A 72089-nucleotide genomic window follows, 5' to 3' on the forward strand; every position below is an offset into this window, starting at 1 on the left:
GGCTGTTGCTCAGCTGAAGCAAAGCATCTTGCTTCAAAGCAACTAGGAAGCAAATGGAGAAAAAGCAAAAGGCCAGAGCAAGGTACACTCTTGAAAACACCCAGTGACCTACTACCTCCTGTTAGGCCACTCCTCCCAACAGCTATGACTTGACCAATTGGCATCAATGTTACCATGATCCAATGGCCTCACAATGTTGTTACCAGCATTGCTTCAGCAACTGATCCATGGCTACATCATGATTCCAGGGAACATCCATGTCCCATTAAATGCCAGCAAGGGCAAAAAGCAAGGGTCAGTGAGTATTAAATGGTCCATCAAGGAGAAAAGAACAGACTGAGCACCCATGATGACAGTATGTGCTTCACTCTGCTAGGAAAAGATGTGTTTTCTACTGAAGTAAGTAGAAATGATGAAACCTTGGCACACCATTCTCTGAGACCTACTTTGGATACCTCACATGTTGGGGTAGCTCACATGTGAGGTGAGGGTCATTCCCTGATGAAGGGCCAGAATTACCCATGATTTTATTTTGTATATTGTGATCCACATTTAGAAAATATTATGGGGCAAAAGTCTGGGATTCAAGCACAAAGCAAATATCTGAGATGACAATTGACCCTCCTGAGATTCCAAAGGTAAGTGTGGGAGTGAAGATGATAGAAGGAATGCTGGTGTGATGGACCTGTAGGTAGTAAGTACAGTGCTGGTCCTTGATGCCTATTATCTCATTTAAATCTAAGACCTGCCTTGAAAACAGGCACTAATTTTCTCCCTCCCATCCTTAGGAGAGCACAGCTCAGAGGACATATGGATTAACTAGAGTCCCATTGCTCATGAGAAACCTCGTATGAGGTAAAACTGAACAGCATCTCCCCAAGCTGGATCTTTTCCACTCCCTAAGCCTCCTTCTACAAATGGATTCACATAAGGATGAGTTAATCAACAAGCATTTTGAAACTTATGAGATGTATGTTGAAAGCTTCTAAATAAAGTGTAACATGATACTAACTGAATATTCTAGAACCTTGAACTCAAGCATCAACCTTCCACCAGCAAGCCCCTGGACAAACACCCTACTCCAACTTAATCCTGCTTTCCTCCTCATCCATCTGTGGTGATAACGGGTTTTCTACAGTCTCATGTGGCTTGAATAAACATAGGATGAAACAACTCCAGGTCATATTTTGTATTTAGTATAGACATTTGAAGAAAGAATTTGTCTCCACAGCATGTCTTAAAGGGGCTTCTGGGGGTAAGAAATGGAATGTGACTCTGGGTTTGGAGAAGCCTGTGTTGTCAAATAGCCCCACCTTTCAGTGAGCCACCAAGGCTTACAGAGGAAACTGAGTCATGGCTGCTCCCCATGACCTCACAGTTCTGAGGCAACCAGCTGAGTCTTCTAAAAGAAATAGCCAAATCCTGTAGCTTTCAAGGCACCTCCTGAGCCCTAACCCTTGTGGTTAGCCAAAGTTTCCCACAAGGTCATGTGGCTCCCTACTAAGGCTTGGTGACAGAAATAGGGTAGTGAACCCTCACCTCAGGCCCAGCACCCATCTCTTAAGAGTCCATAGTAGCTGGAGAAATGCTTGGTGGTTAAGAACACTGACTGTTCTTCCAAAGGACCTGGTTTCAATTCCAGCACCCACATGGTGACTCACAACCATCTATAACTCCAGTCCTAGAGGATCTGACACCCTCCTTTGTGGGTACTATACAAACATGATGCAGCCATACAGGCAAACAAAACATCCATATGCAAATAAATAAATAAATAAATAAATAAATAAATAAATAAATAAATAAATGCCAGAATGGTTGTGGCACACTCATTTAATCCCAGCTCTCAAGAGTCAGAGGTAGATGAATCTCTGAAAGTTTGAGGCAAGTCTGGTCTACAAAGTGAGTTTCAGGACACCATATACTAAAATAAAATGAACTAAAATAAAATAAAAATTCCACAGTAGGAAATCAGAGAGCAAGAGGCCCAAATCCATGAGTCTAGCAGCTGAGTTCTCTCTTCTCCTGGGTCTACTTGCACCTGTTAAAAAATGAGAATGAGACTATCATAGCAGTGGTAGACAGCTGATTCCAGGACATCTGGAAAAGACACCCTGCCAGTCACTGTGAAAAACCCTGAATCTTTGTCAGCTTTAAATACCAGAAGTCTTTTCTTGGTTCTGGCCCAGGGAGCCAGTTGTTCAAACCCTAGAGCCTAGGCATCAAAGAGATGTGTGCTCCTGGACCCACAGCCTCTCATCCACCTGCTTCATCTCCATGAGGAACAGGGAGGCAAGGACCAGGTAAAATGATGGTTTATTTGGATGTCAACAGAAACAGGTATCAAATGCTTCTTGGAGACCTTGCCTTTGTCTAAGTAGGAGCAAGTAGGCAGAAGATACAGCTGTGGACTCAGATACATACATCATGGGCTCTTGTGCATGGCAATTTAGACTCTTGGGGCTTCTGTTCACTCTAATGTTCTAAGAACATGATCTAAATCAAAGCCTCAACATCCACTCACTCTGCCCTTAGTGAATGCCAAACCTTATGCTCCTGCAAATATCCTTCCATGCTCCTGTGAGCAACACTAATGAAACTCAAAGAGAGGCACACACATACACACATGAGAATGCGCATGTGCACACACACACATACACACATACACACACACACACACACACAAAGACATGAAGGTAGAAAGGTATCTAGTAGAAAGCAGTAGTAATAGAAAGGGGGAGTGGGAGGGGACAAAAGAGGGTAGATAATATCAAAATACATTATACACATGTATAAAAACATCATAAATGAAGCTCATTACTATGCATTATTAACATATGCTAATAAAGCATGAAATATAGCAGTCACATTTAGTGATTATGTAGGACTTTAGCATCATCAGAATAAAATTTTTGCTAGATATTGATGTCTTTCCATGAGCTTTGCCTCTAAAAGCAAACATGTCATGTGTGTTTTTACATGGGAAGATATGGAGGAATTAGAAAGCCAAATGGGAAAGTACTAGATGTGATCGTATTTCATTATGTTAATGTGTGAACTTTTCAAGAGTAGTATTTTAAAATTTGATGCAGTTGATAGAAACATATCTATTAAGTTCTCAACCAAGGAGAACCATCCAAACAGAACTCTTGTTGTCAAGCATCCACAGCAGCAGGAGGAGATCAGTCTTGATATGAGCTGACACACAGTACAATACAAGAGGTCAGATGCTGCCAGTGCCAAACCTAGAGAGCATCTGTCTCACCGTATCAGGGCACAGTGGAGTCCTCCAGGCAAGGACAGACTCTAGCCTTTTGGGAGAGTGTTTGAGTCTAGTTTAGCATGATCTCCAGAGCCAATTGAAAAAGCAGTGTTCTAGCATATTAGGGGCATAATTTCTGCAGAAGCCCTTTAAGGGGCACTCATGGCCCATTAGTTAAAGGTTCTCTTCCACTCCTTGCCTCCTGAACTAAGTAAGGACCTCAGAAAACTCCAGCCACCTGTATCCATTGAGCTATCACTGCAATGCCAACTGGCCCAAAAGTCCCATAAACCAGCTACCCGCCACCCTGGTTGACAGGTTGAATCATGTTCCCACAAAGATAAGGTGAAGTCTTAGCACAACCGAATGTGGTTTTGTTTGGAAATAGTGTCTCATCAGATTGACCAAGTTATATGAGATTCTTAATGTGGGCCCTAAGCTGACTTCTTTATATACAGGAAAAGTTTAGACACAGATACAAACAGGCATGAAAGACAAATCAGTGACCTACTAGAAGCTCAAATGAGCACAAAAGGATCTTTCCCAGAATCCTCAGGAAACATGACCTTATCCAAATCAATCTTGCATACACAGACTCAGAGACAGTAGGCTCACTTCATACTTTACTCTGAGCCACCAACTTTGTAGTGCTCTGCAATGGCAGCCCTAGTAAGTGTACACTTGTAACTCTTGTTTATTTCAGTTCATTGAACGCAGTATCATGGGTAGCAAAAGAGACATTAACAGAGTTAGGATAGCATGGTAGCAGGTAAGTGTTCTGAAGAAAACAACCCATTATCAGAGAGAAGGTTCCAGTAACCCATGTTAGAAGGACTGATGGCTAAGCTACAATTTCTTCATAAGGGAAAACTCAGGGAATGGAAGTCTGTGTGGTGTGAGGCTCACAGGAGCACAGACGCAGCTTTGGCTATGAAAGACACAACAGAAATATTTGATTGGCGAGGTAGATGATGATGATGATGATGATGATGATGATGATGATGATGATGATGATGACGACGACGACGACAACGACGACAAAGACGACGATGACGATGATGACTATTTGAAAAACTAAAGTCAGGGCTGAAGTGATGTCTCATCAGTTAAGAGAACTTGCTTGGTTTTTATTGTTGTTGTTATTGTTGTTTTGTTTTGTTTTTTAACAGAGGACAAGAGTTCAACTCCCAGCACCATACCAGGCAGCTCACAATTGCCTGTAACTCAAGCTCCAGGGGACCTAATATTTCTTCTGGTCTCTACATGTCCTGCACAGACACACATAAGTAAAAATAAAGTAATTTTAGAAAATGTGAAAGGCAAGAAAATGTGTTCCAAGCTGAAAGAATGTTAAGTAGCTTGAGAGTTAGAAAACAGGGACCTTATCCAGAAAGCCCACTGTGACACCTCCTCTCTCCTTGTCCCCATAAATCACTTGGTTTCCCAAACTAATGAAATGCAGGAACACCTGCAGGCTGCTCTATCGATTTCTTCACATCAGGGCCAAAGCAGGTTCTGAAAAAGGGTCTGAGTGCCTACAGGATGTCAGAATCAGTTGAGTCCACTGCAGTTTAGCATTTAGTCCTTGGAATACCTCCAACAAGTAGGTGCCTTCCTTATTGTGTAGATCAAAAGAAGCTTGCTCAGAGAGCAGTTGATAAGCCAAGCTTGAACCCCTAAAAGAGCAGAGAAATCTATGTGAATCCAGTACAGTCAGAAGCCCAAGCCAAGACTCCCTGAGACCCCGCACTGACCCATAACTCATATCCGAGTGCCAAGAAGTTTCTGTTCTGCAAATGACTGCGAGATGAGAAAGTCACTTGACATCTGAAGACTCAGCGGGATGAGTCAATCTAAATAAAGTAGAATCATGAAGCTAAATTAGAATGTGTGGCAGCTAACGGGAATTAAGGGGATTTTTATGTAGCCAAACTTAAATTCTTCCTGCAAGACTTTAGCCACTTGGTAGAGATGTTTCCCAGTACCAAGAGAAAGTCTTGCAAGACTCAGAAGGTCTTAAGTCCACATCTACTGTGTCACACAAAGGCAATAATGACGTTCATCCAGAGAGTTTTGAACGGGGATATGAGCATTGTTAAATGTTTACACAAACACATTGATTACCTACATTTGTAAGCCTATAGAAGCATTAGTCTGTTCTGTAACACAATGTTGGGGGAGAAGGATAAGGTTCTTCTCAAGTAGAGTAATCAGTGGTATTCAACACTCATTAGACTGCCGCTCAAATCACTCTTCGGTTTGTTTGCAAAGATGATTCACATCTGTACTGGCACATCTGTGGGTGTGTTCAGAGAGAAGAGTACTTTTGGCTAAAAATCTGGGGTTTGGGGGCTTTCAGCATTTGTGGGTTTGTAAACAAACTCCACAGTTGCAACAATAAAAACAAGGGAGGCAGCAGCCATGAAATGTGTCTACAGATGTGCTCAGCTTCTCTCTGATGTAAGGTTGAGAGTGACGCTCACGTTAAAAGCCTTCGCACGTTATAGAACAGTGAATAGTCACTGTTGCAACTGATATTAAGCAAGACGTGAGTGTCTGTGTGCATGTGTGTACATGTGCATGTGTGTATATGTACATGTGTGAGTTTGTGTGCAGGACTGTGTGTGTGTGTGTGTGTGTGTGTGTGTGTGTGTGTGTGTACACAAAACTGCTAGAAGTCTTTCTCAACTACTTCTTAATCTTTTAAGATGGGGTCTTTAACTAAAGCTAAAGCTTACCAATTCAGCTAGACTGTCTGGCCAGTGCTCCCCAGGGGTCCTTCTATCTCTGCCCTTCCGGTGCGAGAATTACAAGCACCTGACCCTGCATAGGATCATGAGGATCAAATCCCGGGTCCTCTGGCTTATGCAGCAAGCACATTATTGACCGGTCCTTCTTCCCAGCTGTCTTCTCACCTTTTATCCTTACCTTGACTTTGTTTGGATTTCTGATGGCAAAATGTACTGGATGTCATCGGGCTCCCAAATGGTGACCAGTAAGACTGTAGCTAATGGATACACACAAAATTCAGCCTGTATTTGCTGCTTGCTCACTGATGTCAATCTAGAGATGCTACAATTTACAAAGCACCCCTGCCAGTGAGTAGACAGAAAACAAGGGAGAAATGTACGAGTGTGGGTGAGTTTAAATGGTGTGCCGTAGGTGGCGTGAGTCCATCCATGCCTCATTTTGTTGATTTCGAAGCACTGCAAAAAACAACTTGTGGCTTCTTCCTCTCCCATCCTTCTGTAAACATCTTAAAAATGAAAAGCAAAGCCCCCAAATGTTAATAAAAATCCTAATGTCGAATGCTAATATTATCCAGAAACAAATGTGCAGGGCGGCTCATGCTCTGTAGAGGTTGTACAGACATCGCTGAAGGAAAGGTAAGGTTGTGTGTGCATGTGTTTTTCTGTGATTGTGTTTTGTGTGATTGAGTAACCTCACTCAGGATGATATTTTCTAGTTCCATCCATTTGCCTATGAATTTCATGAAGTCATTGTTTATAATAGCTGAGTAGTACTCCATTGTGTAGATGTACCACATTTTCTGCTTCCATTCCTCTGTTGAGGAACATCTGGGTTCTTTCCAGCTTCTGGCTATTATAAATAAGGCTGCTGTGAACATAGTGGAGCATGTGTCCCTGTCATATGTTGCAGGACCTTTTGAGTATATGCCCAGGAGTGGTATAGCTGAGTCATCAGGTAGTGCTATGTCCAGTTTTCTGAGGAACCTCCAGACTGATTTCCAGAGTGGTTGTATCAGCTTGCAATCGCACCAATGATGTAGGAGTGTTCATCTTTCTCCACATCCTCGCCAGCATCTGTTGTTACCTGAATTTTTGAGCTTAGCCATTCTGATTGGTGTGAGGTAGAATCTCAGGGTTGTTTTGATTTACATTTCCCTGGTGACTAAGAATGTTGAACATTTCTTTAGGTGCTTCTTAGTCATTCAATATTCCTCAGTTGATAATTCTTTGTTTAGCCCTGTACCCCATTTTTAATAGGGTTATTTGATTCTGTGGATTTGTGAGATCTTTGTGTATATTAGATATTAACCCTCAATTGGATATAGGATTGATAAAGATCTTTTCCCAATCTATAGGCTGCCATTTTGTCCTAGTGAGAGTGTCCTTTACCTTCCAGAACTTTCCAACTTCATGAAGTTCCATTTGTCAATTCTTGATCCTAGTGCATAAGCATTGCTGTTGTGTTCAGGAAATTTTCCCCAGTGCCCATGTGTTCGAGGCTCTCACCCACTTTTTCTTCTATTAGTTTGAGTGTATCTGGTTTTATGTGGACATCCTTGATTCACTTTGACTTGAGTTTTGAACAGGGTGATAAGAATGGACCGATTTGCATTCTTCAACATGTTGGCCACCAGTTGAACCAACACCATTTGTTGAAAATGCTATCTTTTTTCCACTGGATGGTTTTAGCCCCTTTGTCAAAGATCAAGTGACCATAGTTTGTGTGGGTTCATTTCTGGGTCTTTGATTCTATTCCATGGATCTACCTGCCTGTCTCTGTACCAATATCATACAGTTTTTATCACTATTGCTGTGTAATACAGCTTAAGGTCAGGGATGGTAATTCCCCCAGAAGTTCTTTTATTGTTGAGAATAGTTTTCATGATCCTGGATTTTTTGTTATTCCAAATGAACTTGCAAATTCCTCTTTCTAACTCTATGAAGAATTGAGTTGGAATTTTGATGGGGATTGCATTGAATCCATAGACTTCTTTTGGCAAGATGGCCATTTTTATAATATTAATCCTGCCAATCCATAAGCATGGGAGATCTTTCCATCTTCTGAGATCTTCTTCAATTTCTTTCTTCAGAGACTTGAAGTTCATGTCATACAAATTTTTCTTGATTAGAGTCACACCAAGCTATTTTATATTATTTGTGACTATTGTGAGGGTTGTCATTTCTCTAATTTCTTTCTTAGCCTACTTGTCCTTTGAGTAGAGGAAAGCCACTGATTTGTTTGAGTTAATTTTATACCCAGTCACTTTGCTGAAGTTGTTTATCAGGCTTAGTAGTTCTCTGGTGGAACTTGTGGGGTCACTTAAGTATATTATCATATCATATGCTAATAGTGATATTCTGACTTCTTCCTTTCCAATTTGTATGCCTTTAACCTCCTTTTGTTGTCTGACTGCTCTGGCTAGGAATTCGAGTACTATATTGCATAGGTAAGGAGAAAATGGGCAGCCTGTCTAGTCCTTGACTTTAGTAGGATTGCTTCAAGTGTCTTTCCATTTAGTTTGATGTTGGCTACAGGTTTGCAGTATATTGTTTTTACTACATTTAGGTATGGGCCTTGAATTTCTGATCTTTCCAGGACTTTTAACATGAAGGAGTGTTGAATTTTGTCAAATGCTTTCTCAGCATCTAATGAGATAATCATGTTTCTTTTTCTTTGAGTTTGTTTATATACTAAATTACACTGAGGATTTCCATATACTGAACCATCCCTTCACCCCTGGGATGAAGCCTACTTGATCATAGTGAATGATCATTGTTATGTGTTCTTGAATTCAGTTTGTGAGAATTTTATTGAGTATTTTTGCATCAATATTCATAATGGAAATTGGTCTGAAGTTTTCTTTCTTTGTTGGGTCTTTGCATGGTTTATATATAAGCATAATTGTGACTTCTTAGAAGGAATTGGTTACTGTTCCTTCTGTTTCTATTTTGTGGAATAGTTTGGAGAGTATTGGTATTAGGTCTTTTATGAAGGTCTGATAGAATTCTGCACTAAAGCTGTTTGGTCCTACTTTTTTTTTAAAGACTTTGAATAACTGCTTCTATTTCTTCTTCTATTTCTCTACATGGTTTATTTGTTTTATCTGATTTAACTTTGGTACCTGGTATCTGTCTAGAAAATTATCCATTTCATGTAGATTTTCCAGTTTTGTTAAGTATAGACTTTTGTAGTAGGATTTGATGACATTTTTAATTTCCTCAGTTTCAATTGTTTTATCTCCCTTTTCATTTCTCATTTTGTTAATTTGGATACAGCCTCTGTGCCCTCTGATTAGTCTGGCTAAGGGTTTATTTATATTGTTAATTTTCTCAAAGAACCAGCTCCTGGTTTGTTGATTCTTTGTATAGTTCTTTTTTGTTTCTACTTGGTTGATTTCAACCATGAGTTTGATTATTTCCTTCAGTCTACTCCTCTTGGGTGTATTTGCTTCTTTTGTTCTAGAGCGTTTAGGTGTTCTGTCAAGCTGCTAATGTATACTCTCTCCAGTTTCCTTTTGGAGGCACTCAGAGCTATGAGTTTTCCTCTTAGCACTACTTTCATTGTGTCCCATAAGTTTGGGTATGTTGTGCCTTTATTTTCATTAAATTCTAAGAAGTATTAGTTTCTTTATTTCTTCCTTGACCAGGTTATCATTGAGTAGAGCATTGTTCAACTTCCATGTATATGTGGGCTTTCTGTCATTTTTATTGTTTTTGAAGACTAGCCTCAGTCCATGGTGATCTGATAGGATGCACGGGATTGTTTCAGTCTTCTTATATCTGTTGAGGCCTGTTTTATGGCTGATTATATGATCAACTTTGGAGAAAGTACCATGAGGTGCTGAGAAGAAGGTATATTCTTTTGTTTTGGATGAAATGTTCTATACATATGTGTTAAATCTATTTGGTTCATAACTTCTCTTGGTTTCTCTATGTCTCTGTTTAGTTTCTCTTCCTATGATCTGTCCATTGCTGAGAGTGGGGTGTTGAAGTCTCCCACTATTATTGTGTGAGGTTCAATGCGTACTTTGAACTTTAATAATGTTTCTTTTATGAATGTAGGTGCCCTTGCATTTGGAACATAGATATTCAGGATAGAGAATTCATCTTGGTGGATTTTTCCTTTGATGAATATGAAGTGTTCTTTCTTATCTTTTTTGATAACTTTTGGTTGAAAGTCAATTTTATTTGATATTACAATGGCTACTCCAGCTTGCTTCTTGGGACCATTTGCTAGGAAATTGTTTTCCAGCCTTTTACTCTGAGGTAGTGTCTGTCTTTGTCACTGAGGTATGTTTCCTGTATGCAGCAAAATGATGGTCCTCTTTACATGTCCAGTCTGTTAGTCTATGTCTTTTTATTGGTGAAATGAGTCCATTGATGTTAAGAGATATTAAGGAATAGTGGTTGTTGTTTCCTGTTACTTTTGTTGTTAGAGGTGTAATACGTTTGTGTGGGTCTCTTCTTTAATGTTTGTTGCAAGAAAAATGTTTTCTTGCTTTTTCTAGGGTGTAGTTTCCCTCCTTGTATTGGAGTTTTCCATCTATTATCCTTTGTAGGACTAGATTTGTGGAAAGATATTGTGTAAATTTGACTTTGTCATATCTTAGTTTCTCCATCTATGTTAATTGAGAACTATGCTGGATATAGTAGCCTGGGCTGGCATTTGTGTTCTCTTAGTGTCTATATGATATCTGCCCAGGATCTTCTGGCTTTCATAGTCTCTGATGAGAAGTCTGGTATACTCCTGATAAGTCGGCCTTTATATGTTACTTAATGTTTTTATCTTACTGCTTTTAATATTCTTTCTTTGTTTTGTGTATTTGATGTTTTGACTATTAAGTAACAGGAGGAATTTCTTTTCTGGTCCAATCTATTTGGAGTTCTGTAGGCTTCTTGTATGTTTATGGGCATCTCTTTCTTTAGGTTAAGACAGTTTTCTTTTATAATTTTGTTGAAGATATTTACTGGTCCTTTACGTCAGGAATCTTTGCTCTCTTCTATACCTATTATTCTTAGGTTTGATCATCTTATTGCTTTCTTTATTTCCTGGATGTTTGGGTTAGAAGCTTTTTGCATTTCACATTTTCTTTGAAGGTTGTATCAATGTTTTCTATGGTATCTTCTGCCCCTGAGATTCTCTCTTCTATCTGTTGTATTCTGTTGGTAATGCTTGTGTCTATGACTCTTGATCTCTTTCCTAGGTTTTCTATTTCCAGAGTTGTCTCCCTTTGTGATTTCTTTATTGTTTCTATTTCCATTTTTAGATCCTGGATGGTTTTGTTCTATTCCTTCACCTGTTTGGTTGATTTTTGTGTTTCCTCTTTAAGGGCTTCTATCTGTTTCCCTGTGTTGTCCTGTATTTCTTTAAGGGAGTTTTTTTATATCCTTCTTAAAGTCCTCTAACATCATCATGAGTTGTGATTTTAAATCAAAATCTTGCTTTTCTGTGTGTTGGGGTATCCAGGGATTACTGTGGTGGGAGAACTGGGTTCTGATGATGCCAAGTGGCCTTGGTTTCTGTTGCTTAGCTTCTTGCCCTTGCCTCTCTTCATCTGCTTATCTCTGGTGTTAGCTGGTCTTGCTGTTCCTGACAGTTCCTTGACCCTCCTGTAAGCCTGTTTGTCAGTACTACTGGGAGACCAGTTCTTTCCCTGTGGTATCTGGGTTCAGAGATCTATAGCACAGAGTCAGCTCAGGACAGCTGATAGAAACTAGAAGAATCCTGTCCCAGAGTGCTCCTCCATTTCTATGTCCTGAGTGCTCTGGGTGGGCCCCTCAGAGCAGAAGTGGTGGTCTTACCTGTCCTCTCAGGCGTGTCAGCACTTCCAGGAGGCCAGCTCTCTCCCAGCAGGATCTGGTACAGAGAGCAGTGGCACAGTGTCAGCTCAAGCAGAAACTGGAAGGATCCTGTCCCAGACTGCTCCTTGGTTCCTGTGTCCTGAGGGATCCAGACAGGTTTATCTTGGGCCAGGAATGTGAGCAGAAATGGTGGTTTTACCTATGCTCTCAGGAGTGTCAGCACTTCTGGAAGACCAACTCTCTCCCAGCTTTCTGGGTACAGAGAGCTGTGACACAGGTTTAGCTCTGGGAGTAGGCAGAAACCAAGGAACTTTTTCTAAGGCCTTCTTTGTGTTCATTGAGAAGAGCACGTGATTTCTATCCCTAAATCTACTTAATCAATATATATCTTTATTGGTTTGCATATGTTGAATCACATCCTACATCCACAAAATAAACATAACTTGTTTATGATATATAATCAGAGAAATTGCACTTGTCTATTTTTCACATTTGAGTGTGTGTGCACATGCTTGCATACTCATACATGCCCCAACATGACTGAATATGTCAAGGGATTTCAGAGGATAACTTACAAGAGTAGCTTTAACCTTTTACCATGTGGGCCTAAATCTTGTGGCCTCAGGGGATCCCCTTTGATGTGTCCCTTATTATATCTAAGACCTTTCACTTAGACTTCTGAGATACTCCACCAGCCTCAAGCTTTCACTGAGTATGTGACTGGAAGAGTGGAGGGAGCAGCAACCCTAGCAATGATTTACAGGGATCAGAGTCTCTACCCATGTCTGTGTGAAAGGCAAAAGTTAAAAGGGCCTAGGAAAGAGTGAGTAATCACCATCCTGGGTGTCAGGCAACACACCATTCACAAACGGTGAAACAGATGAGTGGCAGGCAAAGCACCATTCACCAACAGTGAACCAAAGTCTGAATGGCTCATACTTTTCCTCCAGACCTCCATATTAAAATTTGATTGTCACCGATAGTTTCAGGAAATGGAAGCTTTAAAAGGTGTTTGGGCCATGAGGTTTCCCCTCATAAATATATTAACATTGTGACCACAGGAATGAATTCACTCCTCTCGTGCTAATTTGTTTGCTTTCTCCCTTTTCCCTCTCCCTCTCCTCTCCCTTTCCTCTATCTCCTTTTTTCTCTGCTCTCCCCATCTATCTCCTGCTCTACCTTTCTCCCTATTCCTATCTCTCTCCCTCACCATATGACACCTTGTACTATATCATGAGAAAGAACATAGATCCTAACAAAGATGCCAACATTTGATGTTGGTGTTCCCAGCCTCCACAGCTATGAACCAATAAATTCCTGTCCTGGGTCCTTCTAAGACAAAGACTATGAATGCAGCTTGAGCTAGGCAGAAGTGTAAAGGAATGGGTGGTACATAGAAGGTGCTCAGGGCTCTGTGACTGACAGCCTATATGACTTCGCCTCTACAGGCAAAGCTCATCAATGACCTGCCTTGTTTCCAGATTTCTGTGACTTATCAGTAGTGACCCTATCTACCCACAGTCACCCATGCACCAGTCTTAGAAGTCAGTTTGGACTCTCTTTCCTGTCAGCCTTCTCGTGCAAGTAAGTACCAAGCCCTTCCAGATCATTCTTGGCCTCCCTTCTGCCTATCACTACCATGACTAGGTATCACCAGAACCACAGGGAAGAAAGCAGGAAGGTCAATTTGATGATAGGAAAAATGGGAAAAATTTTGTTGGAAGCCAAAACCAACAGATGCCCGTAGCACTAATAATAGTCAAGGTACCAAACTTGTAAATGTTACTTTTCTCATAAATTATAGAACATTAAAGCTTATCCCTAACATAATGTCACCCGCATACTAATACATGACACAAAGTTGGAGAAGTAAGAGGGAATAAGAGTAAGTAGCTAGAAATGGCATCTGGGCATGGTACTGAGCTAGTACTCACCCAGCCCAGATCTTTTACCTTTGGGTACTGGGGATGAAAAGAGCCTGACTCCTGCACATCAACTGCTCTGTGTCACTTCAAAGCAAGAAAAAAATCCCCAAAGCAGGTCAAGCTCTGTAGCCACCAAGACCTTAAATAGTCTAGAAGATCTTTAGACATAAAATCTCATTCCATTCACTCACATGTGTGCACACACCCATGTTTGCATGCACATAATGGCGTGTGTGTGTGTGTGTGTGTGTGTGTGTGTGTGTGTGTGTGTGTGTGTGTGTTTGTAGGATACTGTATTAAAAGTATGCCTGTAAAGGTCAAGAGACAACCCCAGATACCATTCCCTGGGCACCTTCTACTTTTTGTTTTGAGACAGATCCTCTTCTCAGTCTGAACTGTAACTACCAGGTAGGCTATCCAAGCCAGCCAGTGAGTTCTAGACATCTGTCTGCCTCCTAACTCTTCAATGACGAGACACAAGTGCTGGCCACCATGTCTCACTTTTTTACGTGGATCCGGGAACTGAACTCAGGTCCTCATCATCATGAGGCAAATGCTTTACCGAATGAAGCATTCCTCCAGTCTTGCCACTCCATCTTGAGAGGCTGCCCATTGACTTCACTCTCTTCTTTGTTGACATCCAAACCTGCAAAAGACCTTTCATTCCACATTGTGACTATCCAAGTGTGTAACTCCACTCCATACTCTCCCTACCCAGAATAAAGACCCATTTCAAACCCTCACCATGGCCTTGGTGTCATTTTTACATTTCTATCCTGGAGCATGTGTGGCATTCAACATACACAGCTTCTGTGTGAGATGAGATACACACTTGTGGAGATGGGACTGTCTGCCAGATTGTGTGGAGAAAAAACTAAATTGAATTCTACCTGACCAGAAATCCATCCGCCTTGGTCACATGGACACAAGGTCAGTTCCAGGATTGACCCTGGAAACCATTGATCAAGAGTCTCTCTGCCAGAAGATATCCCACACAAGAAATGGTAAGTATAAAAATGGAGAAATTTATATCATTTGAAATAAATATTGATTTTAAATATTTTTTTCTTTCTAGAACAGTGACAATGCAAAGTTTGGGTAAATGGCAAGTGATATTCAGTTTCTCATTGGGAGTCATCTAAATCTGGAGTAAATACAGACACAAAAATATGTTTGTGTTATCTAAAATAGAACTTAAAATGGTGAGATACATTACCACTGTCCTGTCCCCTACTTTATATTCAGACTGACAATACAAAGCCTAAAAGATGCTATTTATCTGTTGGTGGCAACAGTACCATGACCTTAATATGCATTGGAAACAGTATATGGCTCAGGACCTGTGACATAATAAAAACTGATGAATGTTTTCTATTTAGGGGCAGTCTGTCAGATTCCATTGGTCAGGGTTCTCCAGAGGGACAGAACCAACAAAGTGAACATATATCATGAAAAGGGATTTAGGGATTTGCTATGTTGACTTGCACAGTAGGGGCTGAATAGTTGCTGCCTGCACACTGCAGAGGATGAGAACCCATTTGCTATTCAGTCTACAAAGCTAGGTGCCTCCACATCGAAATCCAGTACAGACACTCTGGAAGATTCCAGAAGAGCTGCCGGTCTAGAGTGCATATCAGAAGGCACATCAGAGTCTGTGTTGTGATGTAAATGAAGGGTGGCCATACAACAAGACAGATACAATCACCCTACCACCAGCAAGAAATGAAGACAGATAGGATAGGCAAACAGTACTGCTCTTCTGGTGGATCGCTTCGACTCTGGGCTGCTACTAGAAGATGCCACCCACTCTGAAGAGGGTTGTCTCCCTCAGCTACCTAGAAATGCCCTCACAGACCTGTGTCTCCTGGTTGATTTTGGGTCCAATAAAGTTGAAAGCCAACATCACCCATCACACAAACAGAACAGAAACTGAGTCCCAGCTCCTCACCAACAGGAATGCATGGTCACCTCAAGTGACAACTTAGCATGTTCTAACATCACCTATTCAGCCAAGGCAGAACTTCGTTACCAAAAAAGTGGGTGTAGAGGGTGTCTTTTTCATGGTTCAATATCTTGTGTATTTAGCCATGGATCCATTATTCTGTCTTCTGTTATGGATGTTGGGACACAAAGACCTATCTGAAAAGATCTTGTCTCCAAGAAATCTTCCAACTTCACTCAGAGCTCACATTAAATAGTTTGCTGTGCCACAAACACAGTGAGGAGTCCCTCAAACCTGACTCACAGGCTGCGAGTGTGTCTACACTATGATTCCTTGTTGTTCCGTCTGTAAAATCTTGTGACAAGCCATAAGCCCTTAAGATTACCCTTTCTTGTCACACTGAAATTACTGGTCAGAGTAAACATTACAACATATTGTTAACATGAGCCAAGCTAGTATGAGTAAATCAGACCCTAGCCCCATTCTTTTTGCTGGATTCTGTGGGATTCTCTCATTTTGTTCTACAGTCAAGGTCCACCCAACTCGCTAAAGCATTTGAATTATCTGACTAGGTCATACTCTCCCATCCACCTCGGCACTTGGCAGGTTAAATGTTAATAAGGAAATGTGTCTATAGATTCATATCTGGCCAGTCAGATCTCATCCTTTCTAACTGCCCTGCAGCCAGAGCTCTGCTTGCTCTTCTCTTCTCCTCTGGCTTAATTTGATGGCCTGCATCCAGACCCAAAGGCTTGTGTGTAGGTTGCCTTGTCATGATAGTTCCATTAGCACAAAGATTTATTCGTGAAGACATTGCTCCTGGCTCACAGAGCGAAATTGCTCTGGAGCAATAAAAAGATGTTAGCCCATAAGACCTGTGTTCAGTACATGGCTCTGTGGTTCTCAGTGGCTGTGGAGTGTGAAAGAGTCCCTTGAGCCTACTGACTGGGCTCAGGCCTCCCCTCCGGTACAAATGCATGTCAGTGTCTGTCTCAAAAGATGATTGGGATATGTACATGTGAATGTGGTTTGTAAAATGTTAGCATTTTTCAGTTAAATCTATCAGGTGTGAGGCCAGGGTGTGGAGATGGCTCAGTGCAATCACAAGGACCTGATTTTGGTCCCCAGAACCCATTCAAAAGACCACCAGGCACAGCGGCACATGGTTTTAATCCCAGTACTGGTGAGGCATAAACAGAATGTCTGAGGCTTGCTGGCTAGGCAACTTAGACAAATCATGGAGTTGTAAGCCAGTGAGAAACTCTGTCTCCAAAATCAAAGATAGGCAGTGCATGTAAGGAATGACATGAAATTTTTGACCTCCACACGCATGTGCATACACATCTCGTGCATTTATACACACATGAACACACACACACACACACACACACACACAATTGTTTTTTTTCCTGTAAAGCCCTGGCCACATCCCAAATAGGGTAAGAAGAAGCAGAGACTCTAATGAAGTAAATACTCTGATTGCAGGGTCGGTGCTGGCAATGGTGGTATTTGGTTGTGATGGGTTTATCCTCATAGGAAGTCTGTCTGCTCACTCGTCTTCTACCCAGCTTCTCAACAGTTCTACGCAGAGCCAGCTGGCTTCCACTCAGACCTCCAACTGGTCTACCCAGAGCCAGCTGGCAGCTTCTCCTTTCCTATCCCTTAGATATGACCCTCACTACCTCTATGTAGGCCACTATAGACCACTGTTTTTGCCACTCTGGGGATCCCTGGAGGGACATCTACTGCCTCCTATCACCCCTGTCAGCACAGCAACAGTCACAGCTCCAAGTGGCAGCCACCAACCTATGTACAAATCTACCAAAAGGCTCAAAAGTTTAATCTCCTCATGCATGCCATTCTTCTGAAATACTGGACCTGATTTTGCATTTATAATTTGACATTATTTTATGAGGTAATCCATGCCCCCTCCCCTGAAAATAGCCCTCAGCATCTCAGAATGTGACTGCATTTGGATGCAGGGTCATTAAAGAGGTCTAAGTAGAAATGAGGTCACTGGGATAGGTCCTGATCCAATCTGGCTGGTATCCTTAGAGATATCGATAAGACAGATTAATACCAAGAGACACAAACAGAAGATTCCTAGTTTCAAGCCTGGGAGAAAGTTCCCAAAAGAACCCAGCTATGCTAACATCTGGGTCTTGGACTTCCAGCCTGAAGGACTATTATTTAAGCCCTCAGCTTATTGTAGACCCCTCAATTTGTGTGTGTGTGTGTGTGTGTGTGCATATGTGTGTGTGTGTGTGTGTGTGTGTGTGTATAGGTAGGTAGATAGGTAGGTTGTGTACAAATACTGTGTCACATTATCTAAGGTACATGAGCATCTTAAGGTTTTGGTGTTATAGTAATCTTTGAACCCCATCTGTTGCTTCCCTATTCAAGAGGAACCTAGAAATCTTACTGACAAGGTCTCAAGGGAAGGAATGCTAGTTCCTCCCCAACTCTTCTGTGGAAGCCTGGCCTGGGCTCACAAACCCAGACAAACCAAGAATGAATCATACCTTGCCTTCCAAGTGTGGACCCTGAAGCTCAGCCAATGTCTGTTTTGAGTTTTGACTGATGGAGTTGCAGGGCCACACCCCAGGAGCTTGGCTCACTCATTCACCGAGCCAGGTCTTGGAAACCATTCCTGTTTGTGAATCTTCCCACTTGATGAGCTGTGACAGTGTTTGCCTGCACAGTCCCTCTTGTGCTCCAGGAGGGGCACTGCTCACACACCAGTGGTACAGACTCAGCGTAAACAGAGAAACCATCTGCCCTGAGGGTCTGAGACCTTTATTATCATAATGTGCTTTGTCTTTCTTTTTTTAAAAATAAAACCCACAAAATTATCCTTACCCCTTTCTAACAATAATACAGCACTGTTATGAATCTCTGAGCCAGGATTCAGAAATGAGTTCATGTCCCACTTCTAGGTTTAAAGGCTTTGCAGCTAAAAAGAAACCAACAGCACTGAGTCCCAGTTTTCTCACCTGTGCCATGGGGCTGGAGGTGCTCATGTCATGGACTGTCACCTGCCCTTTCTGCTTCCCAAGGAAGATTTAAGAGTATCAACCAAAAGACCCAGGAAATCAAGATGTGAATTCTAAAGTATTACATAAAGGCAACATGTATTGTTTATCTCAAAGCTGATTCCAGTGAGATCTATCTGCAAAAGTCACAAGCCCTTTAGGCACCTCTGCAATACCACAGTCTGAAAAGGCTCTGGTGACTCAAGTAAAACACAGTCTCTGTATACAACCTACTCAGCTCCCCACCTCCTTCAACCTAGAACCAATGCTAATGACGTCAGACAAAAGTTGAGTGAGTCCTTGTTACATTATTTTGCTTAGGGAAGAATCGTAGGATTACAGTCTACAGGCTGGAGGCATGGCTTAAGCATCTGGGAGCACTTGTTGCTCTTGCAGAGAGCCTGCATGTGACCTACATAGGAGCTTACAGTCATCCAAAACTATACTTCCAAGGTGTCTAACACCCTTTTCTGACAGATATATGGAATATATACACATGTGAGACACTCATGAATAGAAAATATAGCAAGTGCCACAAAAGAACACAGCCCCATAAATGGTCTAGACATTAAAAAATAATTACTGTTATTTTTTTTTTTGGTTCTTTTTTTCGGAGCTGGGGACCGAACCCAGGGCCTTGCGCTTCCTAGGTAAGCGCTCTACCACTGAGCTAAATCCCCAGCCCCAATTACTGTTATTTTTAACTCTGGGGGTTGGGAGTGGGTGTGTGCATAGAAGTGCAGATGCCTGTGGAGGCCAAAGGCACCCAGTTCTCTGGAATTGCAATTACAAGTGGACGGGGGAAGCTCAGCACTGGCGCTGGGAACCAGGCTGGAGTCCTCGAAAACAGAGGTGGGCACTCTCAACCACTGAGCCATTTCTCCAGCCCCAATTATGAATCATAATATAAATATCTATGTTTTCCAACAGTCTTAGGCAACCCCTGTGAAAGGATCATTCAACACTCCCAAAGGGGTCGAAACCCACAGGTTGAGAACCACTGTTCTAGAAACTTTAAGAGTTGTGGCTTAGCTGGAGAAAGTAGGACACTAGAGGCAGACCTCTCAGTAGTTCTACTTCCTGTGTGCCAGGAAGTGACGTAGCCGATACCTCACGCTTCCAGCATCGTGATGCTCTCTGTCACCACAGGTCTAAAAGCAACATAACCAAGGATTGAAGTCTGAAGCCTCAGAGGCCGTGAGCCAACATGAATCCATCTTCCTTTAGGTTATTGATAGCAGCTGTTTTATCGAAGCAAATAAAAGTGTAACATTCCGATTCCCCTGACAACCTTAAATTGCTCTGACCAGATGAGAGCCTTAGTTTACTTCAGCGCATAGTTCAGTGCAGCCAGGATCATGGCAGAGATGTACAAGCAACAGGAGCTTGAAGCAGCTGGTCACTGCATCCACTAGCAAGAAGCTTCTGCTTCCTCATATGTTTCTGCTCAGCTAGCTTTCTCTTTTTCATTCATTCTAAGACGATGTCGCCAACTTCTGACCTATGTCTCTCCCCATCTCAATTAATTTAACCCTCACAGGCATGCCCAGAGGCTAATTAATCCATCTCATAGGTGTGCCTGGAACAGTGGTTCCCTAGGGGTCAAACAACCTTTTTCACAAGAGTCACATTACCAGATATCCTGCATGTCAGATATTTACATTATGATTCACAACATAATGTTATGGTTGGGGGTCAGCACAACATAAGGAACTATATTAAAGGATCGAAGCACAAGGAAGGTTGAGAACCCTTGGCCTGGAGGGTCAGTCTCCTAGAAGATTCCAGATTCTATTAAATTATTAACAGTAACCATTACAATATGGAAGAGAGTAGGCAGAAAAGAAAGTTACAAAAGAGGAAGTCAGGGGTAAAAGGTCAACTATGAAAAGTGGGAAGAAAAAGAGAGAGATGGCTGAGGTTTCCCCCATTTAGGAATAGAAAGGTTGATGCAAACGCCCACTAGGGAATCCCTCTGTGTCCCAGACTCTTGATTAATGGCAAGTCACTCTGCTTTTCAGGGTCTTTGTCTTTTCAAATGACATAGACCTGCACAAACCTTTCAGTATCATACAACTGTAACTGGTCGGGCAGTGGAGAGTCCCCATCAGTGTCCCCCAGGTGACATAATCCAAAGGAAAATGTGGATTTCGGCATCGCACAGTCACTGAACCATTCAGCTCCTGCACCCTAACGGGTGGCTTTCTCTCATTTTCTCCCAGCAGTAGAGTATACTTTGGCATGAGAATGGGAGACTTGGGGCGTTTGCTGGGCTTCTTTCCCTCCAATGGATGGGGCATCATGGCCCTAAACCAGAACCATCTGTGCAAAATGACTGGGAGGCAGAGAAAGTGCCGGAACCACAAAATTCCAGCTTTGCTTTTTTGGCTTTCTGGCAAGAGGAGACTAAAAAGTCAGCTCTCATTTCTCCAGATATTTCCCGCCGCCGCATGGTCTGCTCAGTCTGCCTCCAGCTCTATCAATAAACCTGGGCGGTTATTCATTCATTTGTTTGTTTGTTTGTTTGTTTTGTGGCCCGCTCTCAAATGGTTTCGGGGCCTGGGCAGAATGCACATTAAGGCCATGGTATTGGCTGGGAGTCAAATGATTTCTTTTTCAAAAATAACAAACTTCATAAATCCTACCTTGTGTGCACACAGGTGTATAAAAAAAAAAATGTGGTTTTTCTTCTTGCATTCAGGACTTGCTTGAGTAGGTCCAAATTTGAAAAACAAGTTGGGTTTTAGGGGTGTTGCTTTTTTAATGTTGTTTTTGGTTGTTTGGTTTGGTTAGGTTTGGTTTGGTTTGACACACACACACACACACACACACACACACACACACACACACTAAAGTTGTCTGTTAAACAATTGAGGTAAAACCCAGAGACCTGAAGTCTCTCGCCCACTGTCTGTACTATCTGTGCACATGCATGGTGACACTCAAGAGATCATGTGTGACAACTAATGGGGACCACAGTTAGGTTGGCTCACTGGAGCGGTACCGAGAGAGTTACAAAACTGAAGACTGTTGGAGCCTTCACTCTCCCCTACACCGCAGCAAGGCTTAGAGATCCAAAGCAAACCGGAGCTTGCTCAAATTTCGGAGATGTCAAGTCATGTGGTCTGAGAAGCACAAATGTTTCTGGCTATAAATACTCAACTGAGTGTTCCAGCTCACTCAGCCAAAACCTAAATGCTGTGAGGTTTCACCCAAATGAATGGTTCCTTAAATAAACACCATGTCAGGGCAAAAGTGAACAGCACGGACTTGAAATCAAGGACTGACACAAGAGGCACAGTCCCTGGATGTCTAGTAAGAAAAGTCAACTGAGGGCCCTTAGCGGGCCAGGCACTGGTCAAGCCAGCCCAAATCCCTCAGAGTGTTAAATCCTCCTTCAGGTCCGCCAGGATAAGGACATTACCATCCTACACTATTGATGTGGGGAAACTAACTCTAGACAGATGAGGAAACCTAATGCAACTTGGAAGTCAAGGGTGTCTGGTACCAAAGCCACCAGCCCTCTGTGCCAGGACCCAGTGTACCCAGCAAGGTCAAGAGGGCTGGTCTTACTCATTCCGGATTCTGCAGCACATCTTGGGAGCCATTTCTTGAGTTTTCTAGGACTGCAGAGACAAAATGTCACACACCAAGTAATTTAACACAAAAGACACATTCTCTCACCATATCAAGAGCTACATAAAATACACACACTCACATACACACACACCCCATACACATGCACACCACACACACATACATGCACATCCCACACACAACTCTACACACACCACACACTCTCTACTAACATGCATTACACATATATACCACATACTCACATGTGCACACACACACACACACACACACACACACACCCCACACCAACACTCACAAGGATTTTTAAAATTTATAACCGACAAATAAAACTCAAAGCAAGGAAGCTGTAAAAAGTACATAGGAAAAGAGAAGCTCGTTTGGGCAAGAGGTATTTGCATATTCTGTTAAATATGCTTCCTGCCAGGTGTGCATAACACATGGCCAATTGCAAATTTGAGTGGAAAAGATAAGATAACCTTTTTTGGTATAGGCACCACTTCCTCTGATTATTGGGGGAATGTTGTGAAGAGTTAATTGCCTACTGAACCCCCAGGACTCTTTTCCCCTGCCTTCCACTGCTCCCTGATGCAATTTCACATGGCAGCATTTTAGCCTCCGTTTTCTGTCATTTTCCTGGAAATGCATGGTTCATCTAAGCCTGGGGTGTGTGGGATATGCCCCAAAGCACCCAGGATGGGAACACCAAGCCCTAAGAAGGCCTTAACGCCCTCAGCTTGCAAGAAGAATACTAAACTAAGTAGGATTGCTCTGCGTGTGTGTGTGTGTGTGTGTGTGTGTGTGTGTGTGTGTGTGTGTGTGTGTGTGTGTGATGGTCAATCTTGATTAACATACACAGTACTAGCTTCCATTATGACATTTTCAAGCAAAATTTGTTTTTGTTGATTTTACTTCTCCCCCTTAGACACACACACACACACACACACACACACACCTACTTATATACATACGTGAGTGTGCATGTCCATATATGTGTGGACCCACATACATAGAGAAATGTGATCTTTGTGTTTTTGAGTTAATGAAATATATATTAATATATTTAATATAATAATTTCAGGGATCACCCATTTTCCTGAAAATGTCTTAACTTTATTTTTCTGAGTAAAACTGCATTGTATGTGTATAGCACATTTTCATTACCCTAATTAGGGATTCCACAACATCACACTGTAGTCTACAAAGCTCCTCCTATCCAGAACTTCCAATTGGTATTAGGAAGTAGCAGAGCTGACAGAGTGGACGGTGCATCCCTATCAGTGATCCCCAACTCTGCATTTACCCAGTATGATAGCATTCTGTGTTTTCACTCTACCGTGCCGGTCAGATGGGGAGCAGTGGCACTCAACCTTCCTAATGCTGAGTCCCTTTAATACAGTTCCTCATGTTATGGTGACCCCCCAACCATAAAATTATTTTCCTTGCTACTTCATAACTGTAGTTTTGCAACTGTTATGAATTGTAATGCAGGATATCTGATATGTGACCCCCACCAAAGGTGTTGTGACCCACAGGTTGAGAATCAGGGCTCCAGACACTGATCTGCCTTGGACTTGCCTGTGAATGCAGTAACTGTTTAATATACAAAGGTCAAAACTACAGAGTGGGAAGGAGGGCACCAGGGGTGGAAGAATATAAGGGCTGAATAGAACAGAAAATCAGAGGGGAAACTAAACAACAACGAACTTTGTTTGAAGGTTCCATGCTAAATGCAAAGGCAGATGACTCGATGGGTAAAGTATTCACTCTGCAGATATGAGAATCACGGTTTGAATCCCCAACACCTACATAATGTTGGGTTGACCTTATGGCTTACGTGTAAATTCAGTGCTGGGAGCCAGAGCCCCTGGCTGTAAGCTGGCTGTGGCTAGTTAGACTAGCAATTTAGCACACTCCAGGTCTAGCAAGAGAGTTCTTGCCTCAGTGAAATAAAGCGAGACAAGACTGAGGAAGCATCCAGTGTTAATTTCCAGTGTCCATGCACGTGTGCGCCCCTACCACAATCACCTTAATACTTGCCACATTCATTGAGAAGACTGGTATATAAAATATATCCTTAATTATGTATGAAAGTACATGTGCACACAAACTCTGTAATAAATGTGGAGAAACTGGTAATAAGCAGTACAGTGGTGCCTTAAAAATTAGTCTGGGATGGGGGTTGGAGGGGTTGAAGAGATGGCTCAGTGGTTAAGAGCACTGACTGTTTTTCCAGAGGAGCAAGGTTCTATTCCCACCACCCACATGGCAGCTCACAATTGTCTGTAACTCCAGTTCCAGGGGTTCCAATGCCCTCTTTTGACCTCTGTGGGCACTGCATGCACACGGTGCACAGACATGCAGGTAAAGCACAACTACATTTTAAACATAACACAAATGAGCATATGATGCAGAATGTGCATATGATACGATGTCTTCCCCTGGACATCAGGCCATCCCAAGCAGCAAAAACAGAACAGCTATTCACATTAGCCAGCTTTCCCATGGATGGACAAACAAAATGTGGTCCAGACATACAGTGAGATATTAGTCTTGAAAAGGGAGAAAAATATGATCGCAAGCTAAAACTCAGATGATGCATGAAACATCCTCTGAGAATCAGGGGATCACCAAAGACCAGACGAGCCAGGTTCCCAGACCAAGAAGGAAGGACGCTGGTGGCCAGAGCTGAGAGTATGGATATGGCACTGAGTTCAGAAGACAGAATGGTAATGGCTGCACAAGCGTCCTCAGTGCCACTAAACAACATACACCGACTTGACCTCAGTAGTAAGCCTTTGGTGATATACATGTCACTGAACATAAAGGAAGCCAGCAGGGAGATGCGAGCATGTGGCAGCCTTCTCTGGCAGGCTCTTGGCCCCAGGATCCCAGGACACGATTACCTCCTGGAGCAGAGCGCAGCAACCTGAGAGCACACTCCATGGCTGCACCTGTGGGGTTTTAGGTATGCTTAAAAGGTACACACCTTTTAGGCAAACCGATATTTACAAATCAATGTGCATTTTAGAGACAGATTGGAGGACAGAGGGAGAGAATGGAGAGAATGTATCTTAGTCCATACATGCCTTCTTCACACATGATTTGCAAAGGACCACAGTTTTTAAAATAACAAAATCGGGCAAAACCTCATTCTGTAGTGCCCACTGCCACAAAATGAACCCACTAGCATTCACCCTTCTCAGTCTCTCTTCCCAAATGGCTCACTACCAGCAGTTGCCTAGCATCCCCTTTAAATAACAGCAGGACATACTTAGACCAATATGGTGATGTATTTGTGGGTACCTATATTTTTGATGTTGCGCATAGCATATTTACCTTTACACTTTATTTTACGTGTTTAAATTTTATATTTACAAAGTGTCTGCATCTTGGTGCGTATGCTGGATAATTTTCAGTCTTTGAAACATTCCCTTTAAGACATTCTTGGGCTTTTCTATGTTGGGCTATACAAGCTGTCTGGTGATTGTTGGGTGTTCTGGATTAGACATGTAGGTATTTCCAAGCTTGTTTTCTGGCCTTTGATTTTTTTTCAGGGGGAGGCAGCCAGTCTAGCATGAGTTTGTAGCAATGGAATTGATGGGTCAGAATCTAAGCAGTTTGATTTTTAATGGGTACCAGCAAGTTGCTGCCTGCCATGGTCACCATTATGGCCACAGCAGTTCGCCCCTTTCTGTGTGTAAGCACACCTGCCCTACACCATCACCAGATCTTAGTAGCACTGTCCCAGTACACCCACCTTCACCTTCCTACTTACTTCTCATTTGAATCTTCCTTAAAAGCTGCACCGAAGGATGGGACATGGCTCAGTGGATAAAGCACAGTCTGCACAAGCCTAAAGACCAGAGTTCAGATTCCTAGGACTGGCATAAAAACCAAACACGGCTAACAACCCACCCATAATCCCAGCACACAGGGGGTAAACACAAGGGTTCCTTGGTGCAAACAGGCTAACCACAAGAATTGAATCTACAAGCTCCAGGTTCCGAGAATCCATCTTTAGAGAATAAGGTGAACCATGACCTATGAAGACACATGGCCTCTGACCTCCATGTGCACATGTATGTGAGTACACACAGAGACACACATAGGAGAGAGAGAGAGAGAGAGAGAGAGAGAGAGAGAAAGGAGAGCTATGCAAAAAGCTCTAAACATGTTTCGTGTCCACTCTCCTTTTCCTCCCAAAGACATTTTCAAAATCCCCCAGACGCCTCGGTGACTTTCGGGTGTCATCAGTGATTGTGACTATCAGCTCCCATCTGTCACATGCCCTGAAGACTCTACTCTTTCCCCAGATTTATTTGTTTTGCTTTGCTTAATCTCTTCTCTGCCAAACAGTTCTAAAAAACGTTACAAACTCATATGCTTCCGTCTTTTTCCCTTTACAGATTCTAAATTTTCTCTCATGCTTGGAAAACCCTTTTCTATTCCAAGTTCAAAAATAAACACACGCAATCTTGTAGGCAGGCTATCTCTGCTCTGTTTGAGCAACAGCATGCCCAGTGTGTTACCCATGCTGTTGCCCACAGTGGATATGAAGTGAGATAGCAAATGAGAATGCTATGGCCAGATAGAAACAATCAGCACATCTATCCAGTTTGAACAAGGATGCTGAAATGAGTCACCTGAAGGAAGGGAGGTATGATGTCTTCCGTAAGTAACAAAGAGACAACTGGATACAAAGGTGGTGTTCATTGGCATGTAAAAGCCCTGGGTCCTGCTAAGACTGAACCCCCAGTGAACTAGACTGGTGGGGGGAGGGCGGCAATGGGGGGAGGGCTGGGAGGGGAACACCCATAAGGAAGGGGAGGGGGGAGGGGGATGTTTGCCCGGATACCGGGAAAGGGAATAACACTCGAAATGTATATAAGAAATACTCAAGTTAATAAAAAAAAAAAAAACAGCTTCCATACATTACATATAAAACCTACTCAAAATGTATCAGAGATCGAAAACACAGAAGACTCTAAAGTTCCCTAGAAGAAAGCATAAGAGAAAGTGGACTTTGGGGGTCAAAGGATGTTTTCTGACAGACACCTAGACCGAAGAGAGGACTGCGGTATGCCACCTGGCTAATATGTACAAGACATGGCGATGGGTGGCTAGCATTGAGAGAAAAAGAGGGATGGGGAAAGAGGAGAGGGAGGGGCTAACAAAAGAAAACAAATAGACAACCAAAAGATGCAAACAGCCCAACAAACTCTAAGGATAGATGACTATATGGATAAAATATGCTATATTCATAAATGGAATGCTACTTAGCTACAAGGAATGAAATGCTGGTTAACGCTACAACATGGATGAACTCTGACAACATCATGCACAAAAATATAATAATGAAGGGCCACCAAGTTTCCCATAACTAAATGCTATCAATCAGTAGATGTTTTTCTCCCCTTTTTTGCCACAAATATTAAATGCTCCCTACACGCACGCACACACACACACACACACACACACACACACACACACACACATACACTTCAGTAGGTTATGTTTTCAAGTGTACCAAGTGCTATCAGGCTGATGCTTTGGGCAGTTGGGATTAGTCTGCTGTAGCAATTAGATTGACCTACTACTCCATCACACTGGATGCAGGTGGTGGGGCCAGTGCCCTGATCGTGTATTTAACCCCACAAGCAGGCCTTGGAAGATTGATCATATTCGGCTCTTTTTCCACAATCAGGAGTCTGCAGAAACCAGAGACACTGGGATTTCCCCCAGTCCACCTTTGATGGAGACACGCAGGTCTCCTTCCGGAGTGTGTTCCAAAAGATACACAGTTGATGCCCTGGCAACAGCAAGAATCTTCAGAGATATTAAGAGTGGAGACAATTTAATTGACACCCTAAATGGGAGTGTGTCTGCAAAGGAGAGATGAGAGTGTGCTGATGGGTAAGAGAAGATTGAAGATCTATACCCAATACATTGCCAAACTAAAACTGCATCTGCTATGCTACAAAAGGCTTCAACTAAAGGCTAATGAAATCTTGCTGAGCAGGGGACCTTGAACTATGTAGAAGACAGTCATGGATCTGTAAGTCAGGCATGTTACTTACAGGAGCACAAGAATCTGGCATTCCATGCTTCCCCAGGCAAAGCCACTAGAAGGGCAACCACATGCCATGTGAATATATCTGTTATTTTTGAAAAAGAATATTCTAGTTTGGTGATTTGGTCTCAGTTAACCAGGATGCCATGAGGAAGGCTTTGATCTAGAGAGATAAAGATCTGCACATACAGCCAGATTTTGTTCAAATGTTACTGAGTGGAGTGGGGGTCATAATGAGTTGTTTAGGCAGCATGGGTGTAGGGGAACTTTAAAGGGAGGTATGATGTTTAGAATAAAGTTCAAAGTCAGAAGTATAGAATGAGGAATTGTTTGCGTAGACATGTATGTAGCACAAAGCCCGGAATAAATGGGGTACAGCAGAGAACAAATGGGGTTCTGAGGTACAGCATGATCCTCTAAGCATAACAGCTCTCATCATCCTCAGAGCAGCTGTGGCTACTTGCAAGAGACCCTCAAGATCCAACTTGCTGATGTTTGATACAAGGAGGAAGGAGTGGGAGGTCATTAGACCCTCACCTAAGATTCCAGCTACTCTCTCCTGCACTGTCCAGCCAGTTCTATGTGTTTCTGGCCTACTTGAAAAAGTCTGGAGACATCTCACATAGAAATGGTGAGGGTCTAGCTGGAGGAGAGGGCTTCAACTAGGCAGCTGTCAGAAAGCCATCGTCCACACAGGCTGAGATTTCTGTACGGATATCTGGGCTGTGTGAAGTCACCCATGCACTCTTAGGAAGACTCATGAACTCAATGATTCCCCAAGGTGAGCCTTGGTGGACTCAGACTTTGGTTTGTCGTTGAACGCATCTCCCCAGAAAGGAGCTCTCCCAGTGGGTTTTGAGAGAGGAGAGCTGGAGACGTGGGGAAAGACACTGAAGAGGAAGACAACCTATTCATTGTAGGCAAAGGGGTCAAGTATGGTGGATGTATCTTGTGGCCTTGAGGTCCTAGGCTCTAACTAAGGTACAAAGGACAGGAAGAGATCCCTGGGTTGGGAGACAGCTCATCAGGGAACATGCAGACATGGCGAGGCTGATGACCTGAGTCAGGATTCCCAGAACCCACATCAAAGCAGTAAGGGGGTGGGGGCTGGAGAGGTGGCTCAGTGATTAAGATCTTTGTCTACTCTTCTATAGGACATGGGTTCCATTCCCAGCACCCACATGGCAGCTTACAACCCTTTGTAGCTCAAGGTGTAACGATCTGATGCCCTCTTCTCACTACTATAAGTACCAGATACACAAATGTGCACATACATACAAATAAAGATGAATACATCTTCAAATATGTATGCATACATTTACATATATATATATATATATATATATATATATATATACATTTAGAGAGGGGGGTTAAAAAAATGAAAGCAAGAAGAGGTAACATGGGTCTAATTCCTATACTTATATGAGGAGATACTTGGCAAGAGAATATAGGCAAAGCTAACAGGCTTGTTAGCCTGGAGCATGTGGTGATGAATGACAAGACGGCTTGCATCAAACAAGGTGAAAGGTGAGAACTAACACCTGAGGTTGTCTTCTGGCCTCCACGTGAACACCATGACGCATGTGTGCTCACACACACACACACACACACACACACACACACACACACATCACACATTAATATATACAAATTCACACATTACACACAGAGATACTTATACAATATATATACAGAGAGAGAAAGAGAGAGAGAGAGAGAGAGAGAGAGAGAGAGAGCGCTCATCTGAGCCTCCTATCTCATACATAATAAAGATCTGCTTGGAGATAAGCTCTCTAGGACTCTGTTCTCCACTGGCTGTGCTCCAACTTGAATTTGGCATTTCCCATGGTGTTAACAACCATGTCTGTATTTTGGTTCTGTACTTATTAGGAGTTCTCCAAAAATAGCTTCCAGCAACTTCTGATCTGTAGCGCTGAATGTGGGACTGCAAATGCTTACAGCTGATTCTAATTTTCGACACTTCGGTCCTCCTGAGGAGAAGCAGAGCTGGGATTCACACTGGCTCCCACAAAGCCTATCTCATGGAACTCACACCCCCACTGAGCGACAGGGTCTGAAGGCGATCAGTTCCAATAGAATGCAGTTTCCTGTCTATCCCCATTTGTTCTACTTTGATTTTCAGTAACTTTGATAAGCATAATGACCAAAAGCAACTTGAGGGAAGAAAAGGTTTATTTGACTAACAGGTTATAGTCTCTCTTTGAGGGAAGGCAAGACAGGAACTCAATCCAAGGAAGGAGCTTGAGTCAAAAGCCACTGAAGAATGCTGCTAGCTGCCTTACTTCCTAGCTCACAGGTAGCTAGCTTTCTTACATAGCACAGACCCACCTACCTAAGAATAGTAAGACCCACAGTGGACTAACCTGTTCCTACATCTCTCGAGGCCAGTCTTATGGAGGCAACTTTACAAATACCCTCTGCCAAGATGGGGCAAGTTGACAGCCAAGATTAGCTACCACACCCTTCTTTAGAGAAAATTCAGAAAGATAATCAGGGAAGTGGGCAGAGGAAGAGGGAGACTGATTCTAAATTGTGATAATTAATATTGGTTGTCATCTTGGCAGGATATAGAGTTACCTAAAGCAAAAAACTCTGGGCATACCTGTGGCCTGTTTTTTAGGATAGATTATATGAGATGTGAATATCCACCCTAAATATGAGCACTGGGATCTTGGAGTGGGCAAGAAGAAGGCAGGCTGAGCACCGACACTCATTTTTCTCTGGTTGCTAACTGCACATGTGTGACAAGACACCTTGTGCTCCCTTTCGGCACATCTTCCCCAGTCACAATGGATTGTATCCCTCCCTAAACTGTGCATCAACATAAGCCATGCCTCCCTTGTAGTCACTTCTTGTTGGGTACTGAGTCACAACAGCCAACCTTTCAATGCAAATTCGAGTGAGCTTAAATGTAATGTTGAAAAGAAGATTCATGGAGGACCAAAATTAATGGGGAAAAGTGACACATATAAAAAAAGAAACATCCAAATATATAAGGACTGAGCAAAATGTTGTGACAGGGCACTGCAGTCACTCTTGCTTTGATCAAAGATTTCTGCATGCATCCTAGGCAATTCTGCAGGTGTTTTCTTTTTTCTTTCTTTTTTTAAGACTCATTTATTACAGTCAGGAGCCTAGCATAGCTGTTCTCCAAGAGGCCCAGCATGCATCTGACTGAGACAGATACAGATACTTATACCCAACCAAGGGACTGAAGTCAGGGACCCCTGTGGCTGTATTAGGGAAAGGTTGGAAGAAGCTGAGGAGGAGGGCAACCCCATAGGAAGACCAGCAGTCTCAACTAACCCAAACCTGAGATCTCTCAGATGCTGAACCACCAACCAGACAGCATACACCAGCTGATATGAGCCCCCCGACACACACACACACACACACACACACACACACACACACACACACACACACAGCAGAGGACTGCCAGGTTTGACCTCAGTGAGAGAAGACGCACCTAACCCTTGAGAGACTTAAGGCTCCAAGGAGTGGGGAGGCCTGATGGGGGATGTAGGGCATCCTCTTGGAGACAGTGGGGAGGAGGAATGGGATGAAGAACTGTGGGAGGGTGAACTGGGAGGGGAGGTAAGTAATGGACTGTAAAAAAGAAATAAAAGTATTTTTAAAAAATACTTATTTATTTTATGTATGTGAATACATCGTCACTCTCTTCAGACACTGCAGAAGAGGGCATCAAATTCCATTAGAGATGGTTGTGAGCCACCATGTAGTTGCTGGGATTGAACTCAGGACCTCTGGAAGAGCAGTCAGTGCTCTTAACCACTGAGCCATCTCTCCAGCCCTTGCAGGTGTTTTTATTACATTGGAAGGAACCCTTTGGCACCACTGTGCTGAGGAAGCTGCAGCTCACCGAAAGTAAGCGATCTTATCCAGGTCACATAGCTTATGGTAGGGATTCATGTCAAGTTCTTCCTGCCTCAAGTGTCCAACTTTTCTGGAATCTCCATGGCACTTCCAAAGTGAAAGACTTTGCTCTAGATTCATTCTCAGGGATATTTACCAGGCAAGGCAAATGGATTTAGGAAATCTTGACCAAAGGGGCTTCTTCACCCACTGACAGATGAGATCGATGCTTCCAGGATCATAAAAATCACAATGGAAAAAGTTTGTACAGTTGGTGGGCAATAAGCAAACTCACCTGATTCTATCCTCCCATATACCAGCTCGCTCTACACAAACATATATTGAGTACCCAGAGGGTAGCCAGAACATCCTTACAGCCATAACCACATAGACTACACAGGATTAATACTGCCAACTTCACACGGTTTCTGCGCAAGCTGAACAATGCATCTAAAGTGGTTAACATGGGACCTGGCCCATGATGACATATCTTATATGGATGGCCCCCGCCTGCCCCACATCTCATGTCAGTTAGTACATTTGGCTTCATCACTGGTTCATCATCGATGGTTGATTCTTCCCTCCTTCTACCATGGTTCTTTTGTGAGATCAGCCACCATCTGGTCACACAACAGGGGGAGTTAACTATTCAGTAGAGTTGAAAGCCAGGCAAGCCGTGCTAATGCTACCTAGAGAAATAGAAAGGATGGTAAGTACTCCTGGGCACTGCCACTGTGCCTGAGCAGCTCAACACAGTGTGAGCACCATGAGGATGGTAAACCAGCAGTCCTGTGAGCACATGTGTGGACCAATTATATCCATGTGAAAGAGAACCTGGGCACAGTCTATGATGTAGATCATGCCTGAGTGTGGGGTCATCCCAGTTGAGACGCAGTTAAAGCTACTGCAGGCCAGCGCACAGGGTTTTCCACCCGCCCTGATAAATGACTAGGAAAGTGAATAATATTCTGGCTCACCCACCTCCAAGGCATCTGTTCTCAAGATTAACTGGAAGGCTGGCCTCCCTAAGCCTCCCATATTTCTTTGGTAAGGAAAAAAATCATAAAATCATGTGACCTTCATATTTGGTTCATAGTGGAAACAAATCTTCTCTAGCTGCCATTTCCAGGGGGCCTGTGGGGAAATAAACCAGGAGCCATGTTTACAGGGCAGTAAATTGTGCAATCACAAATGTGGTAGGACAGCCATGGCAGGAAATACTGATGCCAGTATGGGCTTGGTGCCAGAATCCAGCACATGACAGCTCTGATCTCCTGCTCCACTGATCTCCCAGACCATATGGGATGTGGTCTCTCTGTGGCAGTAACCAAGGAGACAAAAACAGAGGGGAAAGGAGCTTCAGAAAATGCCTAAAGAGGAAAAATGTGAGACAAGAGGAGCTACAGAATCCATGCCAATTATCAGAGGCGGGGAAACTGAGGTAACAAGGGAAATGACTTTTCCCACGATCATGTAGTGTTTGAGGGGATGAGCCAATATTTGTGGCTATGTTGATTTGTGACCATCCAGAGTCCCTTACTCCTCCTGTCTTCTGTTTTTCTAAATCTACCTCCCAAACACCAAAAGTGAGCACACACAAGATGAACACATGGCTGGGCTGGAGTGTTAAGTTGTGCTTTGAGAAGTTGGTGGTTTGAATGAGAATGGCCCCTAAAGGCTCATTCATTTGAATACTTGGTTCCCAGTTGGTAGAAGTATTTGGGAAGGATGAGGAGGTGTGGCCTTGTTGGAGGAGCTGTCACTATGGATAGGCTTTGAAGTTTCAAAAGCCTATACCAGGTTCTGTCTCTCTGTCTTGTTGTGTCTCTCTGTGTCTCTGCTTCTCTCTCTCTCTCTCTCTCTCTCTCTCTCTCTCTCTCTCTCTCTCTCAACATGTGTATTTTCTTTGTTTAAAGACATGAAGAAGCCAGGCATGGGGAAGCACACTGCTAACCCTAGCATTTGGAGGCAGAGACAGCAGATTATCTCATTATCTCTGTAACTTGGAGGCCAGCCAAGGCTGCAGAGTGTCACTTTGTCTCAAAAACAAAATATAAGTGCATAAATCATAAAAATATGAAGAAGTCCCTATGTCCTTACTAGCTGAGCCAAGAGCTAGAATGATCTGGCAAACCCATACCCTGTGTCTCTCCCTCCATTTTCATCCCCTAACCCAGGTAAGCAATGTTCTGAACATCACTGTACTGTATTTATATGTGTGACGAATCAGATATCATTCTGTTTTCTTAATCCTTAAAGTCATCATAAGCCATACACAAGACTTGTTTTCCATTCACAATTATGCTAATATCACTCTCCAGATGGTCACTAACATTCATTCACTTGCATTCTCAGCTGTCTGGTACGCTCTGATTTATTAGTCCTCTCTATTCCCATTAGACACGTGGGCTAATTGCCTTTTGTCTTATAAGGAGCACAGCCATGACTATTCTTACACACATCTCCTGCTACTTAAGGAGTAAGCACTGTCACAAACTTACAAAGGAACTGCTGAAAGGTACTGAAGGTGAGCATTTAAAATTTATAGAAGAACCACAAACTCCTTGGAGGGAGTCACAGAAGCTTGCATTTCCACAACCAAGTAGAAGCAGCAGTACTGATCCACATTCTTCTGGAATGCGGAATTATGAAGCATCTTGAATGTTTCCGTGCCAATGGATAGAAAATGAAATCCAGTGCAGTACTGGTTCCCACGTCCATGTTCTTTGCTATCGTGAACTTCATTATCTGGGATGCACCTACTATTTCTCCCTTTGCTCCGAGTATTTTGTATTGGTCTGAGAACTTCCTCCTGGTAGGATGTTCTGAGTCTCAGATACACAATATCCTGCTTCTTCTGTAGCTCGTCTTTCTACTTCCTGTGGGTGTCCTGAGAGGATGACTTCCTAGTTTGAATGAGATGGGATCTATTCCTCTTTACATTTGTGCTACTCCACTTGATTTCCCTTCTCTGAGCACTGCCAGGTCTGAGTCAGAGTTTACCGTTTACATTGCTTGAGTGATTTTGATGGTTTTACCATCATCCTGTATATGTAGGGGAGGGGTATGTATGTGCAGGTGAACCTGTATGTAAACCTGTGAGGAGTTGTATGTGCATATGTGTGTGTTTTTGTGGCGGCCAGTAAATAACTTCTGTTGCCATTCCTTAGATAGCATGCATTTGTTTGTTTGTTTCTTTGTTTGTCTTTGAGGCAGGGTTTATCACTCGCCTGGGGCTTGTTAAGTAGATTAAGCTGGTCAGGGAGCCCCAGAGATCTACATGTCTCCTCCATTCCAGCACTAGAATTTTAAACATACACAAGTGGGTCAGGCTTGGGGGAGGGGCTGTTCTGGGGCTCAAATGTGGCTCTTCATGCTTTCAAGGCAAACATTTCACGGACTACACTATCTTCTATCCACCATGACCCACCCCACCCCCATACTTGATGAGGAAATCAGTTATGGAAAATCGATTCACACATGACCTGCTCATAGCAGTTCTCTGGAACTCAGACCCCAAAACCTTGTCTGTCTGCACTGATCTGGCTTCAGAGACCCTAGCTGCCTCTCTCTACTCTGCAGCAGACACCTCAGGGACTCCACAGCATTATGCCTAGCACTGAGGTCTAGGGACAGAGAGAAGCAAAGCAGTACAAGATCTCTGTCCTTAAAATGTTTGTTTTGCAAGGCCTTACCGTGTCCAGGTAAGGCTTCATAGGAGACACCCGAGCATACATTTTACAGATGTTTTTACAGGGGTGGTGAGACTTAGAAGGGATAATGGCACTAGCATAGGTAGAGAGGCAGAAATAGTGAAGGACATGTACAAGCACACAGGAGGAAGTAGCAGAAAGAGGCCAGAACCATGGACTCAGGCCAGATTGAAAATGACCTTGAGTGTTATGCTGGCTGGCAAAGACAGCCTACAGGCAGTTTGTCTTTGATTTTGAAGCTCTAAAAGCTGGTCTACAAAGCTGCCAATATCCTAACATCCCTCCCAAAGTTTCTCTCTAGGAAGTTTCTCTCCACTAAGAAGGGTATCATTAGACTCCAAGAGCTTCATCTTTAGTGTGGCGTGCTGAGCTTCGCTATTACAGACATGCAGATATGATTTGCTCAGAAATATCTCGAGGGTGCTGTCCTTTCTATCACACTACCAATGCAAACACCATTATCAACTATTAAAGGACTAGTCAGAGTGCTGACCCCAGGTTACACCCTGACCGAGCTGGGGCTACCTATCAAGTTAACAGTGGAGATTAACCATCACACACAGAATTTTCTTTTTTTTAATTTTTTCTTAATCATTCCGCTTGTTTACATCTCAAATGATATCCCACTTCCTGGTTACCCCTCTACCAATCCCCCATCCCGCATCTGCCCTCCTCCTCCCCCTTTGCCTGTGTGAAAATGCTCCCCCACCCACCCACACTCTTCTGCCTGACTGCTTTAGCATCCCCCTATCAAATATTTGTGGATATCAAAACTCTATAGGACCAAAGGCCTTCCTTCCCATTGCTGTCAGATAAGACCATCCTCTGCTACATATGTATCTGGAACCATGGATTCCTCCAGGTACACTCCTTGGTTGGTGGTCTAGACTCTGGGAGAACTGGGTGGTCAGGCCAGCCTATGTTATTCTTCCAATGGGGTGCAATCCCCTTCTGCTCCTCTAGTCCTTCTGTCAGTTCCCCGACTAGGTTCCCTGAGCTCAGTCTGATGGCTGACTCCAAGAATCCACATCTGTATTGGTCAGATGCTGGCTGGACTTCCTCAGGAACTTGCCGTCTGTCAGCAAGTCCCTCTTGACCATGGCAACAGTGTTGGGTTTGGTGTCTGCACACATTGGATCCACAGGTGGGGCAGTCTCTGGTTGCCCCTTCCTTCAGTCTCTTACATTTTTTGTCCCTGTTCTTCCTTTGGACAGGAATGTTTCTGGGTTAAAAACTTTGAGATGGGTGGATGGCCCCTTCCCTCAACCAGGGGCCATGCCTATCTACTAGAGGTGGTCTCAACAGGTTCATCTCCCTCTTCTCTGCACATTTCAGCTAAAACTAGAAAATACCATCCTGAGTGAGGTAATCCAGACACAAAAGAACACACATGGTATGTACTCACTAATAAGTGGACATTAGCCCAAAAGCTCACAATGCCCATAATACACAGACCATATGGAACATAGAAGGAAGAAAACCAGGGTGTGGATGCTTCAGTCCTGCATTGAGGGGGTATCAGGATAATTGTGGGAGGTGGAGGAAAAGGGGGACTGAGGAGGGAGAAAGGAGGGGGGGAAATAAGGGTGGCAGCATCAGGAACTGGAGGAGATGTAAGAGAGGTACAGAGGTGCAGGAAGTCGAACAAAAATATGTAGCGGGGGGATAAGGAACTGGGGATAACCACCAGAGGATCCCAGACAATAGGAAAACATGAGGCTCCCAGGACCCAATGGGAGTGACTTTAACAGAATTCTCTCTCTCTCCCTCTCTCTCTCTCTCTCTCTCTCTCTCTCTCTCTCTCTCTCTCTCTCTCTCTCTCTCTCTGTGTGTGTGTGTTTGTGTGTAGTCTCTGGGAATTAAAGAGGGTCTGGACCAACAGTTATACTGTATAGAATGTTCTATTTCCACCCATATACACTGTCTATCAAAGATGACTTGCTCCACCCCAAACCTCTGGTTGCTCTGCTAATGTCAAATATACCTTGTTTCTCATAACTCTTGTCCCCTATGTAGATCATTAAGAGAGGAGGATGTTACATCCAATCTCCTTTGACCTCTGATGTCAGAAAGTTGCTGTACCAGAAGCAAAGATTGGATATTTTCTCCACCCATACCCCACATCAACCTTGTTGAAAATAAAGAATATGTGGAGAAAGCCCTTTCCAAGAATTTTCTCCTAGGTAGTAATAAAGATTTGTCATACCTACAATCACAAACCTTCATTCATGACCATGAAGTGTGGTCCCCAAGAGAAAACAACCAGCCACCTTTATTCCCATAGCATAATAGTGGCAGTCCTCATAGTGCCCACAGAATTCAATGTGCATTTAACATCTTGTTAGTGTTTGATTCCACTGACTCCAGAGACCCACGCAAGGGAAAACAAACCAAGTGGCTTGTTGAGATCAGGGCAGAGGAAACAGAGAGCTACAAGCGGAGGATTTGGGGCTAGAAGGAGATAGAGTATCACGAAAACCCACATGAGCTGAACACCCAGACTAGTACAGGAACATGGAGGTTTGTGAATAGTTTAGCAGGAAGGATTATTAACCTATCAAATAAAACGTTAATGGGGAGATTTTTATTTTGATTAAAGAATTAGCTCTGTTTGCTTTTAATATATTTGTCATAGCCTACAAATTGACTTACAGACAATATTTTCAGCAGTCCAAATGCTTCAAAACTGACTGCAATGTATGTATGTGTATATATATGTGTGTGTGTGTGTGTTATATATTATGTATGTGTATATGTACATATATACGTATGTACATATATATGTATGTATGTATGTATATGTTTGTATATTGGTAACTCAATGGGTTTAATGGGAAAATTGCTTATAGAAACATGGACAACTTACTAATGGCTACCTGACTAAAGAAGGCCTCTCCGCAATCACTAGATGCACAACTACAAGTGTAAAAGCATTTGTCTGTGACATCATAGTTGGAACAATGACAGTGAAAGTCCCAGTCTTCTCTCCCTGAGGGACAAGTTCTGTCCCAGTGCCAGAGCTCAGTCCAACTCTATAGTTAATCATGGGACATACTTAGAAGATCAGAGGAAGTCAGGTCACTGAAAGGCAGAATAATCATATTTTTGATTTTTGAAATGTGATTTATGGTCAGAGATAAGCAGAAGAGAAAAATAGATATCTGAAAATCATAAATCCCAACGTATCACCTTTGGCACAGGAATTTAAGACCAAGAAGACTTCAGGGTTGTTACAAGGAATACTTAAAACACTGACTGCATGAAACATAGCACATGATTTATGGTTTAGATGGGAGGTTGTATTGGTTTGCTAGGGTTACCATAGCAACAACATACGATAAACAATATCATAGTCCTACAGTGGGCTAAATGCACCACTGCTTTCCTCTGGGCTAAGCTAACACAGATGATGTTACCATATCATGAGATGAACTGTGTCTCCAAGCTTCCAACACTGGAGCAATTCACTACATAGTCTATTTGGGGACAGGTATTTACAGAAGTACTTAGTCCATAGGTGTCCCTTTCAATGCAAAAGATCATAAGATCATAAGAATATCTAGGATATAGGCAGCTTATGGCAGAGCAAAAGCTGGCAGAGAACACTGCCAGAGGGCAGCCATCTTGAAGCCTAGGAGGACCCTCAAGCAAGCCACCCTGCCACACCCTAATCTACATTTCCAGCTTCCAGTGTCAGGGATTTTATACCACTCAATTTATTTTGTTATGATGATGGTCAAGCAGGAAAATACATTTCTTTTTCCTCTAACAAAATTTACTGAAAAAGGAAACCTGAATTTTCACTTATTTGTGAATTTAAAGCAAGTTCTCTAAGATGTATTGACGGATTAAGAAGGAGTAAGTGCTGTGTGTGTGTACCTGTGGGTATATGTGTGTATGTGTGTATGCTTGTATTAGTCTATATGTATATGTATCTATGCGAGTATGTAGGTAAGTCTGTATATACATTTTATGTATGTGTCCATGTATGCATATTTCCCATACAGTCCATCCACTGACAGAAATTCCATATGTACCACCTGGCTGTGTATTTGGCCTCAGAACCCTCCAATACAATGGAGGCTATACTGAGCCATGCCTCATCTTTGCTAGGTTAATTTCTCTTTCCCCTAAGGCAGTGGTTCTCAACTGTTCTAGTGCTGTGACCCTTCAATACAGTTCTTCAGGTGATGGTGATCCCCAAGGTAAAATTATCTCCATTGCTACTTCATAACTTACTTTCTACTACTATAAATTTGCTAATATAAACATCTGCTTTTTTCTAATGATCTTAGGCAACCCCTGTGAAAGGACCACTTGACCGCCAAAGAGTTCATGACCCACAAGTTTGAGAACTGCTGCGCTAAGGGATCCTACAGCCTACCTGCTGCCCAGTTCTAACCTGCTATCGCCCAATCCTGATGGAATGCAGACATGAGGCTTGCACATCTCTGTTTGGGCCTTCCTTTATTTATGTTTATAACATTCTTAGGGACTTGAATCTGGTCCAGGGTTGCTGGGAATCCAGGCTTCCAGTGCATTACTGAGGGTATGTAGCAAATTCACCCTCATGAAAGCTGAGCTCAGCAAATGGCTAAGCCAAAGCCATCTAGCCCCAAGCCTCCGAGTGAATCTCAGCTCATCCCCCTTGGAAGATTGCTGGCAATCAGCAGCCTTTAGATTTATGTAATCCAAGTTAAATTCAGTAAAAACCATGCACTTGTTACATAAAGAGGACTCACGTGTACTGGTTAAACTGGGACAGGTGAACAAGACACAGGAAACTGGAGAAAGAAAGCTTCCAGAAGTGTCATATGTATTTTCCTTAGATTCATAACATGGAGATACTTTTTTTTCTCCTTACCAACAGTAAGAGATATTTATCAAATGTCCACAAAATGTCAAGCTTTCCTGAAGTTGGGCTCCAGTGGAGGAGCAAAGGCTTTGGAGAGGGATATGTGACATTTAGCAGGCTTCTCCCTCCTCTACACACAAAACACTATCCACCATGCCTGCCTTACAGAGTCATGGTGAAAATAAAATGGTATTGCTAAGTAGTTGCTCAACGCAGAGGGCTTCCTAGTCAACTGCCATTAACTGATCTCATTTAAAACACTCAGAGCTAGCTGAGATCGGTCCTGTTTAACTGGTAAGGAGTTGGTCATACGGCCAACATGATGTTGCTCTCACATGGCTAAGGGACTTCCTGCTAACTCGTTAGAGGCGAGCCTCCATTGTGTAATCCACAGGTTATCCGATCTGTGGTTTGCACAGGTCTTTGGACTTCTGTGCTTTTCCTCCTGGCCACCTGCCAGCTGGCTCTTTCCCTCCTAATTAGCACCTCAACCACAGTCCAGCAGGGGAAATCCAAGCCCTAAGACTCAGCTAGCGCTCAACTGTGTGGTTTAAGTGCTTTGAGAGACTTAAAGACATGAGGAATTTGATAAAGAGATATGACATCTAAACAGTCATATAGGTATTTTCAATTATCAGTGGAAGCCACACATTCATATTCTCTCTCTCTCTCTCTCTCTCTCTCTCTCTCTCTCTCTCTCTCTCCCTCTCTCTCTCTATCTCTCTGTCTCTCTCTCTCTCTCCACCCTCTCTCTCTCTCTCTCTCTCTCTCTCTCTCTCTCTCACTGTGTGTGTGTGTGTGTGTGTGTGTGTGTGTGTGTGTGTGTGTCTTACTGGGATTTGAACCTAATATATCTTACATATGAAGCAAGTCATAGCCCAAGCTGACCTTCTTCTACATGCCCATTTTTTTCTTCATGATCTTATATTCTCCTACTAGTCAGTAGTTGAGAATGCTGTGTTACATTTAAGCAATCGTCTGATCTTCAGATTTCAAAGTTCCTCTCTATATCCCGTCTTTAAGTGGAAATGTCTCACAAAATTGTCAAATTTCCTGTGTAACTTAGCTGTCACCACCAACAGCATTGAACAGCTGCCATTGGACAATAGGCACTGGTCTTCCTCAGGGAAGCTTGACTGCAGACGGACAGTGTCAAGAGAGGTAGAGACTGCACATGAAGATCAGGTCAGCCCCTGTGAGTGCAGGGTGTGGTCCTTTCCTCAGTCATGTGCATTTATTATGACACAATGAAGGATGAGCAGTATGAGGGATCACATTTGCAAAGAATGCTTGTAAGAACACAAAATCATTTTTCAAAACCCCATGGGCATCACCTGACTCAGCAGTCTACAATTGCCTCTCGCTTTAGTTAAGCTTTTACACAGCATCTTGAATAATAAAGGCAATTAAACTAACAAAGCACATAAACTCCAGGCCTAGAGGAGTCAGTGCTCGGTCAGGATCCCACTGAAGAAAAGGGTTAAGCAAAATGTCTTTAAACATGCACCACTTTGGTCCATTACAGTCCACTCCCATCAATCAATTTTTCCTTCTTCTTTTTTTTGGTCTGTGCAGTGTATGCATGTGCATGTGCACATATGTGAAGGTCAGAGGTGAATATCTGCTATTGCTCCTGTGGCAGTTTGTATAGGTATAAACCCCATAGAATTATGCGTTTGAATGCTTGACCCAGGGAGTGGCACTATAAGGATGTATGGCCTTGTTGAAGGAAGTGTGTCACTGTGGGGGCCAGCTTTGAGATTTCCTATGTTCAAGCTATGCCCAGTGTGACATATAGCCTCCTGCCACCTGTAGATCAAGATGTAGAGCCCTCGGCTCCTTCTCCAGTCCCATGTCTGCCTGCATGCCACCATGTTTTCTACCATGATGATAATGATCTAAACCTCTGAAACCATAAGCCAGCCCCAGTTAAATGTTCTCCATCATGAGAGTTGCTATGGCCATGGTGTCTCTTCATGGCAGAGACAGCTCCCCATGTTATTTCATGATTCAGAATCTCTCACTGAACTGGGAGCTTTGAATTTCAGCTATTAAGGCTGGCCAGTAAGCCCCTAAAGTCCTCTTGTCTCTGCCTTACACCAAACTCGGGTCCACATGCTTGCCCTGTAAGCATCTTACCTTCACAGTCATCTCCACAGGACCCATCAAACAATTGAAAACCTCAAATTCATTCCTTAGCGTCTCTAAGTAGATAATGGACACAGGAGACATAGTAAATGCCCCACCCATGGGTAGGACTGAATTAATTGATTCGATAAATTGTATCCTACGAACCTGATCTCTTCAAATGCAAATCTCCCTAGTAATAGGACAGAGATGAAGAAGTGAGCACAGCTGTAGTCGATGGATGAGTGACAGGAAGTGTCCTTTTGATTGTTAATGTACTATGATGGCAGATGATTGATGATAGATAGATAGATAGATAGATAGATAGATAGATAGATAGATAGATAGATAGGTAATAGAAATATCCCATCAAAAAATACTACAGATTCATTAAATCCAGGCTTACAAAAACATGAGTGAAAAGGTCTTTGCCACCACAGAACTGTCCTACAAATGTCATGTTATAATGAAAAGTAGCTTGTTTTGTGCATGTTATTAATACTGAACGCTACTTGTATTCTTCAGGCATTTGCATGATACTGCCAAAATCAACAGGTTTATATTCCAATGACCAGCAGCAGCATCCCCATCAATACTGACAGACATCAATGTCCGATTGATGTCCTCAAAGCTCGAGGAAAATCTTCTTAGGAAATAGTTAGGAATTACAGATGTGTTTTTGCCTGACATGTGAAAACAAGAGCACTTCTTTGTTTTTATCAATCACAATCGATAATGTGAAATGAGACAAACATAAAAACTCCATTTTTATTCAAAATTTACATTCTCAAAGTTCCAATCTTTGCCAGAAAGAAAAAGAAAATGTTTTTTTTCCTCTCTTTTTTTTTTTTTTTTTTTTTGGAGCTGGGGACCGAACCCAGGGCCTTGCGCTTGCTAAGCAAGCGCTCTACCACTGAGCTAAATCCCCAACCCCAAGAAAATGTTTTAATAGGAAAGCATTGAGTTTGTAGCACAGACTGATATCCAGACCCTCAAGTCCAAAATAACTTATGATTTCCCAAGTTCTCCAAATAAACCAAACTATCTCATTCTAAACTGTTTCCATTCAAGCCCCTGAATTTTTGAAATAACATATTTTATGTGTTTCTGGATATAGAGAAACTCCAGGGAATGAACCAATCCAAGGAATGAAAGGCTCATTGATGTGGGGAAATAAATAGACCACTCTCCATACCTCCAGAATTCTGCAGGCACCAGTTCAATAACAGCAAAGAACCACCCAAGCAGGCCAATTCGACTATTTCCAGAGCCTGGATCACAAGTATGGGCAAAGGCTTTCATAGATTTGAAGGAAGATATATACTAATAGGTTCTGTGACTCGACTTTTGAGTTGCCTGTCAGTGGTAGTATGTTCTGGATAAAACAACCCTCAGATGTACGTGTCAGAGGGCTGCTGAGGAATGTACCATCTCATGGAGCCATTATATGCTAGCTCTAGAAGGGGCTAAGCCCTCTCTAGTTCACACAGAAAATCAGTCCGGGTAGAAAAGGTTAACCCAGCATCCCCTCTGCACCAAGGCCCTTTCCTACCCTAAACAGCCAGATGCAAACTTTCAAGGGAAAAGGCTTTAAGCATCCCTCCCAATCACTAGTGTCCATAAAGCAGTGTGGTCGCATGAGAAAAGCACAGGCTTCCAGGCCAAACCAATTGAGGTTTAAATCCAATTCTAACTTATACTGCAAACATTTCATAATACAGTTTATTCTTTTTACCATAGGGTGGGGGGGTTATATGCAAGGCATACACAGTCAGTAAAGAACCTGGGATAGTCAAGATTTTTCTTCCTCAACATGATGATTCATATCTTTCTATAATCTAACATGTGTATACACATTTAATTGTTGTAGACCACACAGGATGCTATAATAAAGTAGCACATATGTGATACTTGTAAATCACAGAAATTTGTTTCTCACTTTTATGAAAACTAGAAGACTAAGATCAAGGTAGATTTGATGCCTGGTGTGGCCTAATTCCTGGTTCAGAAGCTACACTTTTACATGGAGGAGGAAGCCAGCTGGATTATGGAGTCAGAGTTATGGAGTCTTCATTACGAGTCACTGATCTGAACTCATGACATCTCAACCCTTAATACTGTCACTTAAGGAGTTAGGATCTCATGAATTTTAACAGGCTACAAACACACATTCAACTCAATATATAACAAATAGACACTATATACATATTCTAGTGCAATATGCACTGTATATAATACATACGTACATATATTGACTTCCCTCAATAATGAATATGACATGGAACTTTAAGCTAATTTAGGATACCGTACACACATACCAACTCCACAGAAAGAATACATCTATCAGAGGCAGGAAAACTATGCCCTCCCCCAGCTACTCTCAGGCTTCCCTAGCTCCTACCAGAGAAGCACCTACAATCTCCTTCTCAATACAAAGAGCATAATTTCCATTTTGGCTCTGAGTTACATTTTTGGTAGAGAAAAAGTAGAGTTGCTGTCCAAAAAATTCCTTCTGTCAAACATAGAAAAATACTTTGGCAGGGAAACAGCAACCCTTTTGGTCTTGGAGATCAAAAAGAATCTCCAGGCATACAGTATATGTGTGTGCATATCTGCATGTGTCTGAGTATGTCCATGTATGTCCACATGTGTCTTCATGTGATGTCACCAAGTGACCCCTGTAACTGTCACCCAGGCAGGACTGCTACTGCCACTGTCAGCCATTCTGTCCTTGGGATGCTCTACTCTAATTATTGGAACTCTTTCTGCTCCAGATGTCACCAGCTCTTACTTTCTGGAGGCACATCAGCCAAGTTTGCTTCCTAGTGTAACCTTTAAATACCAAGCATCACTTCCAGATTCCTCAGTACTTGCACTCTGGTAGATACTCCTAATTCCTTCTACCATTCTTCATAGGAGAGACATCAGCTATTGTGGATGTGCCTTGAGACAGAATCTTAGGCAATATCTGCCTTAGTACCATAGCAAGACGAGATCTTGAAGATAGCAGAAATATAATAAAATGTTCACCAGGCAAGCATATAAATACATGGGGAGAGAGGTACCTTCTTATTAATCCATTCAACAAGCAAGCAAACAGCACTGATGGCTTTCTCGTCTATGTCAAGTTATACAGTACACACTGTGTCTCCAAGAAATCCAGGGTTCACAGAGGTACCATCCTGCCCATGTCTCATTTCTGCTACCATGATAAAATACCCAGAACAAAAGTAACATAGGAAATGAAGAGGTTTGTTTGTTCACTATCCAATGGTCCAATCCATTACTGCAAGACACTCAAAGAGGCAGGAGCTTGAGACAGCCGGTCATATGATATCCATAGCCAAGAACATAGAGAAACAAGTACACTCTTGCTGCCTTCTTGTTCTCATCTGAACTTCCTCACTTCTTTACAGCTTGAACCCAGCACAGGATGTCATGCTATGTGCAGTTGGCTGTGTCTTCTTCCCACATCAATTAACAAACAAGACAGTCCCTAAAGCCATGCCCACAGGCCAAGCTGCTCTAGACAGTTCCTTGACTGAGACTCTGGGTTATGACAAGATACAATTAAAATCCAAACATTATATACATACCTCTAGGTGTGGATGGATGTGCAGCAGGTGCAGAAGCACAGCATATCAGGGGTGGCAATGCCCTTGCAGATCTGGAGAAAATAGCAACAACTGCCCAAGGGTCAGACCTTTCAAAATGGTATGGGCAAAGCCTCAATGGTCAGGGTGAAGAGGACCCATTTCCTTCTAAATTGAAACCAGCACATTAAGCAAAGAACTGTGTTGACAGCCTTGAACATCCCACTCACAAATGGAGTGGCATTTATTTGAAAAATTGTGCTCCCTTTTACAATACAGTTTAATTTTGAATTAACTATTTTTACAGCCATAACTTACAGAAGGTACACTGGGGCATGTATTTAATTACTGCTCTCAGGTAGCCCATCTAAGCAAGCTGACCTGGTACAATGGGTTTTCTCATTGTTCTTAAACACACAAACATATTTACCATCATTCCATCCCTTGCCCTGCTCCAACCTCTGCTCTGCCAGGTCTTTCCTTTGTGAAAAATGCAGGCTACTGGGACTCTACACAGAGAAATCGCAAATCTTATAAAAGGCAAAGAAGAATTTGGATGAGGCTAACATTCCAAAAGTAGTTGGCATTTCTCATCTTTCATGTTACCCTAGAATCACATTTCCATGAACATTAGTCTATTATGGGCAATGAAGTCATCAAGCTGTGACGCCTCTGTGTCCACACTCTTCAAACAACCCCAGCTTCTCCTGTTGTCAGCTTCCTTTTCTGTCCACATCATCCAAATGTCCTAGAAATCAGTCCCTTATTATTAGTATTTGAAACCTTGACACAACCTTTTGCATCTTTTTTTTTTCGGAGCTGGGGACCGAACCCAGGGCCTTGCGCTTCCTAGGTAAGCGCTCTACCACTGAGCTAAATCCCCAGCCCCAACCTTTTGCATCTTAAGTGGAAATAGTATTACCAATTTTCTCTGAAAGGACATTAGTGGTTAGAATGATGTTGTATGAAAAAATAATCCCATAGAGTGCCAGGGAGATAAAGAGCTAGAAGAAACTAGAGATTTTCCAAGTTGTACTCCAGCCACATATATTCCTGAGCAAGGTAAGGTGAGTCAAGTTTGCAGATAGAGTCCCTGCTTTGATGCTATGTGTCTGTCACATCTTATTCTTTTACCACATGAGTAGTATTTTCCTAAAGAGATAATAAAAGAGTTGGGAAATTGGCTTATTGGTAGAATGTGGTATTGCATACACATGAGCATATTTTGAACAAACATATAAGTATCACTGTTTCATTTTTGATGTAGCGGTTTGAATAGGTTTGGCCTCCATAGACTCATGTGTTTGCTTGGCCCACAGGGAGTAACACTATTAGAGGGTGTGGCCTTGTTGGAATAGGTGTGGCCTTGTTGGAGGAAGTGTGTCACTATGGGGGTGGGCTATGAAGTCAGAGGCTCAAGCTCTGCCCTGCGTGAGACACAGAAGTCCCCATCTGCTGCCTCTGGATGAAGACGTAGAACTCTCAACTCCTCTAGCACCATGTCTGCCTGGAAGCTGCTATGCTTCCCACCGTGATGATAATGGATTATACCTCTGAAACTGTAAGTCAGCCCCAATTAAATGTTCTCCTTTCTAAGAGTTGCCTTGTTCATGGTGTCTCTTCACAGCAGTAAAACCCTAAGACACTCAATAAACATTGAGGTGTAGAGACCTTTAGTAATTTCCCCCAAATCAGAGTCCAGACCTGCTGGGATTTTGGTGTCCACAGTCTCTTCATATTCATGAACCTGATAACTATTAAAATCCAGATTTGGAAGAGCTCAGGAGGATACCTTGTTCACAGCACTGATTTCTCAGATGAACAAACTGAGGCCCAGAGAATTAGGAAAGTTAGGCTTCACTTTCAAGCTAAGCAATGGGGAAACCAGGCCTCCTGAATCCAAACCAGGTCCCTTCCTTCAGCACCATGAGCTCATCCTTGGGCAGTAAACCACCCCACAAAGGTACTGTGTAGTGCCTCATCACCAATGGCCAAGGACAGAGGAGTAAAGGTGTGTGCGTGGTGCAGAGTGCAGCATTGGAAGTGATCAGTATGGACACGGATGACAAATGTCTGGATTAAGCTATGCCTAAGACGATAAAGCAGACTGGATGGATTTGGAGGCATTTCCATCGAATTCCTTTCTCTGAATTCCAAGAAATCAGTCACTGAACCAGAAAGCCACTCTGCGGTCACCTGATAAAATGGTGGAATGAACAGTGTGAGGTGAAAAAGCGGGGTCATCTTACAGAACTCCATCCAGCCTGAATTATGAACCGGTGGCAGCGTTCGTCCTGTTATGACTAATCTACCAGCCCCTCACTCGGCAGTTTGCATCATCATCATCTTGACATAAAACCATCTAAGAGAAAATGCACCTATCAGAGGATTATTTTAAAAAAATTCTCTGAGAGACAATGTATAAATGTGAAAGCAACTCCCTTAGAGATGATGAAGAGTTGGATATGGGAAAGTTCCAGTGTGCATTTGCTTCCCTAAGTTGAACACAGTAGGAGGCTCTGCAGGTGATCTCCATCTGAGAGGCAGCTTTTTTAAGTGGACTTTTAAAATGGAGTCTGCTGAGGGAAGTGCCACTCACCATTAATTAGCAAGTAAGAATTTAGCAGGTAAGAACAGACCTTGGAGTCGGTCTATTTTGGCAGAAGGGCATTTGCCTCTAATATGATCTTGGGTATTAAATCAGTGGATTAGTCTTGCTCCAGATGAGCCAAGAGGCTTTTTATAATGCTCTTCTCTCCAAAAGTAAACCACAGTCAAAACTAGGTCACAGATGCAGTTTGAAAATAATGACTAACATCTGCATAGCCCAGTTACGGCTTCAAGACTGTATTCATATCCATTATCTCATTGAATGGACACACACACACGCGCGCACACACACACACACACACACACACACACACATTCGAGGCAGATATTTCTAAATTAGGGCTCAAAGGTTGAATGCCATGGCGAAGGGCATGCAGTGAGTCCAGAAGAAAACTGGAGTCTCTGACATTTGCCTCATCCTTTGCACATCAGCCAAGCCATCGTCCAAAATTGGAGCTGTAAGTTACCTGGAGCCCAAGTAGCCAAGATCTACAAATGGCTACATTTGCTTTGTTGTTTTGTGGGAAGAAGACCAAGAGAATTAACATTCTAGGCAACTTAGAAACAGGTTCCCTTGATATACAGATATTCTGATCTCTAACACTTTTTCTTGTTTCTTAAAGAAACCTAAAGTTCAAGTATTCAGCCATTAAATAAGTGAAAGATAGGTTCTGTCTATCACAGCACCCATTTGGTTGTGATTTTGACAGTCTTCGCTTTTAGAAGAATAAAGTATAAAGCAGTCAAGATTGTTCTTGTTCTCCAGAAGAGCATATTTCTGGGGTTTGCCCATGAACTACTGTAGCACCAATACTCAGTTGATCTGCAAGTTTATGTTGAATGCTGGCAAGATCTTTCTTCACACATTCACTGATATTTCCTTTCTTCAGGATGGTAACTCCAGTTCGGAAATGAGATGTCAACGAGGAATTTTCAGCAATTTTTTTTGTACATATCTGTGCTTAAGTGTTGGAACCCAGACAGAAAATTCAGGATTAGAAAAGAGAGCCTTGCCAGGCTAAATTCTTCAGAATCCTCATGGCGACAGGAGGGGAGGTTAAGAATGATGCTGAAGGGGAGGCTCCTGGGTCCCACAACTCCTCTCAGTGGAAGATGGCCAACTTCAGAATGACTGACTTCAGACAGCCTCTCAAGGCAAACTTTCAGTTAGGGGAGCCTGAAGCCTACATTGGAGCAGAAAGTGTGGGGAGGAACCATTGTTGGATTCTAAAGTCGACTTTCATTTCCACGAATTTCTACAGTTAAGAGCACAGTGTAATTTTTTTTATTATGAGGAGAGGAAGATGTACTTCTTAAACAGAAATACATTTTATATATAATCTTCAGAAGCGAAAACTCCTTGGGCTATCACAGAAGAAAACTTGAGACAGTACAATTTTACATTTTAAAATCTAAGAGGTGGGGACCTGGGAGTATAGCTCGAAGCAAACACTGGTGTGGCACTGAGTTTGTTCGTTAGCAGCAGCAGCTACAATAACAACAACAGAGAGAGAAAGAACAAAAGGTGGGGAGAGTGAAAACATAATTGAAGTTGAGCCTAAAAAATATCAAGTCAATCAAGTATACCATGGGGTATTAACCATGGAGTGACATAGCTAAATTCTCCTCTACATAATTACCATATTGACTGTGGTTTGGCTCACACGCGCACACACACACACACACACACACACACACACACACACACACACACACACACACATGCACAATACGAACATGGTGGCCAAAAACAATACAAACTTTTTTTTATAGTTCTAGAGACAGAAATCCAAGGATAGTGTGTCGGTTGTCAGGTTTCTCCTGGGGTTTTTCCTCTTGCTTTCCAGAATGCATCTCTCCCTGATCCTTCACTGGTCCTTCCATGTTCTATGTGTTCAAGCCATAAGCTCTCTTCATTTATTTTGGCAGTAAAGGGACTTGAACCTAAGGTCTTTCTTATGCTAGGCAAACAGACTACAGCTGAGCTATATTCTTTTCTCCCTTCTTCTTACAAAGTTATAAATGAGAGTCCACTCATGGCTGGATTTTGCAAAATACTTGTATTAAATAAGCACTACCTACAAATATAATCATATCCTGAGGTGTTGTAGTTTAGGAATACAAATTTAGAGAGATATGATTCAACTTGTCATATCCTTCTGGCTCCTCAGAATCAAGCCCTTCGTGAATATACAACACAGTCGCTCATCCCAATATTCCACAAAGTCTTCACTCACTCCATCAACCCAAAAATGCCATCTAGATCAGGCGTGTAAGCAATTCAAGGTATGATTCACCCTGAGGCAGGACTTCTCTCTGTGTGTGAACTTTTCAAACAAGAAGAGTTCTCTGCCTCTGGAACAAAACAGTGAGAAAAGCACTGGTCAGCCATTTCTATTCTAAAAACAGAAAACTCAGAAAGGAAAAAGGGTCAGTGGAACACAACCAAGACTGAAGACTCACTGGCCCTGTCTCATAGATAGATAGATAGATAGATAGATAGATAGATAGATAGATAGATAGATAGATAGATAGATAGATAGATAGATAGAGAGAGAGAGAGAGATAGATAGATAGATAGATAGATAGATAGATAGATAGATAGATAAATAAGTGAATGGATGGATGGATGGATGGATGGATGGATGGATGGATGGATGGAAACAGAGCTAGAAAGTTTGCTCAGAAATTGAGATTTCTACTATCACAGAACCAAGTTCAGTTCCCAGCACCCACAGCGTGAATCTCACAACCACATATACCTCCAGTTCCAGGAAATTCTGTACCTTTTTCTGGCCTCCATAAGTTCTTATACACATGTCCACATGCCCACATGTGCACACAAAATCATGCATATACATAAATTTTAAAAAGAAAGAATACATTTTTAAAATCAGTAAGTTTTATTGGAAACATATATATTCTAAGAAATGAAACTTTTTTAAATATCTTTTTTTAAACATTTATTTATTTATTATATACACTGTAGCTGTATTCAGACACACCAGAAGGGGGCATTGGATCCCATTACAGATGGTTGTGAGCCACCATGTGGTTGCTGGGGTTTGAACTCAGGACCTCTGGAAGAGCAGTCAGTGCTCTTAACCACTGAGCCATCTCTCCAGCCTGAAATGAAACTTTTAAGACAAAATAAAATAAACTATAATGGAGAGCAGTATCCTGATAAAATTTGTGAAATGTAAAACCAATACTAACATGCAATATGTCAACTAACTCACTAGATAAAATATTTAATGCAGGTGTTTGCCTATGAAAAGAGATTTAAAATTATAACTATATTTTAGGGACCATATCTCTGAATGGGTCTGAAAAGCTTGGATGGGTTATAACTCATTGATGGCAATATTAATGATCAGGCCATTATCGACTCTTTCAATGAATAAGTACAAAGTCTAGAATTCACAGAAATGATTTTCTCTTCTGCCTGGTACCAAGATGATCCTGTATGATCTGGATGTCAGCTTTATGTTTACCCCATACTGAAGCTAAACTTTGGCCTTGGACACTGAGGTCCAACAACAGTGGACATGCCTGTGCTAGAAAAGGAAGGGAATGTCGAAGAGACTCTTTGGACCATGACCTTACACCTATTCTCTTAGCAGTGCTATCTGACTCCAGGGGCAGGCAGGTTCTGTGAGACTGATAAAAGTGCTTTCCACTCCCAAGTTCCAAGGCCTTCAAAGCCACCAACATGAAATGGTGCCCATTACTATAAAGACTTATTTTGTTTACCCAAGGAGAAAAACTTTACCCTGACCCACGACTTTGCTTTAATTTTTGTGGAGGGATGGGGAGATGAGAAGACAGTAGTTGAGCAGTTTATTTTTTTTTTCTAAAACCAGAAGGAACTAAGTAGGGTCTTGAAGCACAAGTGATCCTATAACGAACTGCTATCCTTTACTAGGCCCTTCCTGTATGGTCTCTCGTAAAGTCAACCTCCTAGCCCTCCAGCATGGACTTTATCTCTGAATCCCTGAACACAGTCAAAGAAACACAGTCACTTCCCACAACTCAGAAACTAGAGAAATAAGCTGAACAGCAGAGTGCTGGTAATAGCAGGACAGACTTCAGATCTGAAGGCAGTATAGTGATGGGAAATTTACAAAGCAGGGAGCACTGGCACTCCTGGAAACAGAGAAACAGAGAGAGATAAGCAGTGCCCACATCAACAATAAAAGGATGCAAACTGCTCAAGGACAAGGGTTCAACCCACCCTGTCTCCAGGAAAAGTTATCTCTATTATAAGAATGGATGGAAACCTCTGATGGTCCAATGCTAAGGAATCCTTAGATTATACAACTGTCTAATCAAGCTCTTTTTACCCAGGAACTTTCGGATATAATTTACTTTCCTTTGGCATACACCCACAGAAGCAAAGGTGTATCTTGACCAGCTAAAGTGTTTTATCTAGCACAAGAGTGTATCTCCCTCATTTATAATACTGGCAGTGCAGTACACATTGGTCTTCTGAGTGTGGTTCATATGGATCTGTAAGTAGAGGTCAATTAGTGAGTTAATACTGTACCAAGGCTTAAAGGTCATACCTCACGTGGTGGAAAATCCTCTGTACCAACCATGTTGAGAAACATCTCAGTAGACCTCTACCAGTGAATGCTGCTTAGACATATCGTGTATAATCCTATAAGAAAATTTCAAATTTTCACATTTCTTCTAGATACTTCTCACCATATTTCTTAATTTATAAATTTTCACTCAACCACCAAAATTTAATAAAATACTACTATTGCCATCTCCAGAATTGAGCCTTTCTCCTTTGTAATTACATACCCTTATATCATTTCTTAATTCTTTTATGGAGCCACAGTGCCCATACCTATCCCTGAGGTTGCATCAAAAGAAGTGATAAGATCTTGTTTCTAATCTATATGACCTTGACGATAGCATGTATCCAATAAACAAAGGTGAGCAAATGGGATAATGTAAGCCTAGTGGTTTTCTCTAATTCATTGCCATCAATCTTTTAAATCTCTTTAAAGCAACACCAAAAAAATTAATATTTTGTAATAAGCACCAAGACTTTGCCAAAATACATAATGGGTCGAATGGGGAGGAAACAGAACTTTATGATGAGCATAAATTTTGTAATTAGTAAGGCTTGGACCCTCTAGTCTCATATTAGCCTCTGTTAGATTCTCTGAATCTACATTCCTGTCACTATAAAATAAGGAAATAGTTACCATAAATTAAATTAAAAGTGATGCCTATAAAGTAGATAGCAAAGGCCAGGAATACAGGAACCCAACAGCCAGAGCTCAATAATGTCTGTCTTCCTGTCTTCCGTCCTTCCTCTGTGAGTATATTTCTGTGGAAGGTAAAATCAGGGCTTGAAGAATATTTATTATTCAACCAACTTTCTAACTGTAAGAAGCCTAGGAGAAATTGGTAGACAGCTCATCAATAAAAGCCAGATTGTCAACCAAGGTTTGAAAGTCCAAAGATGCCAGAGTCCCAAAACTAAGCAGGCGGTCCCAAAAGTTGAGACAGTGGCATGAATGCCAAGGAAAATGCCTGTAGACTTGCTAGGGTGAACATGAAAGAAGGGGCCATTACTCATTGCAGGTGTGTCATCTGGGGACCGTAGCAATAGTAAACACATATAATTAAAGAATCATTGAACCTTCAGGGCCACAAGGGTGAAGGATGAACAATTATAAAATGGGTTATTGTTGCTCTAGACACATTTGGAAATGAGGAGGAGCATGCGGTAAAAAACAAGGAGAACGTCGAAAGCCATTTCCTCGCATAGTATATTTTGTAACATCTAAGCTAGCCAGGTTGGAAGAACAGCCATCGGTGAAGCATGCTGTCTGGGAGCACCTCTTGAATGAACGGTTCAAGATGTATCTTCATAGCAGCAAATGAAAATGAAGATTAATGTGAAAAGAGAGACACACCCAAATCTCCCCTGACAGAATCATGGCACGGATCATGGGGGCAGACTGGAAGTTGGGTTGGCAAGCAGCTAAGGGGGCTGTCAGAGCATCAATGGAAAACTTTCACCTCCCCTAGGCCAGGACTCTCGGAGAGAGATTCACATTTCCTAGAATAGAGTCAAAGTCTCCCTCAGTCCAAGGCCGTGGACATCTCTGTCCAACTTTGCTTCTGTTCACACACAAGGAAATGAGGGTGCTGAAGCTGTTTGACCAAGGATCAAATGAATGCGGTCCAAGGGAAATTCTGGGCCAAGAAAGTTCTTTTAAAGTCTCACAGCAGAGTTTCAAGTTTCCATGCTGATTCAGTCGATGCTCTCACTGAGGAGAGGCTTGAGGATAGCAGAGCTAGAGAACTGGAGACAGGGGATGCTGAGGGTGACCTAAGAGAACAGTTTGGAGTCACAGGACACTGGATTTACATCCAGTAGCATCAATAATAGTTTTCCCCTTCCTGGGCCCTCATCTCTTATTCTAAAAAAAAAATGAGCCCTGTGTTATATTTCTCACAGATCTGCTGCTGTGAGGTTGAAATGAGATAGTACTCGCAAAGTTGCACAGCCCAGCCTGGGCACGGAGATGCTCCCAGTGCCACTTTCCTTCCTGTTCAGATTACCCTTTTAGAATTTCTGAATGTATTCACGCTGTGAAGTTCTGAGAGGAAGGGCATCCTCAATTAGAGTTTACAGAGAATACGAAACAGATGGGAGGAAGATATTGATCCCGAGCTGCCAGAATTATTTTTATGGAAAGGAAAATTCAGACTCGAGATCCACACTGCGCTCTTTCGCTGCAGGTGTGCCTATGAAGTCCTTGAAGCTATTAAGTCAGTGCAGTCCTTGCCATACAAATAGATCTCAGGAGCGACTTCATCGAGTGGGGGTGGGGTGGGGCTGAGAGTGGCACCCTCCCTGGTGGCATCGCTCCACTGGGGATGTAGCAACACATTTGAAAATGTCAAATGGAGGAGAGGAAGTTTTCACTCTGGGTTTGGAACACCTGGAGTGAGAAAATCTAACAGAAAGGTGACGGCAGAGAAGGAAGAGAATCATTCTCACTCCTTCCGTGTAACATATTCAAGCACTACCGAGCCAAACAATACATCTTCCTGCTAATATATTTGCCTGACGGGTATTATGAAATGGCCCTTCACAGGAATGTAAGGTGCTTTGCATGTGCTGAAGTGGTATAGGAGAAGAACTTTGTATTCCCGTAAAACTGTGCATCTTCATCTGCTTCGAGACGGGTAGGTCAGGGAACATTGAAATCAGGATGTCAGTATCCTGTGGGAGCTAAAGGGTCAGCGGAATGTCAGAGAGGTGACTCGTGTTACCACTAAGTACCCGTTAGAGTGTCTGCTGCATAAAGACTTTAAATCACTTGAACTTCACAACATCTTTGTAGGGTCAGAATGGCCATCTTGTTTTAGAGTTGAAGGAACTGAGATCAGTGAAATAAAGCAACTAGCTTATGATGGGCTGGATCAGAGCATGAATGTGCCTGAAACCTAGCCTGTTCCACTGTGTCAAGGTCTCTGCCCGGGACCTCAGCTAGACTCTCCCTTTATCCCACAATTTAGTCTCCTGCCCAAGAAAACAAGATCTGTTGCTTTAAGTCCAATACTTTTTGACACCCTTGTCTAAGAGCTCTTGTCACTGAGGATACAGAGGGGAATTCTACTGGGGTTTAGCAAAACTGTATTCTACACCACCTTCAGCTCTGAGTGAGAAAGCTGTTCCAGGCAACAGCTCACCAAGGCCAGACTGGGATTGCTGTCTTGATTTGTCTAGAAAGACTTAGGACTCCGTATCTAGGAACTTCAAGAGTCTGTCATGAAAAATAAGATTGGACTTGATTGTCCAGTCTCTGGGTACAAATGGCCCTGAGAACCCATGCATTCCAACACTTCCAACTATAAGAGGTGGGACAGTCTGGCAAAAGGTGTGACCAGTACAAGACAAAGACAAAGCACATGCTCCCAACACGGAGGTGCAACTACTCTGCCTTTGCCTCCAGAGAATGGAGTCAAGAGAATGAAAGTGTGAGTCCTAGAAGGGTCTTTCTTTGCCTTACCTACTCAGTATTTTCTCATACCTGGAACTTGACATAATAAAGTCTCCAAAATAAACATGAATAAATTCTATATGTGACAACATATTACTTTATGTGACAAAAGGTGGATTTAAGTTTAGGATTCCAAAAGGAAGGAGCTAGGTCTTGGTTGTTATGCTGGACACTGAATGTTCAATGCTAAATGTGCATGCTGGTGTAATACATGAGTGTATATTGTGTATAAAAGTCAGAGGTTGCACTCGTGGCTTCCTCCAGTCACTCTCTGGTGATCAAGTAGCTAAGATATAGATATCTTTCTTACTCACTCTCCAACTTATTTCATGAGACCAGGTCTTTCACTGAATCTGAGGCTTACCGATTTGGCAAAAGTGTCTGGTCATCAAGTTCTAAGGATCTTCTCAGTCTTCAGTGCTGGGATTTCAAGAACACACTATACCCACATTTCCAAATGTGGGTTGAGTCAAACTAGCTCGCAAGCTTGCAAAGCAAGCACTTTACCACCCAGTTATCTCCCCAGACCCCAGAAACTGGGAAGGCTTTGAGATATAGAAGCAGGAAACAAAGAAAGTACAGTGGGAGATACTGGAGTCAAGGGGATGCAAGCTAAGGAAGATTTGGAACCACCAGCAGCCAGAAGACAACTGGAATGGACTCTCCCTCAGAGCCCTGGGGGGATAGGAGAATGCAAGCTCCCCATAACTGGACTGTGGATATGGTTGTGGGGTGAAACTAGCCTCAGCCTCTGACCCCCTGAACTGTGAGATGCATGGTCCATTTTTCTAAGCCACCAAGAATAAAATTTATCCCTGCAGACCCATGAAGCTGATAACCCCTGATGCTGATGTCTGGTGCCTTTGTCTCTGTCTCTGTCTCTGTTTCTCTCTCTCTCTCTCTCTCTCTCTCTCTCTCTCTCTCTCTCTCTCTCTCTCTCTCTTCCCCTGGGTAAAGCCCTTTGGTCTACGATTCAGCCTCCTTTACCCCCACTCCTTAACCTCCACCCTCAGCTTTTGCAGCTTCTGCCTTCTCCGTTTCCCTTCCAATTACCCCCTCAGCTTTTCCATTCCCCAAACCCCTTCCCCATAAGCTGTTCCTGAGGGCACCCCTCCCATCCACATGACAGAACAATGGGCTGAGAGCCTCCTCCCACTGGCAGCACCACCAATCTTCATTAGGTCTATAATGATCATTAATGTGCTGGAACCACAATGCACTGGGTGCCAGCCTCATTAGCGGCAGTGTGATGAATGAGGTCCAGCTGTCCTCCCCATCACCATGGCCTCTTGGTGGTTTTTATGAATGAAAGAAAGCATCAAAGACCTGATGTCAGGAGAGCCCCATGCCTGGCTAGAGTCTGCAGCATCTTTATTAAAGCTCTTTAGCAAAGGTCTCTATGTCCAACCAAACCTGGCCAGCGGAACCTAGGCACATGCCAGGTAAAATATAGTGTACAGTCAATGCTGAATTCCAGCAAACAACAAATAAGTATGTTCCTTACAAAATATCCAGTGGATACATGTTCTAAGAATGCACACATTCTTTACCTGAAATTCAAATTTCGGATACATTCGGGCACAACCATTTTTATTTGCTGTGTCTGATAAGCCTTGCTCCCAGTCCTGTCATTGTCCTTTAAACTGCTATACCAAAGCCAACCGTCAAACTGTCCAGGCCACCTGGAGCTGTGCTTGAATAGTACCCAAGAGGCTGCAGTGTTTGAATATTTGTCAGATGGTGGAAATTTCAGCCAGGTGGGCTCATGAGGCAGAACGGAGGAAGAGAGGAAGAACTGAGATGCTGAAGTTGTTGCTGAGAAAACCAGGGCACAGTGGTAGATGGCTAAGAAACACCTCAAGGCCATCTTGTCTCCACCCATTGCTGCCAGTGTGGATCAGAGAATGGAGAAAACAGAGTCTATCCTAAGGGACACTGAGTGCTTTTTGCACTCTACATATTTATTTTATGTGTAAGTGTTTAGTCTTCATACATTTGTGTGCACTGCATATGTGCCTGGTGTCCGTATCAGATCAGATCCCTAGGAATCGGGGTTACAGATGGTTGTTGAGCCACCATGGTGCTGGGAACTGAACCCAGGTCTTCGTCAAGAACCAAAAATACCATTATCCAGTGAACCATCTCTCCAGCCTCTCCCTTCCAAAAGTTTCCACTCTAATAAGATGGACTCCCCCTTGCTCCATAACTCAACTTTCTGTACTTCTTCCTCAGCTGCTATTCCAAGCTCTCCTTTCCTTGTGTTTTCTCCCGTGCCCAGTAGCATTTCTGCAGCTCTCAGTTTCCAACTCTCCCCCCTTGGTCCACACCCTCAACTTAGCCTGCTCTGTTTCTGAGGCTTTGGTGTGGGGCCATTCACAGGAACATAGTCAATTTCCCTGGGTACAAACCACAGAAGAAATCAACTCTCTGCCCGCAACATCCATCAACTGCCAGTAAAACATCAGTTAATGGCAGGGCCTCTTGTGCCATGCCCTTTTCATGCTAGAATATTGACTGGAATGTTGTCTAGGTCTTCTGCAGGCAACCATCTGTTTCTGTGATGTTCCCTGAGTTTTGCAAGGAAAGAGTATGATAGAGTTATCCCATCTATGACCAAGTAGGACATGGTTCTCTCACCTACCATCAACTGTCCCCTTCCCTGCCCCAGGAAAATATTCACTAGCATGGCATTTAGAGACCTTTCAGGTCTGTTTGTCACCCAATCTCCTATCTTCCCACATCAATACTTTGTGCTATACTTCCATGGGTAACACGTTTGGGGGGAAAGTAGCCTTAGTACATTCTGTCTTCTTGATCCTTGGTGGAACCTGTAACCAAAAGTTTTGGCTGAACTTTCACTAACCAAATGAGCTTGGCCTGTTCAAGAGAGGCCTAGAGGACTACGCCAGGTATTTCTCAACACTTAAGTCTTGATGGCTTTGACCTGCCTGGATAAACCCCATGCCAGCTGGGTAGAGCCCTATCTCTGGCTCAGGAAGCCATGTCATCTCTGCCTGGGGACAGTAATTTCATAGCTGGCCAAGATTCAACAGCTAACAACAGACAGATAGGATTGAATTTCAAAGCTGGACAGCCAATACAAAGTGGATACTTTTAGCTGCTGCTAATACAGAGCTCTTGGTGGCCCTGTGTCTGTGCACGAAGGAGGGGAAGGAAGAGGAATCTATATTCTGCTTCTTCTTTCAACTTCCTAAGAAACCACTCCCTTAATGCTGATGTTCTAAAATTTTACAGGTTTCAATTTGCTTCTGTGCTCCTACCCCCAACACTTTGCCTTTATGCCTATCTCATACTCCGAATCCTTGTAGCTTAAACAGAAAAGGTTGGTTGGTTGCCCACATCTGCATTTTCAATTTCATAATGACTTAGGTTCTAGGTAATCACTCGGGCACCCAGGCTCCTGCCATCTCATGGCTCCAACCAACCTCCTGAAAGTGCCTGGAATTCTCTGCTCAAAGAATCTATGGAGAAAGGAAGGTATATGCAGGGAGCTTAGGAACAAAGATTGAGAATTGGATGTGTCATAGATGCTGTGGTTTGTTGCCTGGATCTTCTGCCAACATGGCAGCCCTGCTCCCAGGTGCTGGGAGTGTTGCTGGCAGGCTCTCTTCAGAAGGCTTCCCCTTTCTGGAGTCTCCCTGGCTGAAGCTCAGCAGCTCATTCTCATAGCTATGAAGGCCAGCAGTTTGCCCTGACTTGGAACAAGGATGGGCACTGGGGAAGAGGCTACGCCAAGTAGTCCTGTATTCTTCAGAACCACATAGCTCAGCATCTCTCTCTGTCTCTGCCTTCCTGTCTTATCCTTGCACCTACAATCAATTTGAAACCCAACAGCACTCCTGCATGAGCTTCCTACAAGCTGAACTGCTTCCCAGGAAACTACTGTCCCTGCACAAATCACATATGTTCATGTGGCCCTGGACCATGCTGAAGCCACTAGTCAAAAGAACCCAGATAGTATAACCTTGGAAGATCCACAAAATAGGGAGCCACAGTATCAAGTATCCCTGAGAGCACCTATGTCCCTCCAACCCCTCAGCCCAGCAAGACCCTCCATCATGGACCCAAATGTTAGCAGGAAATGCAAAGGAAGTATTTAAACCTGCAAACAGTATTCCAAATTCTGGACTTGAAGTAAAAGGTGTGATTTTGAGCTCAGCCACTTTCTAGAATCAATAAATTTTTTTTCTGGGCTAGAGAGATGGCTCAGTAAGTGAAGTAAAGCACTTTCCAGGCACACAGGAGAACCAGAGTTTGAATCCATAATACCCAAATGCTGGGTGTGGGTAGAGACCTGCCTATAATGCCAGCATGAGATCCAGAGTCTCCAGATCACCCAACAACCTGGCTAGTAGACTCACCAAAGTAGAGAGCTCTGGAGCAAAGAAATTCCACCTCAATATATAAAACAGGAATCGAGAATCAAGACAGATCAAAACAGATGCCCAACATTCATCTCTGACCTACACATGCATACTAACACACACACACACACAAATATATATACACAAATACACACACACATACATGTTAACATATACAGACAGACACGTAGACACATACATACATACAAACACACTTACCTACTAATATACATGTATATACATATGCATACATGTACACACATACATGCTAACACATATCTACATACAGACATACACAAACATGCTAACTCACATGTACATGCTAACTCACATGTACATGCTAACACACATATTCACACAAACATATATACATATACACACATACACACAAACACATATACGCACATACTAATATACATATGCATGCTAGCAGACACATATATACACAAACATGCATCCACATATACATGCAGACACATACATCTACATGCTAACACAAACATACATACATACACAGATATACACACATACATACATGCTAACAGAAACATACACATAGACATACATACATGCTAACACAAGTACACATACATATACATAGACACACATAGCTACCCACACATACATGCTAACACAACTACACATACTTATACACACATAACTTTTTCTTCCGTCTCCAATACACTTCATTCTGACATCTGAAACCTAAGACCAGAAATAACACATAGAGAAGTTGTGGACATAGAGATCTCTCTAAATGAATTGCCCCAGTACTTGTCATAGAAAAATCCCTCTATTGGTACTTCTTGGATCCAAATCTGACTTCTTAGTTCTGCTTGGTCTGTGTACAACACTGACCTCTTTGACCATAAACTTGTGAGATGGGACACTCAAGCATCATGCCCCATCAAGATCCATCCAAATGGAAATCAGTGTGCAAGCTGGGGTATTCGATATCATCACTGGTTTACTTTCTCACGACCAATGTTTTCTTTTGGCATTTAACTGCTTGATCTCAGCTCAGGATTCTATAGCTTAAACTGCCCCAGTTATGTGCTTTGTGTGAGTTGGAGGAGAATCTGATGTCTGGATCTGGCACATACTTGACATAGGCCTTTGAAGGAGGAGTGAGGGTTGGCTGGTGAAAAGGTAAAGGTTCTTCCTGGATCACTGCCTTCTATGGAGAAAGCACCACCCTGTGGGAACAGCCTGGCTAGAAATGACTTAAAGCAGGGGCATGAGATGTCTTTTCATGGGCACTAAAACCAAGCCAATTGTCAGCATCCCATATAATCTAAGCAATGATGATCTCTGGGGATAGCATCTAATCCACACAGTATGCACATAGGCAGACTGGGGTCAGTGTGAGCCCACTTTAATGAATATCTGAGTCCCTAAGCCCAACCTGGCAATACAGGGTAAGAATCAGTGAAGACTGGGTAATTAAAATCCCTAATTCTGGAGCCAGCATGCTAGCATTTGAATGCTGGCTCTCTTGCCTCCAAGCTTGGTGATTGTGTTCACAAATTGGTTAGCTGGCCCTTCTGTGACTTGGGGTTTCTATGTCTGAAAGAGAAGTCTGGATAGCATCAACATGAGGCTAATGTGATAGCAATGACAGAAATCCATGAAGTGACAATGCACCTGGCAGTCAAGGATACAATAAAGCAAGATACAACTGAGGCAGATGCTGTTAGAATCATTATTGTCAGCACCATCATCATCTTCACTATTATTTTCATCACAAAAGTCACCAGCCATTGCTTGGTAATGTACACACTGGAGACCATTTCTCCAGATGTTGCTTCTCTGCTGGGCCCTAGACATGGGGCCAACACATGGATTCTGCCCTGGAATTCTATCAATGCTCAAGCACAGTGAGGCAGAGATGATGCTCCAGATAGCTAGATGTGACATAACTGTAAGACCGACCTCCACCTAACCCAATCTGCAAACACATACTGCCACACTGTTAGCTAAATAAAGACTGTGGTGGCTGATGGGGCCACATCGTACATTCAAGGAAGAGTGAGAGCAGATGAACTCTAGATGGGCCTTTGAGTGGGGGGAGTTTGGTGTTGACTATATCAATTGATGCAGACTCTGGGTATCACCCCTGAGGCTACTATCCAGCCTTTACCTCTCAGTAGCAAAGGAAAATAAACATCCAGGCTCAAAGTGCACCCACCTCCAAGGGAGAAGTACAGTATTGAAATGCACATCTCCCAGATACACATTGTACCACCATGAAAGCACTTGTCCTCCCAGAGTCATGGTCTTATATGCAAAATGGACCTAAGAACACCTCCCTCATAGCCTACTGTGAAAAGTTCACTGAGTGAAGAGCCAAACATGTCTGGCTCTGTGTTTGTTGGTGTCACTGCATCCCCAACTGATTCCACACCACAAAGGGTATGAATATTTATTAGAAGATACAGTCAGTGAGAAAACTAAATAAATAGTAAGAATAAGGACATGAGAGGGATAAAAGGCAAGAGAAATGTTTGTTCACATAGCTGAGCTCCCCACAACCCTGAGCCAGAGGTAGACTTCTCTGAGCTTGTTTTCGATCAAAGCGAAAAGAGATGTGTTGTCAGCTGTAAGAGATGATGTCACCAGGATGAAGGAAAGATGGCTCAAGAACTTGCTAAAGTCTCTTAATATTCACTAAAAAGAAGTCTTACTATGACCTACTTGTGACTGCTCAACTTTTTTTCTTACTAACATCCTTAGTGTTTTTTTCAAAAATAAAATTTGCAAACACAATTGCTTGGCAATAATCAGAAAACAAGAATTAAATAAAACAGAACAAAACAGAAATATTTTTCTGAAATATTTGTTGCTTTTGCCTATATACAGAGAGATTCAAAGAAATAGAGTTGAGAGATAGATGTTTTACAGTGTGCTTCCTGTCACCTGGCCAGGCTTGGCTGTCAAGACTTGTCTCCAAGTCTTCCAAATGGGTTTCCACACCATTAACTTGGCATCCCATAGCAAAATGACTGCGACATGGGGCAGCCCATTCTGTCCTTGACTCTATGTGTCAAAAATTCTATTTGGAAGGGCTACTAGGGGCTCTCAGAGACTTGAAGCATCAATCACAGAGCCTGCATGGTTCTGTGCTAGGTCCCCTCCATATATGTCGTGATTATTAGCTTGGTGGTTTTGTGCGACTCCAAACAGTAAAAGTGAGAGCGTCTCTGACTCACCTGCACTTGGGATCCTTTTCCTCCTTCTGGGTCACCTTGCCCAGCCTTGACATAAGGATTTGTGTCTGGTCTTACTGCATATTGTTATGCTTTTGATATCCCTGAGAGGCCTCTCCTTTTCTGAAGGGAAACAGAGAAGCAGTGAATCTGGATAAGAAGGGAGGTGTGGAGGAACTTGGAGTAGTGCAAGGAGGAAAAATTGCAGTTGTAATGTAGTGTGTAAGAGAAGAAATAAAATAGTATAACATGTTCTGCTTGGGAACTAAAATCTCTCTCCCTGGAATTTCCATTCACCAAAACAAATCCACAAATTGTAAAATCAATAATTCTCTTTTACTTTTATATTTTATTTGAATTATTCAAAGGCTCTTTTTTATTAGCAAGGCTGTGGCATGACCCCTGGTGAGTTAGGAGGGTAACCAAGGCTTACATGGCATGATTTCTTGCTACAAAACTGAAGGTCGTGTGGTGAATAGCGTAGTATAAAAAGAGCCATGCAGAGGTCCCAGGGACCCCTGTGGATACAAGAACTGTTTCAGATGAGTATGGTAGCTATATTTGAGGGATATGAACCCATTATGTAAGTATCCATCTTATATCTGGAAAAACATGAAAGATACTCCAAGAGGATTCATTTCTCAGTGAATTAGAAGGTGAGGGCAGGTAGAAAAGTCAACAACTTATAATTCAGATTCATGGGGCTATATTAATTACATTATCAATGTCAGATGTTGGTAGGTTGTCTATATTGGTCAGTATAGAGAAGGAAATCAGGGCCTGCTGTCCAACTCTGACAAGGATCTCACTTGAACCACTCATCCAGAAACAATGGGAAGAAGGCCTGTAGGGACCACAAACTAAGAGAGGATGCTCAGCAAACAGCAGGGGCCCACAGGACTAAGAAGCTGTTGGGGTACAACAATGGATATTCAGTGAACTCTAATAAACTTCCCCTATTAGACAAAGAAGGCAAAGTAGAACCATTCAAACTACACAGGCTTTGAAGTTTTTTGAGTTTGAAACCTGCCATTGTAGAAGTGCTACATAACAAAGAGGAGGGAAGGAATAAAAATTCATTCCTGGAGGCTGAAGAAGGGGCTCAGCCATGTAAGCCCAAGGACCTGAGATCATACGTAGAATCCATATTAAAAAGTCTGGTGCAGTAACATGTTCTTGTAATCTCAGTAGTGGGTAGGGCAGAGACAAAAGCGCCCTGGAGATCACTGGTTAGAGTTCCAAAATAGTTAGAGACCCCGTCTTAATAAAATTGGCAGTGTCCCTGGGGGTGATATCTGGTTATCCTCCACCAGCCTCCTCATGCATACATGTGCATACACCACCTTCCTTCACACGCGCACCTATTACTGACTCACTGTTCTTTAAAAGTAGACAAATCATAAGTGTATCTCTCGGTGAATATTTAAAGAGTAAATCTGTCCATGTAACATACATCTAAGTCCTAAAACATCACACCAACAGAACCCCTAACTTTCCCTAACACCCTTCCTCTGTTGCTCCACCCACCCCCGCTTTGGAGATAGGATACAGTCTGAGTAAAGGTCACATGACCATGGCCAACTCCTCAGACCCATGGGAATGGCCAACTCTTTGTTCAGGCTTCGTGGAATGGTGAAGCCTCCTAACCTGAGCATAACTGACCTTCAGCTAAAACCAATGTATGCAGAGACTATCAAGAACATCCTCTGGGGGACTGGGGATTTAGCTCAGTGGTAGAGCGCTTGCCTAGAAAGCGCAAGGCCCTGGGTTCGGTCCCCAGCTCCGAAAAAAAAAGAAAAAGAAAAAGAAAAAAAAAAAGAACATCCTCTGGATCACAGCAACCTGGGACTTTTCCCCTCCTCCTACAGAGATTAGTTAAACTCCCTCCCTCCTCTTCCCCCTTGGTGCTGTACATAATAAACACACGGAGTTTCCAGGCTGCTGTTGATATGTGTTCATCAGAACGGATGAATGGCCCACCTGATCCCAGCTTTTTTATACATGTTTCTGTTGCATACCTGTCACCCAAGTCAGATCAGTCCCAAAGCTATACAGAGCTGCAACCATCTTCTTGGCTTCTGCCATTATCGATTAACCTTGTCTGTTTTTGTCTTACAGAAATTGCATCATGAGTAATCCTTGAACTCTAGAGTATGTGTGTGTCTGTGTCTGTGTCTGTGTCTGTGTGTGTGTGTGTGTGTGTGTGTGTGTGTGTGTGTGTGTGTATGTATGCACACAGGAGTGTGAAATCAGGCAGACACGTACTGCAGCGTGTGTGTGGAGGTAAGAGGACAACATAGGACACTGGCATTTGCACTCTACTTTGAGACAGACTCTCACATTCTCTGCAATGTGTGCCACGCCAGCCTATAAGCTTTGGGGTAATCTGTCTCTGCCTTCTCTCTCATCTTAGAAGAGCTGGAATTACTGAAATGCAGTACTATTTCAGGTTTTAGGTTTTACATGGGTTTTGGAGATCCAGTTTTAGGTCCTCATGTCTACAAAGTAAGTATTTTCTCCATTGAGCCATTTCCCAGTTCCTATTTTTCTAAACATTTCATATATCAGAGGGTCCTGTATGATGGTTCAGTCTGTTCTTGGATATGGCTACACAGAAACCTTCAAGTGCTAAATTTCTGACTTCACTAAACCATGGGCTATGACTCAAAGCACCCCGAGGTTGATATTTGGAATCATGGGGCATGATTTCTGGCAGCCCTGCCTCAGGTTCTGTCAGACCCACTTAGCCCCTTCTAAACATTCTTCCATCCAACATTGTTAGAATAACTAGAAGGAAAGCAGTGATGAGAGACATAAGAAAACGTAAGTACAAGTAGAGCCATCCATTTACCCAGGTGTGTGGGAGTTTGTTCCTGGAACTGTAAGGCCGTGTGCTCTAGAGAGAGGTTTTGCAGCAGTAGTCATTAGTGATGTTCAAGGGTAGATTGCATTCCATCACAAGGAACTTTCCCCACATTCTCTCCAGTTGCTAGATATGTGTGAGAAATTCTTTCCTTGGGTGAGAGGCTTTATTGCCAGTCCAACAGCCAGGATTTCGCCATAGTAACTGATGGAAACCATTTGTGCCTCGATGCAAGGGAGGAATGAATAAGCACCTGAGAGAAGCAAACCACATTTGTGGGGAGAAAAGAGGAACAGTCACTGCTGTCCAAGCAGCCCCATCCTTCTTCTCAGACCATGAGACTAAAGTGGAAGGATGGATGGACGAGTCCAGCCAGAGTGGCCATCAGTTACCAGAGTGAGGCTGTCCTGGTAATAGACTAATCTCCTGATGGGCTTTGCTCACCTGCTCACTGTGGTCCTTGGTGGCAACTAGAGAGACTGATGCCCCCTGGATTCTAGAAGAGACAAAGAATTCAGCTTGGCCAATGCCAGGGTACCATGGTTAATCTTGTTTTGTGTTTTCCTGGAGCCAGTAACTGCAGTCTAATGGTAAAATGTATCAGGTTTTAAGATAGAAAGTGTTGGATGAGTTCTAAGACACTAGCAAAGAGAGGAAGGGTTTCAGGTGAGGAGGTGAGAAGAGGAAAAAGAAAGAAAGAAGTTACTTAGTTAGCAATTGGGAACTCTTTTTATTATGCTCTGGCCTTCCATAGGACATCCTGCTATAGTCAAAACAGACTGAATGAGGGACTGGGGAGATGGCTCATTTAGTAAAGCACTTGTCACCCAAGCATGGGGACCCAGGTTCCATCCTCAGCATCCTTATAAAAAGCCAGATATGGTGGCATATGTTTACAATTCCTCTGCTAGGGAGACAGACACTTCAGTATCCTTGGAGTTCATTACACAATCAGCCCAGCCGATCAGTGGGCTCCAGGTCAGTTGAGATGAAAAACCCTATCTCGGGGCTGGGGATTTAGCTCAGTGGTAGAGCGCTTACCTAGGAAGCGCAAGGCCCTGGGTTCGGTCCCCAGTTCTGAAAAAAAAGAACCAAAAAAAAAAAAACCCCTATCTCAAAATATAAGGAGGAGAGTGGTTGGGAAAGATTCTGACCTTCATTCTCAGGCACACATGTGGAGGAGAAGGAGGAAGAGAAGGAGGAGAAGGAGGAGGAGAAGGGGGAGGAGGACGGGGAGGAGGAGGAGAAGGGGGAAGAGGAAAAGGAAGAGGAGGAGGAGGAGGAGAAAGAAGCTTGTGAAATGATTAGTATAGAAGAGTAAGCCATTCTACCTGGAAGAACCATGACAGTGGCAGGATTTCCAGCTAATTTCTCAGCAGCAAGAGAAATCTTTATTCGAATGAAGTTATCACAAAATCTATAATTACAGCCAGGTGAGGTAAAGTATGCCTATATACTCCCAGCACTGAGAGGGCAGAAGCAGGAGGATTACAAGTTTGAGGCCAGCTATAAAGTGAGATGACATCCCAAATTTTAAATAAACAAACACATTGTTTTGTAAAAGCAGATAAAATTGTAACTACTGTGTGAATCCTGCAAAGAGAGAAAGCTGATGATAGGACCAGGGGAGATTCTGGGTCTCATTCTCTCTCCAAAATTCTTCCCATCTTTTTACATCCTGTCACCTCCTCATACAGACCACTTCAATCTCCCTGAACTCATGTCTCATCTCTCTAGTAAGATTCAGTAAGATTATGTGCTAGTTTTACCTGGCAACCTGACACAACAGAGAATCACCTTGGGAGAGAATCCCTTTTTTTTAATCTACAATCTGTTTTAGTTTTTTCTTTATTTTCAAGGATTTCAGGCAGATAAGTAATAAAATATGCCATCCCCATCCTCTCACTCTAAGGCCCCCATACTTCTAAACACATCCTTCTCCCAACCACTTGTCTTTTTCTGGTTTTGTTGCTAATGCATTAAATCCAGTTAGTGCTGCCCATATGGTGAGGGGTCACTCACTAGAACAATAGGAACCCTACCATGTCCTCAAAAATAAGAATGATTCTCCTCCCTCTGGAAACTATCATCTGCCACTAGCTCTTGGAGATCCTCTAACCCACCTACAGCAGCATTTTTGCTGCCTTGATCTTGCATAGATCTTGCACACGTAATCACAACTGCTATGAAGTGATGGACTGTACTGGCCATGTCAGGGGATCAGCATTCCACAGCACACCAGCTCTTACATGCTTTCTTCCTCTTCTTGGACATTCCCTAAACCTGGAGGTGCAGGTTCATAAAATGTCCTGTTTAAGACATTTCTCTTTTTCTCAACACTTTGCCCAGGTATACATCTCTAACCAAGGATGTGGTTAGCCCATGTCTATTAATATTTGGAAGGCAATTTGACAGCATAGCCATTGAGGAAAATAACAATGGCAGGTTCTACCCCAGGACCTGAGACCTCTAAAGATCTAAGGTACCAGGTTTTCAGCACAACATTTAAGGGTAATGTCATCAAGAGCATATTCTCTGGGTTCATAAAAGACATGGAGCTACACTGAAGCTCCCAGATTCTCTGTGGCCAATGGGTCCCTGCACATCTTGACATATTGATGAGTAGTAAATGGGCTGTTAATAAGAAAACTGAATGTGGAGGAGGCACTGAAGCACAACACTGTGTGTAGGAGGCGGCTACTTACAGCTATTTAACTAGTGGTTAATTATGGAATCATAAAAACCAAAAGGGCCCTGGCAATTGAAAACTTCTATTCCTCATTTGACTAAGGTTTTCCTGTGCATGATTGTTCTACAAGTTTGTTCCCCTTGTCCAACCTAAACAAACCTGCTTCAGAAGGCTTTGAGGTCTTTGTTCCTTTTCAAAGAGAGCAGAAAGAGCAGGGGATGAACAGAGACCTGACACTGCCATCCCTTACCTTCCTCTCTGCCCTCTCCAGTCCTACTCCATCCTTCCTGGGGAAGTTTATTGAGTCTTCAAGCCACACTCTGACCACCCTCTTGCCTACACTCCTTCCCAGCCCAGAGCAGAGTAGAGAATTAACACCCACCTGGATTTTGGTAACCACCTACTGTTACCCTCCCTGTCACAAGGCTCCTCAGGTACTGCCAGAGTCACAACTGAAACCAAGTCACTCCCTGTGATGGTTTGTATATGCCCAGCCTAGGGAGCGGCACTATTAGAAGGTGTGGCTCTGTTGAAGTACATGTGTCACTGTGAGTATAGGCTTTAAGACCCTCACCCTAGTTGTCTGGAACCTAGTATTCTGCTGGCAGCCTTCAGATGAAGATGTAGAACCCTCAGTTCCTCCTGCACCATGGCTGTCTGGATGCTTCCATGTTCCTGCCTTGATGATAATGGACTGAACCTCTGAACCTGTAAGCCAGCCCCAATTAAATGTCCTTTATAAGAGTTGCCTTGGTCATGGTCTCTCTTCATGGCAGTAAAACCCTAAGACACTCCCATATTTGAAATCTTTTTTCTATTTCCCATAGCCCTGGAGAAACTCTTCAGAAGAGAATGCAAAACTCTTCATAGAGCTTCAGAGATCTGTCTTTGCTTTGAGCACACCCTGTGAACAACAATGCCAGTCACAATATTACCACCAGCACTCTCATAGCTGTAGTATGAAACTGTCATTTACCTACTATGCATACACTATGAAGTCCAAAAGTTAGCACCCCCAAAAAAATAAAATCCCTAGTGTGAACAACTCAATGTGTACTTAAAAATCATGGAAATGGGCCTGAGATACCGCTGGAACCTGAAGGAACAGACCGGATAAACAGTTCTCTACACCAAAATCCCATGGGAGGGAGAGCTAAACCTTCAGAGAGGCAGACACGCCTGAGAAACCAGAAGAGACTGCACTCTGCACACATTACTGATTCCAGAGGAAAACACCAAACGCCATCTGGAACCCTGGTGCACTGAAGATCCCGGAAACGGCGGCGCAGATCTTCCTGGTTGCTGCCGCCACACAGAGCTCGTGGGCAGCACCCTGCGAGCAAACATGAGCCTCGGGACCACAGGTAAGACCAACTTTTCTGCTGCAAGTGACCTGCCTGGTGAACTCAAGACACAGGCCCACAGGAACAGCTGAAGACCTGTAGAGAGGAAAAACTACACGCCCGAAAGCAGAACACTCTGTCTCCATAACTGGCTGAAAGAAAACAGGAAAACAGGTATACAGCACTCCTGACACACAGGCTTATAGGACAGTCTAGCCACTGTCAGGAATAGCAGAACAAAGTAACACTAGAGATAATCTGATGGCGAGAGGCAAGTGCAGGAACCCAAGCAACAGAAACCAAGACTACATGGCATCATCAGATCCCAATTCTCCCATCAAAACAAACATGGACTATCCAAACAACCAGAAAAGCAAGATCTAGTTTCA

The 72089-nt window shown here is 42.9% G+C and overlaps 1 long non-coding RNA gene across 1 annotated transcript; it reads left to right on the forward strand.

Annotated features, from left to right (window-relative positions):
* Positions 1-38982: 38982 nt before the first annotated feature.
* LOC120093236 (uncharacterized) lies at positions 38983-40725 on the forward strand. Its single transcript, XR_005486358.2, has 3 exons — positions 38983-39851; positions 40129-40198; positions 40289-40725. It is a non-coding gene; the product is annotated as an uncharacterized LOC120093236 (long non-coding RNA).
* Positions 40726-72089: the final 31364 nt, after the last annotated feature.

This window comes from Rattus norvegicus, chromosome 6 (genome assembly GCF_036323735.1).
Source record: "Rattus norvegicus strain BN/NHsdMcwi chromosome 6, GRCr8, whole genome shotgun sequence".
Lineage (NCBI taxonomy): Eukaryota > Metazoa > Chordata > Mammalia > Rodentia > Muridae > Rattus > Rattus norvegicus.